Source organism: Argiope bruennichi, chromosome 6 (assembly GCF_947563725.1).
Source record: "Argiope bruennichi chromosome 6, qqArgBrue1.1, whole genome shotgun sequence".
Lineage (NCBI taxonomy): Eukaryota > Metazoa > Arthropoda > Arachnida > Araneae > Araneidae > Argiope > Argiope bruennichi.
Genome location: NC_079156.1, coordinates 82,704,935 through 82,777,023, shown reverse-complemented (window position 1 = coordinate 82,777,023; position 72,089 = coordinate 82,704,935).

Below are 72,089 nucleotides of genomic sequence, written 5' to 3'. Positions count from 1 at the left end.
ATCTAGAATTGTAAAAAATGAAAGTCCAGAACATAAATAAATAACATACAAAGTTGATTTTAAACTGTAGTTAGATTGGATTAGGTTATTGTAAATTGGATTTAAACGTCAAACTAGCGGATTCACAATTCGATGCTATTTTATCAAATTCATGATTCTCTGGCGAAATGTCTTTACGTAGTAGTATTTTCGAAAGGCTGCATGAAAAAGGCCCAACTAGGGATTGCAATACCGGTATACCGGGATACCGAATACCGGTATTTTGAGCCATTTGTACAATTTTGTAATACCGGTATTCACAATTTTAAATACCGGTTTTTCGGTATTTACTAAAAATTTTTAAAATTTCTCCACTATATGTTCAGGTTTCGCGAACATAGCAAAATAGTATGCGTTTTTGTTTTTATGTCTCCATAACGGCGAAATTAATTAGCTAATTAATGGCTTAATTAATTGCTTAAATCTAAATTAGAGAAACATGGATTATCCCTGAAAGAAAATATTGTATCCTTAACGACTGATGGAGCAACAGTTATGAAAAAAGTTGGAAAGTTGATTGGTGCAAATCAGCAGTTGTGCTATGCACATGGAATTCAATTAGGAGTAATAGATGTATTATACCAAAAAAAAAATAAAGAACAGAAGAATCCAAATATTGTGGATATAGAAATTTCGGATTCCAACTTTGAAAAGAGTAAGAGTGAGAGTGATATTGACAATGAAGATAATGACAATGTAATTGTTGAAGAAGATATTACTAATGTGGATGAAATATTAACCTATCAAGAATTGCTTCCTATAATTTATAAAGTTCGAAAAATTATTAAGATATTTAAACGTTCCCCTATAAAAAGGATATTATACTAAAATATATACAAACTGAAAATAAAACAGAATATATGTTAATATTAGATTCTAAAACACGTTGGAATAGTTTATTCCTAATGATGGAACGATTTTTGAAACTGAGAAGTCCAATCCAAAAAGCAATAATCGACTTAAACCTGTAAATTATTTTTTCAGATAGTGAATTCGACTTAATATTATGATGTCACTACTGTCGATAGTGAAAAGGAATTGCCTCTTGAACAAAAATTAGAATTAGCGATAAATAAAAAAATTTTAACGAACGAAAGTACAATACAGAAATCAGCTATATCCAAAACCATCCGACGAGAAATCGATTTATTTGAAGATGAGGGATTTAGAGGTAAATACTTGGAAAAAGTATATCGCGCATTGCTAACAGTACCACCAACTAGCGTAGATGCCGAAAGAGCGTTTTCGACAGCTCGTAATTTTTTCAAAATTACTTAATGACAGTACAATTGATGCATTATGTTTTTTAAGATCACATTTCAAAAAGTTGTAATAGTACCCCAGACTGAATAGTGATATTTACACTTTTTTGTGATTTAAATAAATAAGATGTTTCTTTACTTTTTTGTGATTTAAATAAATAAGATGTTTCTTTATTTTTTTGTGATTTAAATAAATAAGATGTTTCTTTACTTTTTTGTGATTATATACGTTATAATTTATAAGTTACATATTATTTTTTGTGATATTTACACTCTCTAAAAAAACTGGCAAATAAAACAAAGAAACACCTGTGTTTTCTTTCTTTTTCTAAAATTTCTAATACCGGTATTAAGATTTAAAAAATACCGAATAAAGGTATTGAACTTTTGGTCCGGTATTGCAATCCCTAGGCCCAACCTCTTATTTGAGTTATAATGAAATAACATTTCAAAATGAAAGTTTTATGATACCATTTTTCTATTTTCAAAGAATATTTATGCCATATTTTATTATTCCAATCAGTTTGTCCAATAGAAATCCAACAAAGAGGGAGTTCCCATAACATATTAAATTTTCTTATTTGTAAAGTTATAATTTTACCAAATTTAACAAGCACTAAAATGGAAGAATTGATTGATTATTCATTTTTAAGCACTAAAATAATCTCAATTTTTACGTAAATATATCACTTTTCCACTATAACCAATCATCTTTGTTTTTACACCCCGGAATATTACCATTTTTTTATGCAAATGTAAGAAATGGGTATTTCAAGAAAGCATAGAGTAAGGGATATATTTTGCAAAGGCCTTTTTTTTAATTAACTGCCTCATTTACCAGCAAAATGAGGTAATAAATTAACATAGGCAAGCATATAATTTTACGTTTATTTTCATCTTTCAGTAACTTATCTCAAGAGAAAGAATTAATAGTATGCTTTCAGGAAAAATAAGGATTTAATTTATAAGATATTTGAATTGCAGTCGAGTCGATATGTACTGACGCATGAAATGTGCTTAGAGTATAATACATATATGTATAATAAATATGAATATAATAATACATATATTATTTTTACGTATTTAAAAATATGTAGTTAACAAACATATTGATTTCTTTGTTACATACCATTATATCAGATACCATTTAAAAACTTTTAATAACTGTTAACAAAAAATGTCTAAAAACAGATCTTATTTTCTTAAATATCAGGTATGGACTATCTTTTTAAATGTTTTCAGTAAGATGGTAGGAAAAATAACTTTCTGCATAGTAAAAAAAAGTTAAAACATGCTTTCAGAAGCAGGGGTGGTTATAAAAGTATAAATAGTGGAATAAAATACCTGTGAATAAAAGTGATATTTTTGAATGCGCTTCGTAATCATTAAAATAAAATAATAGACACAAGTTTTTTTTTATAAATAGCAATGTATATATTCTGGTAGTGTGTGTTAGTTGTATTAAAATTCTGTAATTTTTTTGATTTTTTTCAAAAGTGTAAAATGATGGACCTCTCAAATTTTCAAAGAGGCCAAATTGTAGGAGCTCGTCTAGCTGGAGCAAGTGTGAACCGAAACATCCCGACTTTTAGGGGTTTCTAGAGGTACGGCGTCTAAAGTCATGACAGCATACTCAGAGCGCTGCAAGACAAGCTCGGCAAAGCAAAATAGTGGGAGAAAAGAGATCTGGTTTCTCCAGTGTCAGTGATTACAGTTAGAAGGCACCTTCATAAACAGAACATTTATGGCAGAGCAGCAATTCCCAAGTCACTTGTCACAGATGTTAATGGCAGACGTCGTCTACAGTAGTGTCACACTCACAAATTCTGGTCGATTGATAAGTGGAAGAAAGTAATATGGTCTGACGAATCGTGTTTCACACTTTTCCCTACAACAGGATCGGTGCACATTTGGAGGACACAAGCGTATGATCGCGATTGTCTCCTTCCAACTGTCAAGCATGGAGGTGGATCCGTCATGATATGGGCAACCATGTTGTGGTTTTCGGCTGGATCAATCGTAACCCTGAAAGGAATGATCACTGGGGAGAAGTATAGATAAATTTTACCTGACCAGGTCCATCCTATGATACAAACTTTGTTTCCTGCAAGAAATTGTCTTTTCCCAGGATGATAATGCACCCATCCATGCAACGAGACTTGTGCAATCATGGTTTGATGAACACGAAGATGAAGTTAAACATCTGCGTTGGCCTGCATTGTCACCCGATCTCAATATAATTGAACCATTATGGTATATTTTAGAGCATTCAATACGGAATCGATATCCTTCATCGGCATCTCTTCCAGAACTTTCACAATATCTCCAAGAAGAATGGTACAATATTCCTATAAACACTTTTCAACACTTGTATGAATCGATTCCTAGGCTAATCCAGGGTGTATTACATACCAAAGATAGTCCTATACCATACTAATAAAAAATTATTTATAAATTTAAGGTGTTTCCATTATTTTGATAACCACCGGCATATTAAAAAAAAATCAAATAATTTCATACCAGAACATACAATGTCTATCAAAAATTAATCCCTATTCAAAACAATTAAATCTGTATTATCAAGTTAAATGATTCATTAAATGATTCTTTGATGAATGATTAGACATTTGCTTTTGAGGTCAATTGAGGGTAAATATCAAATGTTATGGAATGAAATAATTTATTCAGAAATTTTACAAAAACGTCAAAGTTAACTTTAATTTAAAATCGCTATCTTTTTTCAATATAATAAATGATAAGCTGTATTAAATTCTCAAAAAACGATAAATTATAAAATAGAGTAAAAAAAATTTGTAAGAATTGCTTTGTGTTCTTTAGAACAGTGTATTTAATAGACGATTATGAGAAATAATATTTAAAAATTTTTATTATATTTTGCGCAATAAGTATTTTATTGTAAATTTATCTGTATTTATAAAAAAGATGAATGCTTGTTTGTGCGTGTGCGTGCGTTGGCGCCCTATAAGCTAGACCGTTTGACCTAGAGATGCCAAATATGAAAATTTATAGTTTGGTGGATGAGACTGACGGAGTGATTTCTTTGAAATTTTATTTAGAATTTTAATTAATTAAAAATTAAACGGAATTTCGGCTTTTTCCTTCAATATTTCAGTACAAAAATTATTTTTACATCATCTTTTTTAAAAAATTACATTTTTAATGATGCGAACTTTTGAATACATAAATGTAATCCCATTTTTAATTATTATTTTTTAATTTTCAGTATATTATATTTTCCAACAATTTATTTTACAGAAATCAAAATAAAATCTAACTTGCTCGAGATCATTCTTTCTGCATGTAAGGAAAAAATTAACTTTTATCATCACGTTGACAAAAGCTTAAACTAAAAGATTTATATTATTTTTAAAGAAAACTAAACCTAGGAATGTATAATTTTCAGCGAGTGTCTGCAAGAAACGAAATAGGAATGCAATATGATATTTTTTTAATATATATATATATATATATATATATATATATATATATATATATATATATATATATATATATATATATATATATATATATATATATATATATATATATATATATATATATATATAATTGAATTAATTGAAATTTAATCACTTCCGCTTCAATCTGAAGTAAGCTGACAGAAAGTCAGAGAGATACATAATATAATTAATAGAACAGAGTCAGACATTAATAACAGTATGAGCTGTATAAATTTCAAAATTGGAAGCTAAGCATATTTTGAAGAAGAAAGCAATAAAGTTACATAAAATATTTTGCAATTTTAAGGAGCATTTAATTGCAGTGAACCAATGGTCACTAAATACAACTAGTATTTAAATAAGTTTTACTCATTCTTTACAACATTTCCACATTAGGATCTTAAGATTTAAATACTGGTTACAATGTTGTGAAAAGCTTGTGTTTAGAATTATCATTAACATGGTTATCGGGAAGTCTTAACGTTTATGGGAATTGATCGACCGAGAGTGAATAAACTCATTAATTGCGGAAAGTTAAGATTATTATTCAGTGCTTTATAAATTCGTCTTTGAATAATAGTTAACGAGTCTTGATGAGTTTCACGAAGTGCCCGCATGTAATCACCAAATGACCCGTAAATACCTTAATCATTTCCATCAAATACCGCATATTATTCCACATGAACTTTGGACTACAAGAATGGTTAATTCAGGAAAGTAATCACTGTTCCTTTGCGTGGATAATACGGTTTTGCCTAATTAATAAGGCTATATGTCTCTCCTTAGCTGAGTTGCATGAAATTAGTTGCACGTAATGATGACTTGGAAAATTTGATAAAGATGTTAATGATAGTTTGATTTTAAAAAATTAATTTCTGTTCCTACGATATGAAAACAATCAATTATTTTAAATTTTGAAACAGTTTTGAAAATTAAATAAAGGCTGTTTAGGGTGAAAGGAAAAGATTATTAAGTTTAGGAAATGAAAAGAAAAGATTATTTAAAGTGTTTTTAATATAGTTATTGAAAGGTAGGTCAATAGTGGTGACTGATATTATTTAATATACGTAATACAGATAGGTCAAAATTTATATCTGTATTAACCGTATGCTAATGTAGAGATAATTCTTCATATTGTTACGAACCTGTGATGTCGCTTCCCAGCACGGTTAGTTCAACCACAGACTGTTTTACGATCAGTTCTGTTGGGTGCTGATAGGTTACCGCGTCAGTAACCTCAGAGCTTGGCGAGAAACTTGGTGATATGGCGATGAATTTGGCGACAAAATAGATATTGCTGGTAACTTTGAGAATTTCAACGATTTAACCATTAAGAACTGAGATACGCCTGATTGGTCCAGAACCTTCTAGACCTATTTCAAAAAAATTATAAAAACTAGCAGTCTCAACTGTAGCTCGAGTCGTCGAGAGGATAACGAAGCAATGGAGAACAAGCGTTGTGTGGAGCTCAAGCAATAGCTGAATTGAACTTTTTGCCGAGTCCTGGTGTTTATTGTGGAAGCAGCATCAAGCCCTGTGAGGAGTAGCCAGTCGTATAGTAGTGTTTCGGCAGTTAGATACAGCTAAAGCAAGGTGACAGTAGAGAAAAGCAACCATTTGGAGAGACCGTAGAGTGAAGCTACGAAGATTCCCTCTCCTGCCGAATTCCGTCTGGCCGCTTTGTGTGCTGTGGTTGTTATTGCTACAGATTACTACTTGTGGGCTACTGTGTATTATAGTGTGCTGCTCTGTGTTCGTCTCGACTGTATATTTGTCGTCTTCGTTTTAGTGTCTTCGTTTTTAATAAAAGTCTTCGTCGCTCATTATTGAAGCCTGCTGATTGTTTTCACATCATGCACCCACTACAATCGAACCTGGTGAATTTAAGGACTTAGCGGAATTGAAGTGAAATTCCGTAACAATATGTATGCAAAAAGCAAAATTTTTGAATTTGAATTTTATTTAAAAAATGTTTATCTATAATTATTACTTTAAATTTAAATTATCTAAAATTATTACTTTAAATTTCATTAAACCATTTTCTTTATTGAATAAATTTATATTCCAGTAAAATTGTATTAACAAACATCTTGATCTCAAATTTTTCAAAAATATCACGCTTTAAATAGAGAGAGAAAGAGAGGGAGAAAGATATTTCTGACAATTTGAAATATGAGCAATTTTGAATCGTTTTCAAATGACAAAATAATTCAACTTCAGATTCATTTTAACAAAAATTCATTTAAACAACTCTTTCAAAATTCTCCATCCTCTGAATTCAGTGGTCTATTGATTTTATCTAGTAATTTTGAGAGCAAAATGACCCGATATTTTATATTTAATCCAGAAGTCGGTAAAAAATTCAAAAATAGAACTGTGATAGTTAATCAGAAACATTTTATAATTTCATGTGTGATTCTTTTAAAGAAATAAACAATTCCGAAATCAAAAGCTCTATTTAAAAGCTTTGATTTTAAAATCAGGTTAATCTATTCTTTTTTCCCTAATCATCTAATTCTAGAGAATTCTACTGCAAAAAGATCTTTTTTGTTTTTACTGAAACAAGAAATATGGATTCTAGAGATTTTTTTTGTCTGCATTGAGACATTTTTTCTTTAAATCATACAATAATTAGAATAAATTCCAACCACTGTATAAAATACTTGAAAATATTAAATTAATATTAATTAAATGAATTGTCGAATTTTAGGCTAAATCGTTGGACAATCTAGGATATTATATGAGATTTTCAGAATGAACCAGTATATCTTTCTTCTACTCAACCCTAAGTTTTTTTTAAACATGCGATTCTACGATCCCACATTTGACTCAAGATAACACTTTAACTTTACGCTTTAAATTAAGGCTCATTAAAATTCATTCGAGCCAAATTTTTGTAATTAAATCATATTTTCATATTGAAAAGGGGGAAAGGGAAATAACAGAAGGAAACCGGAGCATGCAAGTCAGTCCCGAGGGCAAGGATAATGCAATAAACATTGATGTAAAAGGGATGAATTATGCATGTAGCGCATTCCAAATCGAGCAAACTGCCTTTCTTCGGCAGATAAGACATTACTTCAAGATGATCTCAAAACATCAATAGTTTCGGTGAAAAAAATTAACCAGCTGGCACAGAAAGTACGTTTTTTTTCGTTTGTATATATATCTCTGAGAAACCATGTGATACGACTATTATACCGAATTTCTTGCATAGGAATCAGCCCAAGCGTAGCTTTCCAAAGATAAAATCTGGTTTTATGAATAAAATAAAGATATAAAGTTTGTTTTCTTAGAACTTTTTTCGGTCACTTTCTTCTCTATATGTTTCGTGGATGAGTTGAATAAGTTTTTTTTTGTGAATTTACGATTAAAACACGTGGTATATTCTTTATCTGTTAACGGATGTCAAAGAAAATGTGCAAAGTATCGAAATTTCAGAAGATGTCATGTATAATATTTGAAATATTAAACAATCACACATTGACTTAACTACTTCGGTTCGCTCTCAGACACACGAAAAAATCTGAATGATCGGAATCTGTGAGAGTATTGGTGGGAATTAAGGTTGAGTCCTAAGGGTTATCATCTGCCACGATGCACCCTTTCCTATGGGACGCACACCTTCCACATCGGTGGGGTAGTCGATCCCATACCATTTCTATACCCACTCGAGTGGCGAGAACCAATAATCATGATGGAAGCTTTTCACCCTCCTAAATAAAGGGCCCCATATTAAACAATATCGAAAATTATTGCGAGATCGCTTGACCTGTAAATAGTATTACTAAATTATCTAAATTTTTGCTAAGAAAAGAGAAGGCAATATAAAAGAGAGGTATTTATAAGATGATTATTTTTTATTCATGTTTGCTCTACTGATGATGATGTAGTGTCCGCGTTACCACGGAGATGGGTTGCAGTAGCTTCTGAGGGTAAAGACCCCTGAGCACCCAATGGCAGAAGTCTGACTTCAAACTCACATGAAGATGAAACGTACACACATTCGCTTGCACAACCCCGTTTTACGGATTCATGCACCTCACAGATAGAATACAGAACAACCATACACGAACCGGGACTCGAACCCAGGACGCCCAGATCACGAGGAAGACGCGCTACCCCTATGACAGGACGCCGGCTATTTTCAGTACTCAAATTCGGAAAAGAAAAATGGTCTTAAAATTGTAATGATAAGTGATTAATTCAGGCTGATCAAATGAATAAAATGTGGCAGTTTTTTTATTTATTGAAGATTTTTATTCTTTGGGAATTTAGGACTTCTTGAATTGTTTTTTTTTCAGGGCTGTCATGGTTACACATGATTTTATTACATTTTATTTTGCATATCATGTTTTGTTTGTGTGATTTAAATTCCGCAGGCATAAAAGAAGTTTATTTTAATATTGGAGTTCTGTTTTAAAATAACACTAAAAATATTTCCCAATGAGTTCACAATTTTAAAAATAACTGAGGTGACACCCAACTCTCTAAACTTTATACCACACCACCGAGAGCAAATTTAGTATTTATTTGCGCGACTGTTTTTTATTTGAAAGGATTGGAATCTTTCATACCCAAAATCAAGAACTGACGACCTCACAAGTCTCAGACTACTGCAACTCATCTTCCAAAGAAATATTACTCATATCTAATAATAGATTTTACTTCAGCTCATAATAATCGCAACATTAAAAAATCTTAATAATCAATATTTTTAATATATCATAAAAAATTGTTTATTGGTATATAAAAAATCACTATACAAAGGATTGATATATCTATTTTTGTTCAGTATGTATAATAAAAAATCGACAAATAACATTATTTTATTTAATGGACTACAAAAATCCTTAAACATTTAACAGTAAAATTTAATTTTTAATGAATTTCTTAAATTTTTTATGCACAGTATTTTTGTATTATTCTTGGAAGTTATAATTGTTTTTTATGTCATTTCTTACCGTTATAAATATATATGCCAATAATGATTACTTTCTAATACGAAAAACAAATGATATTATAATATATATATATATATATATCCGGAATCGATATAATTTCAAAAATTATAAATATAATATAATTGAAAACATTACATATTTTTTTCAAAAAACATGCTTGTGATGCAAAAAGAAATTTTCACGCTTAAACTCGAGCGGACAGTAAATATTGTCCTTCTAAAACTGACTTTATTTTGAAATATATATATATATATATATATATATATATATATATATATATATATATATATATATTGCTTCCGTGATTTCTGACAGCTGAAACTGAGGTCACTGATTACTTATTTATAATTGCAGTTGAAATTTCTAGATGTCTAGACTTTATTATCTGACTGAAATACTGATTCATCTCTATCTTTATTATAGTCAAAAGAAGAAGAAATAAAAAAAAACCTGAAGAAAAGCTTTCGAGAAAATAAAAATTATTTTAACCTTTCTTGCGATTTACTTTTTTGCACAGAAAAAACACTAACGAAAAACAGTTTTTTTTTTATGAAAAGTTATTTTGTTCTCTTAAATCGCAGAATGTTGAATACAATTCTATTCTAATTTTAAAGCCAGAATGACTTCAGTTTCTAGGCATAGCTAACTTTTATCAAATACTTTAGAACATTTCTTTGATCACAAGAGAAGAATTTAATGGTCTTTAGTCAGTTTCTTCTTCTAGCGGCTTTTCAAAATCTAACAAGTAGCATTAGACCAAAGTTTAGAATTCACTTAACGACTTTCCGGAACTTTGGTATCATGAAGGTAGTCTTTTTGATTTCGGTCTGAAGGAGTTCCTTTTAAAATTTTAAGAATGTTCCTATACTTTTGTATACAGAGAAAAGGCATTATTTTTCTTGCTGAGAAATTTTAAAATAAGGAAAATAATTTATTGCGATGAAAAATTACTAAATAATAAAAAAATGTCATAAAATGAAGATCAAATTAAATATCTGAAGTTCTTAAAATATTTATGGCAAAAGCATGGGTATTTCTTTATTATAATATCATTTACTGATAAAGAAATGTGATTTAAAAAAATATTTCTATTAGTGGCTCCTGAAAAACTTTGTATATCATGCAAGGGCAGTTTGAAAGCATTTGACCTTGGATTTTCCTGCGTATGGTAATGATGCTAGAGTGGCGCCACTGTATTCGAGTGTGTCAATTGCTGTCTGTTGGTCACTGAATGAGGTGCTGTTATAAGTATTCGTCAGATTTTTATTTCTTTCAAGATGACTGAGCGAGTTGACCAAAGATACTGCATCAAATTTTGCTAAAACTTGATGATTTTAAAAGTGATACAATTCTTAAGATTCAGCAATGTGGGTATGAGAGTAACACAAATGTAAGAATGGTTTAACCGATTCAAAAATGACCATACATTGGTGGAGATGATCACAAATACGCACAGGAAGGTCAATGAGTGATAAAAGAGAATTATCAACAAGTTCTAAGATGACTCGGAAATGCAGATCGACGCAAATGACCAGATCTCCGTAAGCCGAAAAACTGTCAGTTGCATCATGACAATGACCCGGCTCATTTTTCATACTTGGGCGATACTTTCTAGTCGAAATACGGAATTCCAGTAGTCATCAATCTCCCTACTCTCCAAATATGGCTCCTTGCGACTTCTGGTTGTTTCTGAAATTGAATGGGCCTTTTAAAGGATCACATTTTGGGAGTAGAGAAGAGATAGTGCAGAATTCGACAACGGGAATAAACACCATTCCAATTTAATTTAGTTTCATTATATTAACGCCCCGTCTTAAAGCAACACTGGGGTATTTTAGGATGGATTTTGTAATTTTGAACCGGGATTAGATGACGCAGACGGCACCTGAGCTGGCACAACCCTTCTCCAAACTTCCGCACCACATTAGTGGGAGGACTCTTGGCCCCGAAGTATTTAACGTATATCAGACCAGATTACACAACTGTTCTTCGGTAGAATCGGCCCTCGAACTTGAAACCCTCCAGTTCTGAAGTCAAGACCTTACCACCAGATCATGGCGGCCCTCCAGGAGAGTGTTCAGTAATGGAAGGATCACCGACTAAGTCTGTGAAGGAGCGAGGGGACAACTTTTAAGGAGACCTTATTACCCCTCAAAGTAATATATTTTTCCTGGCCAAAGGTTGGATACTTTTTAGATAGCCCTCGTATATACCATTTGTTAAAAAAAATTCTAATAAAAGTTTCTTTTAGACTTTTGTTATATTGAATTAATAGATATGTTTTCAAATGTTGAATAATGTATAATAAGCTGTACTTATTGATATCAATTCTTCAATCATTAAAAATATTTTTTTTCAAATAAAATTATTATTTTTATGGATTTATATTTTATACTATCAGCTGCTTAACTAATGCCATTTTTATCTGTTATTACTGTTAAATCAGGATCAGTGAATGAAATATGCTTTCTGCTTAATTTTGTTTTATTAAAAGCACAGGCATAAATGATCAATCAGTTTTCGAAATAATGTTGTTACGCAATGGTTATTTTCAAACAACTCCTTTATTTTCATAGAAATAAGGCATTTAAATCGCTCAAGGTTATTCAAAAGTCATATCTTTGTCGTCAATCACTTCTTTTGTCACCCTCTATTACCATCTAGAGGAGAGTAGTAAAATAAAACCTTCTGCCAAAGAAAGAGGTGAAATTCAATAAAACTCAAATAAGGTCTCTACTCAGACAGAAACTCTGTTAAAGGCGGGAAAGATTCATGACAAAAATATACGACATTCACAGGGAATTTAAATTCGTTTTTCGAGATATGTGATTTGTTGCCTGTATAGCAGATGAAATGTACTTATATATGGTATTACAAAGTCTCAGAAACAGTTTACTTGACAGACAGCTATTCATTAAATGTCTCATGAGGAACAATTTATATTCGTGATTTCCATCTAAATAAAAGAAAATGTAAGTGTCTAGGATCTAAGGTTCTTGTCTTACTTTTATTAACCTATATGAAGCCAATAAAAATCAAACTCAGGAAATCCTAGAAGTTCTATTGTCTGTTTTTAGACTATATTTTTCAGGCATTTTATTTTAACAGATACAAGCTACAATTTACTATTTCCTATTTTCTGTTAAGATACAAATTACTATTTTCTGTCATGTTTTTTTAAACCAGGGATATTTAAAAATAGAAATCGAAATATTGAAACAAGATATATTTTTATAATATTATATAATACTAAACAATATTCGCAATATTGTATAATTTTGGTGAGTACAGAGTAATATGATATCGCAGAATAATATGCAACTGGGTGTACTTCCTGAATTTCAAATTATTAGTACAGAGAAAGCAGAACGGCACATCATAATATTGCCGCATTGAAACGAGACAGTTGACTCTCCATGGCCCTCCATAGACTCTCCATAGACCCAATGCGATTCACAGTTTGTGTGAATATTTAATTCCTTGATTTTCTGTTTTCCTTTATTTCATGTTCCAGAAGATTCTGGATTTATCTTTAGTTTACCAGACAAGTGTTCTGGACTTTTCTTACTGTCTCCAGAAAAGTATTCTGGAACTTTCCCTGCTAGTATCAAAGCAGAAGATCTGTCAGTCACTGTGTTCTGAGTTGAGTTAATAAATTGGTTTAGCTCTACTTCTTGTGTGTGTCATTGCGTTCCACACTAAAGTACCTACGTAACAATATATGCAATTACAAATACGGTATTAACGTACAGTATTATCCAAATTAAACAGGAAGTATTTAGAAACTTCCTGCATAATGGCTGCAAATTGTATTACAACTAAAGTTAATACATGTACTCGTCTGCCTTATAAAAATTTATAAATTTTGCACACATATTCACCTGAGTGTGTTTTTTAAAAATAAAATAGTTTTCAGTTTAATCTATAGGAAGGAAAAGATGCTGTGGTGTTGTATGCCTAAAATTGAAAGTTAGTGCTGTATGGTATTTTGCCTAAAATTAAAAATATTTTAAGTGTTTCTGCCTATATAGCATATCCAGTTTTCATTATATTCGCATCGTATTTGTTAAGCTCGTTCTTATTATATTACTTTATATTAAGCAAATTTTTGTTAAATTGAAATTTTAGTGACTATGGCATATAATTTTAGAGTGTCATTCACCAAATTATTTTATTTGGAAGATAAAAATGTTTCTACCAATATTATGGCTTTCCGATTGATTACATTGATGTCATTTTCTTATTACACGCCTCCGGCTAATGATTCTGCATTTTAAAGATATTATGTTTGCAGTTTAATATGGAAGGGTCGCAAATGCAGAGATGAAAAGAAATTATGACATCAAATATTCAACAATTTATACCACATGCACGTGATAGCATATTGCATGTATAATTTCACCACTTCATATTTTAATTTAAAATAAATATTTTTATTTGTGCTTTTTCAATAAAAAAAAGAACTCATTTACACAAGAATGCTATTTTACGTTTATAACATCAAAGTATCGAAACAGTTTACTTAGGAAAATAAATGCAAAAAGTTTCATTTTAATCCAATAAAGAATTTTCAGAACCAATATTATAAACACATCTTGAATAATTTCGATCTCCTTGTACTTAAATATACTGTTATAGTTGAAAAAATTCAGTTAAAATATTAATATCAATTGATTTTACATTGTAAATTTCCAAATCGCCAACTAAGAATATTTAACTTCATATAAAATTTTGTATTTTTTTTTGGACTAACAGAAGCTGATAATTTTATACCATTCACTAGAGAAACAGTTGAAATAATTCTTTAAAATGCCAAAGTTAAATCCTTCTTATAATAAATAAATTTTTGATGCAAAAAAAGACATGAATGTTTACTATTAGCACTTTTTAGAGCATATAATCAACTTTTTGAAACAAATGGCATTTTTGATACTTTTGCTTATTTTCTTCCTTTAAATATTATTTATCAAAAATAAATTTTCAAGTTTCAGAAAATAAATCTCGATAACATAAAAAAAACATATAATAAATATATTTTAAAATAAATTTAGGTATGCATAATTTGTTCCAGATAATGGTAAAATATTACAAAATGTAAACAATTCAAAAACGTTCACACAATTACATACACACACATTCACACATATATTCTCAAATAATCGCACAAATAGTCACACAAACACACACTCTTATCTATCTATTTGTGGCAAAATATATAGATAATGGTTCATGATCCAATCGTGTAGGATGGATAGACTGCAGGTGTCTTTATTTACCGACCCAGGGACGCGGAGTTGACACTCCTTTGAAGGAGGAGGGATGACTCTTCTCTCAAGAGATGAAAGCCAGATGTCTTCGTTATGGGTTCTGGGCTGAGTTCTTCGTTATGGGTCTATGGGTTTCAGAATGTGAAACATTGGAGAAGATATATTTAGATGGAAAGAGTCAGGAGAGGGCTAATAAATCTAGTTTTTCTTTGCTTCCCACTTAAATTGGGATAATTTTGAATTGAGCAGGACAAGCAAAACTCGCGTTTGTACAAATGTGTTTGCATTGTACTCTTTTAAAAGCAAATCTCTAGATATCATGAACTTCTTATTACGAACGGTACAATAATTTTATGTACATTTTGTGAACAAATCCATTTATTTTAGTTAACAACAATACGTTCCTATGAAGTTCAAATCTTGATCATAGTACGTTACATACACACACAGATATATATATATATATATATATATATCTGTGTGTGTATATATATATATATATATATATATGTATATGTAATGATATTTTAAACTCTTAATTTTTTAACCCATAGTAAAATATTGTCTTATTTTTTGATATAATTCCACTTTCGGTTTAATTCTTTATAAAAAATAATGCGCCATCAGTACTACGTATCTAGTGAAAGTGATATTTCCGTTGCCCTTCTCAAGGTCAACACATGTATTGAATTGGTGCGTGGCTGGAATTCCCATCTTATATAAGACTAGTAATCATTTGCTCGTCCCTTTTTCTTACTTCTGCTTTTGTGCCGCTCTGCGTCTGCTTGTAAAGAAATTGCTTTCAAGAAATGGATATTAAAATAATTTCAAAATATAACATGTCTCTTCAACGTCTTCGAAATATATTATATATACAAAATATGTTATATATATATATATATATATATATACACGAAGGCAAGTAAATTATAAGAAATAAAATTAAGATTCCCTTCAATTAATGAAATAAATTAAAGAGAGTTTGGGGGGATTTCAGATAAGGTGAAAAAATGAAATTCTCTTTCACATTGATAGGATTTTATTTTCATTTTGGTTTTGATTATAATTCAGTAAGATAATTATGATTTTAAAATAATCACACGCATTAGATAAATACAAGTAATCATATATTATGCATTCCTTGCAATTCATTTCAAAAGATATTGTATTGTCATAATAAAAGCAATAGTAAACATTTAAGATATTACAGTATGAAAAAATATTTTATCACCAATTTCTTATCCATAAAAATCAAAATACTGGTATTTCCATCTCCTCATTTAGCCACAATAACTGAAGAAGAACAAAAAGTTAAGTGAAAGCCATTAGTCTGGTGTCTTGTGATTGCACATGTAACCTAAATCGGGGATATATGGCTTTTGGTTCGAGTCCAAAAGTACTGGCTCAAACAATTGCATCCAGTTAATCTATTATTTTTAGTAAACTTTCTTTTACTGATGTAATCAGTGCGTTTGTCTTGAGAACTCACTGACTCGTCTTATTATTCTGTTGAATGCACTGATTCGAGTTATCATTCTGTTCGTATTAGTATTCTTTGGTAGAGAAGTGTTTTCTACCACAATTATCAGATGAAATTAATGGCGTCCAAATGATTAGATTTAGTTAATTAGTTAATGACGTTTAAAGTTAGTGCATTATAAATATTACAAAGATATATTACAAAATAACCAAATTTATAGTACCTCAACATACTTCAGAAAACTTTTATTTTCAACCGTATTATGCACTGCAACATATATCACATTTTAATCTTATGTAAATTACTTTTCTTATTATCAATATCATTTTTTTATTTATTTTATCATACTATTTTTTATATTATCCATTTTAGGCTTTCGTATACTTTTATTATTTATTTATCTTATATTATTATTATTGGGTTAAATCTTATGATATTTCTATTATTTTCTGTTTCATATTTTAATTTTTATTTTATACTCTTTAAGTCTTGCCTGAAGGATAAAGGTTTCATATACTTCATATTTTATATTTTTTTTATAATTGTGGATTTCAAATTTTCTAAATTCTCATTTACAGCATTTAAATCGTTTTTTTATAAATAATATTGAAAGCTTTAGACTATGGTGATTCTGAAAGCTTCTGCCTTATCTGCCTAAAATCCCTCGTCTGATTAGTCTTAATCTAAATTCAAAAGGTTTTAAGGTATTGAGAAAGATTAGTAATGAAAAAAGGTCACAATGAATACAGTAAGAAAGAAAATTCCAAAGCAATCATTAAGAATTAATTTATATAGGACATCGTATAGGGGTAAAGTGAATTTTTTGAAAAAAGGAATACTAATATTCGAATTAAATAAACAATTAATTTATTAAGACTACATATAATTAAACATTTCAATATTTACACTATTTACAGAAATGGGATAAGACAGATGTAGATGTAGATGCCAAACATGGTCATGCCTAAAAAATGTTTGCTTCCGTTTTTATTCTTTTAAAATGGAGCGCGTTACCTTACGTTACCGACCTTACACGTGCATTGCCACCAGAAGAATCGAATGTTACTCTTTTATGAGCCTCTCAGGCGCACTGACGTCACACGCATGCGAATCTCTCGCGTTGAATGGCAAAACCCAGCCAGATCCGACTTGACATGATTGGCATCGCCATCTCTTACGACAGAAACGAACTAAATACTTTAATTAATCATCATCCCTGAAACAGGTTTACAGCCAATGTCATTTCCTAAATCTATATTAAAAATAAAATTAGAATTCCAAGAACTTAAAATATGGTTTTCAGTGCCTCATATTTTTTCGCTTTTATTTTGATTCTCAAGTTTTATATTCTTAATTATTAGCATATTTGAAAAAATTCTATTTTCAGGTGCATTAATAAAAGTTTAGATTAAAAAATATTTATAACCAGTTACTTTAATAACACAGCTTACCCCTTTAAAAATGGATTTACCATGGTATCCATACCCATTTACAAGGGAAATCGTAACATTTCGAGCTACATTCATCATTTTATTTCTGTAAGCTTTTTAAATAATTGTCCGTTTAGACCTTTTGCATCTTATATAAATCTATGCTCTTTTTTTTAACAATTTCACAGTCCCACTTTAAAATTCTATAAAAATTATTTTATTAAAGCACCATTTTTAGGATATTACAATGATATCTTCAGCTCAGACGAACAGCGAAGTAAATAACATTAGTCTGCTTATTTAATAAATGACTTCAAGGCATGAACATTTATCTTTTCATCAACACGAAAACAGAATCCATTACCCCCTTGAAACTGAGACGCACGCGGATCTTCAAAAGAATGGTATAAGTGATTTATGAAGAAACATCCACAAAAAAGCTCTTAAACAAATGACACGATCTTATAACAAATAGCGAAAATGCACTTTTGTAGGAAAAGAGTTTCACTTTTCAAAGAAAATGCTGCAGGCTCTTTTGTTAAGAATCTACGAATATTGGCGTCGTTTATATCTGGAAAGTGTATGTTACACATATAAAAATGATCTTTCGTTTATCAATGATTTTGCGATTTCTGGAAAGAAACTTTTAAGGATTGCCAACGACTCGATTTCAATGTCAAATAGGTTCTGTATCTATAAGTTCTATTAGAAAAGTGAAAATTTTGGTTTAACTGTCAATTCGAATTGAGCTGTCGCTATGGAGATAAAGGTTTGAAACAGCATATTGTGTTTCATTAAATTTAGGATTATAAATATGGGAAGTTAAAATAATACTATTGAATTCTCCGACAGGAACTGAAATGAAACAAATTAAAAGAGTAACCACCTCGTATTATCATAGAATTCATAGAATCTTACTTGTGTATTAGGACTGTACTGGCTATACAGTTTGACATACAGCTACTACACTCATTAGAGTTTTTTCCCCCTGAAATTTCAAGTTGGAATTTAAATAATCAAAAATTAAGGTGAATTTTGACGTTTTTCCGCAAATAATTTCCAAAAATAATATTGCACAAAAATGAATTTAGCATTTTTCAAAATGTAAAATAAATATCTTTTTAGTGGTAACAATTTAATAGCCTTGTAGAATTTTGCATTTTTTTTTTTTTTTTTTGCTTAATTTCCAATAAGGGATTGCATTATTTCCCTGAAATTCAAACCATTTTCAATGTTTTATCAATTATTTAATCACCTCATTTTCATCCATTATTTAAAACTAAAGAAGAAATATGTTTTATATCTGTAGTTTACAATACAATTAAAAGTGTGAAGTTACAATACCGCAAAATTTAGGAGATAACTGAACCTAATATTTACTCTTAAAAAAGCTATATTGTTTCCATTAAAAAGGTTTATGTGTACTATAAACATAATTTAAGTTAGGCAACTAAAATAGCATAACTGTAATGGAAAGACTTTTAGCTGAATCATGGATATGAAGTTATGTATATATGATTTATAGGAAATCAGATATAAACAAAATCCCCTGTAAACACAAGCTGGTCACCTGAGGTGTCTAACATATTTACATATATCCAATTCAAATCTAAAACTAGATTAATAATTTATATCGAAACATTTTTGTTTTTATGCACTGTATTTCAAATACTTGGGGAAGTTCATATAGTCTGAATTCAATATCTGTGTTAGTTAGGCCTTTTTTTATTATCCATATATATATATATGCTCTTATTTTCTACAAACAATTGCTGAAAAAAAAACATCCATGGTCTCAGGCTTCAGGACAAAGGGAGAAAGTCTGTAGGCTACCATGCTTAAAATCTGTCCGGCAACCGCGTTTGGGAAGGATTAAATTTTACAAAAATATGGTGCTTAGCTCTTTGCACTTATTCAGTGTTTATTGCTAACCGCCTGTCCTATACTTTTTTCACAAACTGATATGCATTATCAAAAGCAGGTCTGCGCCATATAGATGCTATCAATATAATTCCACCCTCAAATTCTTTGCCCAACATTTCATTACTAATTATTTGTGTAAAAAAAGTCTAATGCACGTATCAAGTCTTAAAAGGTGATGAAACTAACTAAAACTTAACTAACCAATAGCTAAACATCATCAAACAAACTCTATATATATGACATTAAAAGTCAGCTTCGGTACTTTTCCTTTCTCGTAAAACCTAGATATTCGTACCATTCCTACCTAAAATCACAGTTGAATATAATGTCTTTTGTATTTTCCAGAAGTGAAAACATATAAAACAATTATATTCGTTGTCAGAAATGTAATTTTTATGTGGATTATAATGATTATCAATCAAATTGCTACGATAATTTAATACAGGAGACTGATTATTCAACAAATTGGCTGCGATCCAATTTCGAAGTATGTGATTCATATTTCTTGAAATATGATCACTATAATTTAAATACCTATGCTGAAGAAAAAGAAAACTTTTCTAAAAACAGATAAAAACTTATCTAGTTTAAAATCAATTATTGTGTTTCTACGCAATTTCTTACTTTTTATCGATTCATTCTACTCAAATATATAAAGCTTATAATTAACAGAAATAAAGAAATTTTCAAGAGAGGGGGTGAGGGTATGTTTCAAAGATTATTAATAGCCACTGTAAGAAAACAGGTTGAAATTCTTATGTTTATTATTTTTTTTAAAAATTCTGTAGATTCTTAGACAAAAGATGTTATTTAAAATTAAAGTAAAAGACATGTAATGATTGGGTGTGTTTTAAATGGAAGTTTTCGGAAAGCAGAAAAGAATAAGTAGATATATTTCTTCGAAAAATTCTAAGAAATATATCTACTTTTAAGTTTTTCAAGTAGTTTCTTGGCGGATTAATAAATGAACTTTAAAGATTTATGGGAAAATGATAAAAGGAACGTTTTATAAAAAAGATTCAGAGTAAGTATTTCCATATATTTCAATGATAACTTTATTTACTTTTTTTTCCTTTGTAAAGGTGTAGATGAAAGATTTTGAGCATGAGGCACATAAAAATATGATTCAATTTCTTTCACGTGTTCAAGGTATGAGACTATGTTCAGGATAAAAACGGGGAATTTTTGAAAAACGATCAAAAATAGCTATATTTTTAAATATTTACATAAAAAAGACTGAAAAAAACCTGTATGAAACTAAAATATACCAGTTAGGTGGCAAAAGTATTTTTTTTAATTGGAAAAAAGGGCCTTTCTCACTAAAAACAGGTATGAAGCAAAAGTCTTCTAGTTTAGAGGTTTATCAAATGATTTGCTTACAATTTTGCAGATAGCTTAAGAAATATATTATCTAGTACCTGAACTAAAAAAAAAGATGTATTCCTATTCATTCTTTAAATACTGATATTTGATTGGTAAATAAAACAAAATTTCAATTTTTTTTCCCTTTGTGAAGCACTAAAATATCTATAAAATATTTCTAAATATATCGATTACTTATTCTTTAGTTCAGGAACTGCAAAACATATTGAGATATTATTATACCAAATTTGAATAAAAATATATATATTAGATTCAAATATATGTGGATTTTCGTAAGAAAATTCTATCATATTCTATATTTGAGAAAATGGCATCTGAAAATGTAAAACAGCATTAAAACGTGTATAAATGCAACTATAAAAATCAGTGTAAATTCTCGAAAAAACAAAATTTCAATGATTTTATAAAGAAACTTGTTGAAACATTAGGAATATTAAATAAAAAAACCCCGATAATTTCACAAAAAAAAAAAAAACTTTACTTATCAGCGTAGTTACTAAATAGTTTAAACATACGGAAATGATTTCAAGATTTTATGACACACAAGCACAAAATTATGAAAAAAGGCATTATATCGCAAAAATAAGAACATATGTGTCATTGAAAGTCCTATTTTTCTTAAATGATGACGAGATATTGAAGTTTGGTTGCATTAACAACGCCATCAAAACTGATTAGCATTGTTTAAAAAAAACTACATCAATATCAGAAAAATGAACATTGAGACATAATGCTTTATTTTAAATTGTATATTTAAATCACCAGTTTAATTCAAAATGATATATTTAGATATGTACTAATGTATAATACGAAAAAGAACAAACTACGAAAATATATTGAAAATATTATTTTCCAAGTAAAGACCGGTTTTCGAAACATATTTACATACTTTTCAATAACAATTGCAAAATCAGAATTGCAGAATCTTTGATCCATGTATCCATATGAATTAAAATTTTTACTACTCTAAATATTTATTAACACTTGAGGATTCAGAATCGACTTGGATTTACATTTGGTTTCAGTAAATTTTCTTCATTTTCAAATGCCTGGTTGGCTCTAATAATATTTCTAGTTGTGAAACAATGGTTTTGGAATTATATTGTTACGAATCTGTGATGCGGCTTCCCAGCATAGTTGGTTCCATCATCAGGAAGAATGTTTCACAGTCATCTGCATTGGACGGAGTCTGGGTGTCGCGTCGGAGGTCCCGGAGCTTGGCTACCATTTGGCGACTTTGGAGCCAAAATAGATTATACCCGAAAAATCGAGAATTTTCCCGACCCTTCCAGTAGGAATTGAGATATGCCTCGAACGTTCCTGATTGGTTGAGAGGCTTCTAGCCCCGCCTCCTGAGACCTATAAATGGAAGCAGCCGTAGCTGCCAGAGGAGTCGTAGTCGGAAGCGACAGAGAAGAGTAGTCTGGATCGACGGTGAAGAGTAGTCGGAAGTGACAGAAAGGAGTAGTCTGAATCGACGCTAAAAAAATGGCCTTCCAGAGATAAGCGGAGCAGTGACGGAGTCCAGCTAGTGATGAACTAAGCTGTGCGCTTTTGTCTGCAGTAGAGACTTGTTGTATGCTGCATGTCTCGGCTGAAGATAATCATCTTCTATGCTGTATACAGTTGTTGTCTTTGTGCTGTCCTGTGTGTCTTCGTGTAAATAAACATCGTTGTTTTATTTTCTACTGCTGATTCAGCGTTCTCCATACCATATAACTCCTACTATCCAAACGAACCCCGGAAATTTCGTAACAATATGCATTCTGTTGCAATGCAAACGATTAACATTTATTTCTATTTTTTGAAGATTAATAAATTAAAAATTAATTATAATAATTTTGCTCCGAATTAGCATATGAAAAGTATTTTTGAAATCTTAATCACAGTTTAGGAATTCAACTCCCAGTTGAATTCCAAAATTTCAAAATTGTGCGAATAATTTCCAAATAATTTAATAAATTATGTTAAATTTAAAATAATTTAATTACAAATTTCTTTAATTATTATATAAAGCTATTAAATTTTAATTTATTTCTCGAATATATTTCCGAAAATATTATTACACATAACTTATTTTACAGTATTTTAAATATAAAATAATTGCCAGATTGCCACTAATTGCTCCAGAAACTTTCCTGAATATTGGCAATTTTTAAAATAATTTTTGTGAATTATTTCAACAGTAGATTATATTATTGTTCTAAAATTCTGGCCTTTCCATTGTTTCACTAAATATCTAATCGCCTGATTTTTTAAAACAATTTTTGAAAGTTAAATAATAATGATTCATTTTTATTATGTGCGTACTTTGAAAGATACATAAAAAAGTAAAGTTACGAAATCGCGAAATTTAGAGAATAAATGAACCGTATAATTACATTTTAAATAGCATTATGTAATTGTTCTACATTAGAAATGTTCTTATCAACAAGGAATAGAATATTTAAAGCACAACAACAGTGCTTTAATGTCTGATATTCTGGTGAGGTATTTGTTTATTTCTTTACCCCACTCAAGATATGTTGCCAAAAAATGCAAACCATCGACATCTTGGCATAATCTGAAAACTGCCATATAATCATAGAAATGCAATCAAATTGGAGAAATAGTGGAGTCTTATGTATAATGGAGCGTGAATATACTGGCGTAATCCGAAATTCGTCAGACAAGCACGGAAATGCATCAATTTTGGTGAAATTTCCGCATTTTAAATGTATGGAGCTGGGCTTTTTTGGCCCAATCTAAAAATTACCAAGTAAACTTAGAAGCCGTAAAAATAAATAATTATTCATTAATTCTAAAAAATTTAACATAAATTAAATCTAATCAGTATTTCCGATGAATCGGCGATCTCCAAAGGCCAGATGAAAAGATGAATAAATAAGTTTTGACATGTGTTTAGATATAAAAATTGCAGACCTGTTGGCGAATTTGGGAGAAAATGATCAAAAGTAAGAGGACTAAAATACGTAGTCTACGTTACAAAACGAGATTAAGTCAAATGGCATTTTGCGTAAATATACACGAAAATAGACTGGAGAACATTTTTGATGAACATAGATCAATGAAATCTAACTAAATCTAACTAAAATATGGTATATAATTATTATTATTTAACTCAGCCTACACAAAGGGAAAATGGGCAAATATTTTGCTTCAAGGTAGGAAAAATCATTATTCCCCCCCTGTAAAAATATACCAAATCATTTTTTTCCCATACAATAATCATAATTTTGAACATTCTATTTTTTTAACCAAAAAAAAAGTTCTTTGTTATACAGATTTAAGAAAATACTAATAGATGAAAAACTATGTATTAAATAAATAAATAAAGACTAGAATATTCATAATAAACAATATATTAAATATATTATCATGATAAACAATATATTAAATATATTATCATGATAAACAATATATTAAATATATTATCATGATAAACAATATATTAAATGTATTATCATGATAAACAATATATAAAAAAAAGATATAAATTCGTTTACGTTATAAACACCGCATGTTAAATTATAGATGCATCAAACCATTACATTTGTCTCAGGTAAAATATCGAAAATAAAATGGAAATTGAAACCAGTCGATGACTGAGCTTATAAATTTCAAATGAGATATCCGAAATGTTTCCCATCTTCTTTAATTCAATTATTCATTTTGAAATTGTTTAATTCGTAGTTTTTAATTTTAAATCATTAATAATATATTTCATGCCAATAAATTAAAATAAATAAAATATAAGGAATATATATCTGAAAAGGCAAAAACATAGTAAGGAAGAACTAATCTGATCAATTTCAACTTAATTATTTATATATTTATTTGAAATTTTACCTCATACTTTAAAAACTCATTTTCTATTATTATGCTTCTAAATTCTTATATATAATGTGAAAGAAATTCTACATTTTTTTGCAATTAACTTCTTTAGAAATGCAGGTAAGCTTATAAATGAAGCAAGAAAATATATATTGGAGTAGCTTTCAAAGAAATTCCATACATTAAAATTGCATATTCCAATTTCAGAAATGTTTTAACATTCGCTTTATTCCGAAAGGGCCAATAAATTTTTATATAAAATGTATAAAGTGTCTTTAAAAATGAATAATATTTAATATATATCATGAATAATGATCATATATTGAACCCTTTTGGGACGGGAGGCCTCTGTCCAGGATGCATGCACTGGACTGTGCGTACGAGGAAGGAATCATCCCATAGGCCGAGTGGTTTTTCGTCTTTAACCTAACTTTGAAAAAAAAAAAAAACACAAAAAATAAAGTTTAAGTCCTAACCTTGTCATTTTTGCTACATTTCAGATTATTAGTTCATTCATAATAAGAGCACATTCTTATTCTGGCAAATTGCATTTTCTAGCCATAATAAACCGAAACCAAGGATTTCCAACAACATAAACTCGTTTTGTTCTTTTTTATATTATAATAGAATCGATTCTAATAAAAAATAGATTATTTTATTTATATTTGCTTGGTTTATAGATTCATACAATGTTCTATACTGCGGAGACAAGATAGTTTTTTATTTGAGACCTACATAAAAATATTGCAAATATTAGATGTAATCTTCTGTTTCTCTACAGATATATGTTGAACTTAAATAAGCTGCTTGCTAATAGTTGACGAAGCAAGAAGTATTCTCTTACGAATATAAGGAAACTCAAAACTAAAGCTCTTAGATTCTGCTGTAAAAATGATATTTACTTTTTGTCATTTTTACTTATGATAGGAATTTCTAAAATTCCTTTTTTAATTTCTGACAGTAACACAAAGTGTTTGGTGATAAAAAAGCTGATTTGTTTTAAATTTGAAACTTTAACTAACATCTGTGCACGCCAAACTGAAATTTAATAAGAAATTATCCAACAGTACAAATTACAACGATCAGATATAATTAACTCTTAGTGGTCAAGTGGATTAAAAATTGTCCTTTCTTTTGTTTAGCTTTCATGCGTGGTTCTATATATTGTTACGAATCTGTAATGCTGCTTCCCAGCATAGTTGGTTCCACCATCGGAAAGAATGTTTTACAGTCATCGGTATTGGGCGGAGTCCGGTGTCGCGTCGGAGGGTCCCGGAGCTTGGCGACAAACTTGGAGACGAATCTGGCGACTTTGGCTCCAAAATAGATTATACCCGAAACATCGAGAATGTTCCCGATCCGTCCAGTAGGAACGGAGATACGCCTCGAATGTTCCTGATTGGTTGAAAAGCGTCTAGCCCCGGCTACTGAGACCTATAAAAGGAAGCGACCGCAGCTGCTAGGGCAGAGTAGTCGGAATCGACAGAAAGAACTGGCCTTCCAGAGATTAGCGGAGCAACGAAGGAGTCAAGTGAGTGCTGAATTAAGTTGTGAGCTACGGTCTGCATTAGAGTCTGTTGTCTGCACGTCTCTGCTGAAGATAATTGTGTGCTGTATATAGTTGTCGTCTTTGTGTTGTCCTGTGTGTCTTCGTGTAAATAAACGCAGTTGTTTCATTTTCTACTGCCGCCTGCTGATTGAGTGTTTTCCACACCATATAACTCCCACTATCCAAACGAACCCCGGGAAGTTTCGTAACAATATTTTAATCCGCATCCAAAAATTGAAGTTAATCACAGTCATGCAACAATATTTGGTTAGATTGTTAGCATTGCTAACTTAATTTTCCATTAAGTTAGCAATACTATACACCAATAGTAAATGCATAAGTAATTGAAAAAAGTTATGCAAATCACAAATCGTCATTAAGTTACGCATGCTGCTATAATTATTAAAGTTTTCGCATTGTGCGATTCAGTGAAAATTTTATCATTCATAACGTTATTTGTTATTTTATTATAAATGAATAAAAGGTTTTGTAATAAAATAAAACAGGTTTTTTTAGTGTCTTATACCAATTAAGAAGCTGTAAAACGGTCAGATTAAATATGTCACGCCCTGTAAGAAAGGCCTGAGGAAAATGTTATAATTTTTTATTCTTATTTTGAGTAAGTTTTTTTGTGTTAAAAAAATTAAAATAAATATCTGTTCAATTTTTTTAATAAAAAAAATCTTCTCTACTAGGGTTTTTATTTTCTTTAAAATTGTGTGTCTCAAAGAGTTAAATAAAACATTCCACAACGTCTTTGAGAAACTCACCTTAAATATCACAAAATCTCTTCACATTGAATTTATTTCGTATCATGGAAGAGCGTTTAATCCTGAACCTGAATGGTTTTATTCTGGCAACTTTTACTGGAAAAAAGAGAAGAATGGAGTTATTTATCTTATTTTTAACGCCATAAATTCGGAAAGTAATGGTTATATTTCAAGCAGAATTTTACATATTTACTAAGAAGAGAATAAAATCTTTTTTTGGAATGAAAACATTATAAGTTGTCACTACTTTAAAGACAATGGGGAATATATATCCTCTTCGCGATTATGAACTATTTTAATTTCTTTGGTTGTCGTTGTCTTGCAAACTTGTTCAGAAAGAAAATAGCTAGTTTTATTTCAATGTTTAACAAGTTTAAATGATTTTAAAATTTATCCATTTTGTTCTCTTGGCTTAAGGGGCAAAACTTCTATTTAGTAGTTATGTATGAGAGTTAATTTTTAAAAGAATACTGCCATTGCTTGAATTATATTCAGAAAAATAAATATTTTCGATAAAAAGCCGAAATTTCTTTAAGTCTTCGAAATATATTTTTAAAACACATTTTCTTATTTTTTTAGAAGTTCTAGTTGATAATATTTCTGCGAGATCCTTTTAACTTGTTGATTCCTAAAATTATGTATTGATATCTATAGTTTATAATAAACTTTTAGAGGCAAATTAAAAATTTGAATTTATTCATTTATTGCATATTTACTGTTATAAATTTTTGAAAATATCTACTATCACTAGGGAAATTGCAGAGAAAGAATACTCAGGAGAAATTCTAAATTCTAAAATAATTTACTGCCAAATTATTTAAAGATATTTGCAGAATATTTTAAGAAAATGTTTTCAAACGTTTATAAAAATAAAGAGGATTTATTTTGTTTCATTAGCCTTGAGATAGCTTTTATTTTTGTTATTTTTTATTTAGGTTCTTTCATGATATAATAATTGAATTTTTGAAAAAGTTTTTAATTTTTTCCGAAAATATTACATTCTGAACTTCGCATGGATATTTGTCCCTATAACAATGCGATAGTTTAATATATTCTGAAATAAATTATTAGCTAATTGATCAGTTTTAATTCCATATGAGAAGAGACATCTATAAAGGAATTTTAGATGAAATTGATTCAATAATATGTATAAAAGTAAATGCGAAATATGTTGTAGAAAGTATAAAATGTTAAAACAATTTTTTTAGCATAACAAATTTGGAAACAATTTTTTTAGCATAACAAATTTGGAAACAATGCTTAGCATACCAAATTTGGAAACAATTTTTAGTATACCAAATTTGTAAACAATTTTTTAACATATCAAATTTGAAAACAATTTTTTAGCATAACAAATTCGGAAACAATTTTTACTATTAAAAAAAGAATTTTAAGTAAATATCAAAATCTTAAGGCTCCAGAAACAATGCTGTTAGAAAATTAAACCAAAGTATTCATGTTAAAGAAAGAAAATTCATACCTATTTATTAAAAGCTAAAATTATTCAAAAATTTGATGAAATTTCAATTTGCTTACAGGAATACTTTTGTCAAATGATCAAGCCTTTACAAATTTATTAATATCTCCATATTTCGGATTGAAAAAGAATTGTACACTTTTTATTGCACTGGTAAGAGTGTTTTTAAAACCTTTTATTTTTTTTCCTTTATTAGTAATTTTATGTCAGAATTTTTAAATTTATATCTCTTTTGAAAGCGAAGGATATCAAAAACGAAGAATTCTTAGATTGTAATTATTTTGAAGACAAAGAAAATAATGCTATAAATGATCTAATAATAAACAACAATTCCAGAATTTATAAAGCAGATCAAGTCCATTATCGTTCAAAGTCATTTTACATTAAAATGGAATCTAAATTTTTTTTTAACTGTATTGTTTTGAGATAATGAATAAAGAAAAAAAAGCGGATTATAATCTGCATTGTTTTTTAATACATATATCATAATTTTTATTTTTATTATGTTAAATATATTAACATAAATAATATTTAAAGCAAAACTATTTCACACATTTAATTCCCCATATATAAAAAAACTAGGGATGATTTGATCGATTGGTTTAATTAAATATTACATAATTCAGATTATAGCACTTTTCCATTCAAGGAATAAAAATTTAGTAAAACTAAAATTCGCTGTCTTAAAGGACTTATTCACAAAGCTTTTATTGGAGATTGAAGAAGTTTAATCCATTCCTTCAAAATAATAATCCCTTTAAAAAAATTAAACTATAAAAACTTTGAAATATTCACGGTGAAGAAAATATATTCCTTCCCAGCATGAAAAACTATAAAATATCTCAAAAGGCTAATTATAAAAGGATAAAGAATAAGTACATGATCTTCTTTCAAGATCTAATCATATTATTGAACTACTTTAGCTCCTTCATCTATTTTTCGTTTGTAAAAAATTCTGAAAGGAGATAAATCCATTCCTCGCTAATTTACCCCTAGAGTTACCAAGAATTTAAATACACTTTAAAACTTATTATTTCTTTTCATTCGACTTATGAAAGTAGTGTTTAAACGAATTTAAGTCAATTTCTTACTGTTATTACTATAATCGCTATACAAATACTTTTGGCGAAATATGAGAGCACGACCATATCTTTGTAAAGTAACCGAACACGAATTAATTGAAACATTCCTAATAATTTCTGCAAAATTGATTACTGGTGTTTCTCAGTTTGCTGATTATTGCTTGGTGAATTTTTAAAGTTAAATTTTATTGATAAATCTATTACTTCTAATAACTGCAATATTTGTGCAGAAAATCTTCAAAAATCCGTTCACTGGATGTACGATGAAAAAGTCCAACAGCATCAATAAAGATTAACGAAGCTTTATTCCACATTAAAACAAAATTATGCAGTCACAAAGCAAAAGAATAGCACTTGCAGTAAATAGTAGCATACAAACATATAATAACTATTAAACCACAGAGAAAGCACAAGTCTTTCAGAGAATTTGGAGAAGATAAGTACTCCAAAGACAGATTTTGCTTAATTACTTAGTTGAACCAAACTCAGTTATCTTTGACTAGATTATTAATCTAGATTTTTATAGCTTCTGTATTAAGGCATTGAATATTCTAGACCAAAGACTGAACCTCAAGTCCTAATGAAGTTATTATAAAGATTCTTGAATATTCGGGATCCTTCATGTTTCCTACAAAATCGCTAGATCAGGGATCACTGACTGGTACCCATTCGTCATCCATAAGAGCTATTTATAAAATTAGCTTCCTGATCAGGAGACTTACTGCGTTGGGAAATATTATTAAAATCCGTCATATTCTTTAAAAAATCATTGGATAATATGTAGCTATTTGTAATAATTATCTTAGTACTCTGAGAATTTACCAGCGAGAATATTGAAATTTCTTTTACTTTTCACTAAATGCTAAGAATAAATGTGAAACCGAAGTAAATAAATAATAAAATAAAAATAAACTGAATAAAAATAGTGCAAATTGTTAAAGTTTATTTTTAGAATAAATGCCTTCTAAGCCTTTTCTAAGAACATATTTTTTTTGTTTTACTCTAAAATATGTACATGTATTTGTCATTTTCCTCTATAAACTACATTTCTATTTTTGAAATTACCCAAAAATGATTATATAATTAAAGAATCGCCCCCTTCCCAATATATCGCAGAAAAAATAATAAAATTCACCAAAAACATTAACATTTAAATTTCAGAAAAATATTCAAATCTTAATAGAAAATATTTCAAAACAATTCTCAATTCCTAAAAAAAATGTTAAAACATTTCAATTGATATCTTTTTAACAAAGTATTTGTGATACATAACAAATCGTTATTAAAGTGTGCAATATAATTCTTAACTCTCATTAAAATCTAACAATAAATCATTGTATTTTAAATAACTCTTACAAACATTTCTGATATCTTTTTATAACTCAATACAAGAATCTGGCAATAACAAAGAAATATTTTGTAAAAATTAAGCGCCAATCAATCCTTTTGTTGAAGACATTCCTCTGTCCTGTGCCTTTCGAGCATATTATGTAAAATATAAACGACCGAAAATATTTACTTTCAATATTCCTAAATTTTAATGATTGTTGATTCCTTGTCCAATGTATATCCATAATTAAATTTACAAAAACAATGCTATATTTCCTTTATTGTTATACGATAAATTTTAATGAATTACGATAAATTTAAATTTTTAATTAGCAGTGAAATAATAAACAACTAAATAAAATTTATTTTTGCATCCAATTCTATACAATCAGTATCTGAAGGTTTTATTTATGAATAATATTGATGTTTTGACAGAAATTAAATCTAGCTTCATATCATGGGACAATTTTGTTTCTTCATTGTATTATCTTTATATGACATCAAAAAAAAGCAGATATCGTTTCTTAAGATTATGAATAATGAGAAATGAAGAAAACAGGAAAAGAAATTCTCACTTATAAATTAATTCTGGGTGGAATTTTCAGAAAATAAACGATTAAAATAATTGTTCTTTGAAATAAGACCATAATCTAGATAGTTTTAACTTTTTTAAATTAATTTTTTCGGATTCGCTTTTTTGGGAGAAAAACAATTTATTATTTGGAGATTATCCTTACAAATATGGAGGCCGTGGTGTCCTGGTTGTAAGGACTCGGAGACCACCTGAAATCCTCCGGCTTCTTCAGAACCGGAGGGTTTCAGGTTCGATATCCTATACCACTGAAAGCCTCCTGTGTAAGCAGTTCTGATCCCCATTAAATCCGTTGGGGCCAGGCGCTGTCTCACTAGTGTGGTGCGGAAATTTGGATAGCGGTGCTAGCTCAGGTGCCTTCCGCGTTATCTGACCGTGGTTCAAAACTAAGAGATCAGTTGAAAAATAGTCCTACATCTGCTTAAAACGGGATGATAATATAAATAATCTAGACTAAAAACCAAATATGGAGATAATTCACTATTCATATGAAAATCTATATAAATGAATTTTATTCCACCTACTAAAATAATCGATTAAACAAAACAAAACCTAATCAGACTAGTCTAATTATCCGAAAGAAACGGAATCATTTACCCTTTCTGCTTAGTAAAGCACGCTATCCATTTAACTTGAGGAAAATCAGTCATACATCATCATTAATGTTTTAATGAAATAAAGCTGATCTTTCCAGATCTTTGCTGCATGTTTGCTTACGCATCACTGAATCGATTCCTTGCTGGAAGTATTTAATTAACTACATATTGCCAATTTTTTTCTTGTGGAAGACAATTGGACCAAAAGACCAAGCCAATACGGTTTCAGTCTGCCATGTCTAAATGGAAAAATAGCAATGGCGTTAGTTAAGGTGTCTAACCGGTCTTTCTTATTAACTGGGATAATAAATGGATAGGGGTTGCCTGACGCATTTACTATCAATCTTTTGTTGACCTAACATATCTGAAGTGCTGGGTTAAGAATATTCATATATCAAAGATGATTATTTTTCGTTCGTTTTATGAATAGTAGTTATTCTGACATTTTTATATCTGCAAATTGAAATGTTTTCGATTTACAGATTATTATCATTAGACTTAAAGATTTTTATTTATTTACTACTTGATATACCCAACGGTGTTGAGATTAAAACCCTTTTGCGTGTAATGTTTTTGGAATAAAAAAATTATATTTATACAACCAAACGATTTTTTTAAACCACCATCTTTTTTACAATTCTCAAGCTGGTTTAAAGTTTTGTCCAGGTTTCGTTACAAAATCTCCAGTCTCTGTGTAATAAAATCATTCGCCAAAAGTTTGTAACAGCAAAGATATCTGAACTCAGACATTTTTGATTATTGAAATGCCTTGAACTTTTCAGATGCATTTTATATTTTCAGAAAGAGTTTGACAAGTAGTGGTTCTTTTGGTAATTTTGCGACCATAGTCCTAAAAAATAAAAGTTTTTGAAAAAAAAAAGGCTTTATTCACTCTCTATATGGAATCACAAAGATTTCAAATGCATTTAATTTTATATTATTCAATAGTGGTGCAACATTATTTTTCACCTATCAACCAAATAATCTATTTTTTCAAATAGAAACTGTATTTTCAGAAAAATATATGTGAAAAATTTATATGTAAATAAGCACAATGATTTTTTGAAATAAACTCCTGAGTACCTGCTTAATTTGGATGAACCCAAAGCTAACTGTAATAAAATTGCAACCATTTTTGAAAAAAAACTTTCGCATGAATTTTTGTCTACCGCCTATAGTTACGAGTACTCTTTTATATTGTCTCAGTTTAGGAAGATGGTGGTGCTGAGGAATTTATAACACCATATTTCAATAAATATCAACTTCGAGACCGGTTTTGATGAACCATACATCCAAAGAATTGAAAAGTCTTCCCGATGGAGTAGTATACAAGTTGGATCAGGTTATCGATTTATGTGTTGTTTTTGTCATCCTATGAAGATTCAAATAATGAAATTCAGCTTAAAGTAAACTTCATGTTGGTGACAATTGCATTTTTATCAGACATGTTAAACAATTTATGAAATTTGTCTACACAGCATACCTTCTATTACCAATTTAATTACCTTTCTATTTCATTTTAATTTTATAAAGTTCAATAAAAGTAGACATGTCTCCAAAATATTATAATTCAATTTAAAATTGCCCGGAATTCATATATATATATATATATATATATATATATATATATATATATATAGTGTTTTGGATGGACCGCATTGATTTTTTTTGTCGTGTGACTATTTTAAGCCAAATTTTTGCTCATTAGCTTCTGAGGGTAATGACCCCTGAGCACCCGAGGGCAGAAGTCTGACTTCTAGCTCAAATGAAGAAGCACAACCCCTTTTTACAGGGTGTCTCATTCATGCACATACAGAGACAATATAAGGAAGGAACAACCATGCCCGAACCAGGACTCGAACCCGGAAAGCCTAGATAATGAGGAAAACGCGCTACCCATTGGCCGGGACGCCGGCACCGCATTGATTCCTTCATCCCAAAACAGAAATTGTCATCCTTTTTGACAATCAAAAAAGAAGTTCAAACTTGAAATTCTTTTGAATAAAACAATAAAAAAAAGTTGAATTCTATAGCATATTTTTCGTAAGTATAGAATTTGAGCATATCTCTAAAAAAGTAAAACTGCAAGTACATAATCCTAAAATTTTTTTTAGCCAATTAGATATATGAAAGTGCAATTGCTGAATAAAATTTCTCAAATGACTTGATTTGAATATCTCGATCAAATTCATACAAAGCAGATCAAAACTTTGCCGGTTGTATTTCTTTGGTTGAATACCCAGAACACCTTCTCTTTTTTCAATTGGAAGGACAAATACTCATATAAATTCGTTAACCTGGAATCCAAAAGAACCGAATGCTAAGAAAAAAAGTGGATATCAGGGCAACACGAAATCTCTGGAGTTTTGTTTACAGTGTGATGGATACCCTCAGGCTAATACTTGTCATGTGTTTAAATGGAGGACGAAACAGGACTTTCAGTTTATTTCTATTCGGCTCAGTGTAAAAATAGAACTTCTATTGATTTGTCCCCCTGTGTGTTTAGAGATTGCAGAATTAGGAAAAGGGTCGTATGATAGATCAGAAGAGATTATTATTTTGCTTTTTACGATTATTTTATTTATTTCCAATTCCATGCGGTTTCAAAATTCCGATTTATTTCAATAGTTCTATGTATCTCGACTGAAACAACTGTTTTTAATAATGCGTGTGTTGTTTTGAGACGGTACGAATAAGGTCAAAAATTAATGTTATCTGGGATTTTTGTTTTCTAGCGACATGATGTATCATTTCAAAATGTTACTGATTAATGCATATTTAATAGAACAATAAATTTTTGCATGCAAAGTATAGAATTTAATTTTTCTACTAAAGATTTTTTTTAATAAATTTATTAAAAATAAATGTAGGCAATGAAATTATTTTTTTTTAAAATTTTGAAATAACCCTTGTCCATTAACTGATGTTCAGATGTTGGATAGGATTGATATGAAATTTTCTTGTACAAAGAAATTCTTTATAATGTCCATTAACAGAAATGTATGAAAAGGAAAATTATTAATTTATCATTTGAAGAACAGTTTAGTAATATAGAAATTAATTTTAGTTAATTAAATTAATTAAAATTTAAACAAAAACAGTCTTTTCAAACTCTAATTAAAATATTTAGATAAGACTCTTTCCCTTTAGATCTCTCTGTTTTTTTATATCAAAATATGTTATATTCACGTTACTTTGTATATATTTGATGTTCAGGACATTTGTTTACAATAACATCTGACCTTGTTTTCACTTATCTATATCTAACATTTAAAAATTCTATTGCGTAATCTTTTATCATATTTCACTAATAAAAAGTTTTAATATTTTCATTCTTTTTAAATAAGCAAAATTTATGCACCGTAAGCAAATACATGGGTAAAACATTAATGAATGTAATACATTAATAGAATATATTTAATATATGAAAATTCATGCTATATATAATGCAGGCATACAAGGATATATTAATACTATACATTAATATATACCGGGTGTTTCAAAATTGACCGGTATATTTCAAAAATCAATAAAAAACTAAACGTACAGCGATAGAAATATACCGTTTGTTGCAATATGTTTGGGACAACAGTAAATTTTCAGGCAGAGAAACTTTCGAAATTAGTTACAATTTACAACAACAGATGGCGCTGCAGGCGATTTGAAAGATATAGAACAAAACGCAATCTGAGTTCGCCATTCTGTAAGTCGTCTTTCTGCTTTAAGCGTGTGCTGTTCACAGATTGCAAGTTTGTTGTGAAAAAATGGTTTATTCTTTAGAACAAAGGATTTTTCTGGTGTTGGAATTCCACCGCGTAGAACACAGTGTTGTTGCAACAAGACGAAGTTTTCAACGAAAGTTTAATGTAACCAAAGAGCCGAAAAGCGATACAATAAACGATCTGTTTGAAAAATTTTTAAATCGCTAGACATGAACCCCTGTGACTTCTTTCTGTGGGGACACTTGAAAGATCAGGTGAACCGCCACAATCCAGAAACAATTGAGTAACTGAAGCAACACGTCTGTTCTGCATGTGAAGCCATCCCGCCTTAGACGTTTACACGGGTTACTGCTCATTTCATTCTGAGACTACGCCATGTTATTGCTGCCCATGGTGGAAAATAACGTAGTTTAGATTTTTTCCAGACTGCAGCGCCATCTGTTGTTGAAAAATGTAACTAATTTTGCAAGTTTGTGTGCCTGAAAATTTTCTGTTCTCCCAAGCATATTGCAACAGACGGTGTATTTTTATCGCTGCCCGTTTAGTTTTTATTGATTTTGGAAATATACCGGTCATTTTTGAAACACCCGGTAATACATGTATGTAAAAACCTTAAACAATAGTTGTCTTACTTTATTTTAAAGTGATGTTTCTGAAAATAAAATCTTAGTGTCAAATAACAGATTATTTTTACTTTCTCGTATACGAAATATAAAGAAAGTTTTGTTCGAACTCGAAATTTCGAAGAATATCCATGTTGCGGAGCTCCCTAAATCCGAAAAGGCATTTTGGCATTATGTCTATATATGAATACGATAGCTCAAAACTCTTTAAAGTTAGACTGCTGAAATTCAGTACAGAGTATTATGATCAAATTTGCAGACTGATATTCTAAACGAAATCCATTCTCTGTGCATCTATCAGTCTAGCTCTTCTTGCACAAATGAACTCGGTAACTATAAAAACGCAAAGAACTAGATATTTAAAATCTGCACTCAGTTTAAGCATTGAAAATATAGATATCAAATTTTGAACAAAATTCGTCAAATAATTGACTGTCTATCGGACTGTATTTTCAAATGCATATAAACGCAATAATTTATATCAATGAAATTCAGTATTTTATTTTGTGACCACAAATTTAGTTTTGTGCCAAATTTTGATGTCATTTCGCATTCTACAAGGATCTGAAATACATATTCTTCGCGAAGTTCAGTAAAAATATTAGATTCACGCCGAAGATTTATATGTCGTAACTGTTGTTCGCTGATACCATGAAAGGAATTCGTGGCCTTAATCGTGCACATAATTTTAATGCGGAGAAAGACCTTTACTGGAAAGCACTCGAGCAAGTTCCGGGACGACCACCCCTGCTATTTTATTCAGTTATTCCTACTGTTAGAACATAACTTGATAGTAAAATCTTTAAAGATGTCAATCTTTACTCACATCAAGACATCTCAGTAAATATAGATTTATAAAAAAAAATAGAAACATTGTAACAATTTCAATTTTTTATTGACAAGAAATACTTTCTTCGGAGTCAGCGTTTATTTTAATGACGGTCTCTGTCTTAAGTTAATTAAGGCCGCAGTCATTAAACGATGGTTTTTATGTGCCTGACTTAATTTTCCAGACACATAAAAACAATTACCATCTTAATTACAACTCCGGAGATCATTTGCTAGAGATTAATTAAGAGTAAATGAACATCGGAAGTTGATTGATAGTCATACTAATATCATAACTTAGAAATAGTTTTTTTTTCTTTTTTCATTTACTTGTCTTTTATCGTAGGAAATTATAAGTGACAAAGTTCTGAGAAATTGTGTTTTTTTATGATTTTTGTATCACACTAGCTGAAATAAATTAAAGTAAAGCTATCTTAATGAATAGTTTTTTGAGTCTAAGTGCTTATCTGAAAAAAGTATATGCATTTCACTGAGCTTTGACAATCACCAAAGCAGTTTTTTCAGTTGTGATGATCAGTCGAAACAGTCATTTACATCTAGAATATGAATAAACAGTGTATCGTTAAATAAGATGTAATTAACTCTGGAAAAAAGGATTTGGCTAGTGACATTTTTATTTTCTCATAATGATTGCTCGCTTCAATGTTTGATGTTCAAGATTTTCTCCATTAGTCGTGTAGTATTGGTCCTTACAGAGTGTTTCAAAACTCATAGTTAAGCGATAATAGAATATACTTAGATAAGTACCAATCGGTTTGCATATTATAATATCAGCTCTTGGCACAACAATAAAGGTAATAGAAATTGCAATAATTATGGTAAAATAATCTATATTAAGGGACGCGATCTGAATTTTCTTCTAGAATATTTCATACTTTGGTTTGATGCTATAAAAGGCAAATGTATCAATTTTCTCTTTGCAGTGTTGATCGTAGACCAAGCTATCTAGTTGCTTGGGTTGAATTATTTTCTGTTTAGCAATTTACTGCTTAAGCATGTTTTTTTTTTTAATCATGACCTGTCCTTGTGTATGCTTCAGCTGCTTTTTAATATCTGTGTTTTATGTTTTATTGTGGAATAAAGCAGCATTATTTACTATCGAAATTATTGGACTTCTTTCACCATACATTAAAGATAAGATTTTATTATGAATAATATAATTTTGCTCTAAAATTGATCTTCTGAAAACAATAATATGAAAATTAGGGTATTTCGTTTTCGATTCTAATTAACAGCAATAACAAACAAATGAATAAATCAATGATATACCAAAAATAACATTTATCAAACATACATTTGTGAAATCTTAATGTTTTCCTTAAATTCAACCGATTTTTGCTTAATTTATTTGATTACTGATATTGAAGAATTTTTTAGAAGTTCATGTTGTCAATAACTTGCGATCTAAAAATTTTTCTTACTCGGCTTGAATTGGATGTCCTCATCTTAGGAAAAGTTGCTTTAGATATAGGAAAAACAGAAAAAATTAATCTGAATAACCAGAAGCTGACAAATGAAGCATGGCCAAAATGCAGATGGTCACGACATTACGGCATAATACATGTTGCTCTAGACGTCGAAAAGAACAGAAAAAATCTGAAGAAACGGAAGAAGCAACTGATCACGAGATTAATATTTGCCAGAGAATATAAATCCTTCAAGAGCAAAAGCATGTTTGCGTACTTATTGACGCATGTTATTACTGACCAAAATAAAGAGATATTTTATATCGACTTACTTTTTTTTTTCAAATTCTTGATTATCTACTAGAAATATAATCAGTCACAAATTTACAGTCAAAAATTCTTATTCGATTTGAGTTAGATTTGTAATTCTTTAAACAAGGACGCATATTTTCAGAAGGATGTATTTTGAATATGCGTTTCATGGTATACTGATTTAAAATTTATATAATATAGTTAAAAATAGCTATCGATATAAGTTTCATTCCCATTGTAAATCTGACAGCAAACAAATTAACTATTTAAATATCCTTTCATTGTAATCAAGTTTATTTTTTAACTATTTTTCGTAAAAAAATGAATTATATATTTTTTTTCTATTTAAATTTTTTTTGTACTGAAAACGAGAATTCTGGAGCAGATTAAACTATCACAAATGATACATATTATCTATGTGCAGTTTTTTTAAAATAATTGAAGCAATTCGCACACTACATAAATATTTCAGTAATAATTTGTTGCAGTAAAAAAAGATGCAATAAAAATGATTGGACAATAATAAAACTTGTAATCATTTTTTGAAAATATTTAATTTCTTTTAAATTGTGCCTTTTGTTCACTTATTAATTCAGACTTTCTTTCTTTTTCAAAATATTATTTAGTTTTCAAACAATAATAAGTATATTATTGTATGAAGTCATAGCTATCTTTCTATTATTTTAATTCATATCACCGGATTTAAACAAGTAAAAGATCATTAATTATAAAAATAATCATTAAATTCCTCAAATTTACTTGACTAATAATAAAACAAAGAATTTTCTGCATATATTTGATAGAATTTTTGTTTTTAATTGTCGCCAATACATTTGAAATTACAATAATTTTGTTCAAGTTTATATCTTGTAAGAATATAAGTGCTTAGCTCAAATATTTAGTTTATTTCAATGCAAATATTATTTGCACATTAATCGAAATGATTTTTTTCAGTATTAATATCAATTACATGGAATGAAAAATATATATAAATTTCATATGAAACTATTTTATAAGCATAAATAACATTAAAAAATTCCCATTTTATTCTCTTTTATAAATTTAGACACGCAAATAGATATATTTCCTAGTTACGTTTTTGGTTATCTAACGAACTTTCCTTTAGTTTCTCTTCCTAAAATACATAGAGATTTGTCAATTTTTGCCAAGTTCTGACATTTCATTAGATACTTCTCACAAAAAACGAACTCTAGATCTTTTATTCATCAAATGTTTGCCTCCTATTTTTAGATCGTGAAGGTCGAACCAAAATCAGAAAGTTGTATTTGTTTTAGAAACTCTTTTCTGACTTTTTCTTTAAGGCACAGATCTCTTCGTAAGAAGTAACTTTCTGTGATGTAATTCTTGGTATTGATAAAATAGAAATGTTTTCTGGGGAATGGTAGCAGTGTGTAAAGTTTTATATTAAACATTTTTATATATATGTAGGACTATTTTTCCCTTTAATTTCAAATTTATCTCGGAAATAGTTGATAATTAATAGTTATTTTAATATAAATCTGAATTAAGGATTTTTTAAGTGTGCATTAACATTTTATAATATAATACAAAAACCAATTTTCTGTATGCAATTAACTTAAAGAACCAGATAGATTTTTTTTGTGTAAAAGGCATTTTTTTCATGTAATTTAGATGATATTAGAAAAAAAAATTATTTAACAAAACATAAAACTTAACTTATTCAAACGTCATCTCAAAAAATTATATTTTGATGAAATGATGAATGATTAGATTTAATTGTCAAATTCAGTCAATTTTTAGTTTTTTTTTTTTTTGAAATTGTTTGAAAACAGAAATAATCATATTAATTTTATTTAAAATGTATAGATTTTAATACTATTTAATGTGTTTTTGGTCAGAATTGAGATTAACCCTTTCATTACTGTTCTGGTCCAACCGACCGTGCAAATTTCATTCTGGAGAGACCGTTTCTGTTTCAAACGAAAGATGCGAAATTTAAAACGAGAATATATGTGTGCAAATTTATTTTACTTCCTGCACCCCTCGTCTGAATGAGAAACTTGCTTGCTAGGATAGAATTTGAGTGGCCGGTTGGGCAAGATCAAGATATTTTATGTATCCTTTTTTAAAAATTCATCTCTAAACCTATTCTGATACCGTGAACTAAATATTCCTTTACTCATAAAGTGTACAAATATTATATATAATTTCTTTCAAGATTCCTTTTGTCTTGAAAGAATATAAGCAAATAAAATATCATTTTAGAAAACACGCAATAATTAAGGCTAAAAAAATCATTTAAAATACATTTTTTTAATATCGTTTCACAAGCAATTAATACCATTTAGGAAATAAGAAAAAAGCTCTGAATTTTAATTTTTATCCTTTTATAGAACTGAATTTACATACAAAAGTCTTTATAATATTAAATAATGTCTTTTATTTTTTTTTAATTAATCGACAATTGTAATCCAAAAGATGGAGAGAGAATAAAAAGAATGAAACTTTCTAGAAAGTTGCCATTATTAATTCCGAGATATGCTTTCTGATTGAGTGCCATTATTTTTTTTATTTAATTTTTCCGACTAGTAAATCGAATCCGGCCAAGAATAAATAAAGAACAAATAATTTTATGCGAATTTCCAATTTTTTTTATATTTAAAATTTTTTGGCGAAAGAGAAAAAAATGAGAGTAAAGAACTGAAAACATTAACATTTGAACATTGCAACATTTTCACTAACAGTAAGCCAAATAAAACAGCTTCAAGACAAAAACAAAATTTGAAAAGGAATCCTGTGTTTAAAAAAATGTATTAAATCTGTATATATTTGTTGCGTTTGTAATTTTTTTTTGATATTTTACAGAATCTATTGAGACATAAAAATTTTTAGTGCATGGTATTAAAGTTTCAAAATAGTGCTGTCTTTTATGTCTTCTAATAAGAAATTGAATTAAACTTTACCATGCAGGGAATTTAAAAAGAAAAAGTTTCATTTTACATTGAGCTAAAACAATTTCATGGTACGAGTTTTATAATCCATTAAATAACAAAGTATACTGAAAAAGTTACTGAAAGTAACGCAAAACTCTCTAACTCTTAATGCACATCTGGAAAGTAATAAACTAGAGTAATTCCTTTACTTCTTAAACAAGGTTGTATATAAAAAGAGTACAGTGTACATAAGAAAATTATAAATTTCTAGTAAAAAAAAAAGTTTGCGAATCATTCTTTTTATTTCTAAGCTTCCCCAAAATTTGGACAAAATAAATAAATTGCTTTATAAAATGTTTGCATTAAATCCCCGGTGAAAGAATAAATGGCGGTTTAAATTTTACCAGAAAAGTTAATTCATTAAGAAAATTATATGAAAATAAAATATAAATGATATAGTTCAGAAAATTCTTGAAAGTTAAATCAACCAGTCCTCAGTTTTGTGTTTTTTTCCCCTTTTGATACAAAAATAGAACATTAAGAAATGGCATGCATTTAATACAAATGCTTGGATTCCCTTTTAATAAAATATCAAATGCAAAAACAGATTATCTATACCTTCCTTTCATTAAAATGTATAAAAAATGTTCGTTTTTCGAAATAAATATATTTTAAAATGCCATTTTAGTGAATTTCGCGCAAGTAGGTCAGAAACAAAGTTGAATTCGAAACATCCGCTATAGCCAAATTCTAATACATTACATTGCCTTCTTAGTTTGAAATCTAAACAAAGTTTTTTTCCCAGCATCAAATTTTTCCTTTTGTTTTCCTAAATTTTGTGATATTTATACTGATTCTTGCGACAAAAAAATTCACACAAGTAAAACGTTTTCTGTTTCAATGTTTTGTTTTTTGTATAAAAATTTGTACTCACATATGCATCGTTATTAATGACATTCTATAATATTCTTTGAAAATTGTCATGAATTGTATAGGATTTATTCTATTCAACTTGAAAAGTAGTTATTTAACTATATTCATCTTATTTAAAAGGAATTTATTGACAAAAAAATGAAAGACCACCTACGCATACTTTTTATTTGATAATAATAATTTTAGAATGATACAATACTATTCTAATAAACGGGTTTTTCGAAATATTTGTTCTTTTGCTCTTTCTTTAAATAAAAGGAAAAAAATTACCATGTTTAAGACGGTTCAAATGAACTATTTCATTTACATTTAACAAAATATTTTATGAAACAATTTTACGAATCATAAGGTAATGTGAGAGAGATCTTGGGAATATTGAACTTGAATTGGAAGTCTCATCATATATATAACAATTTACAACTCAGAATGCCGGCGTCCTGGCTTAGTGGTAGCGCGTCTTCCCCGTGATCTGAACGTCCCGTGTTCGAGTCCCTGTTTGGGCATGGTTATTTTTCCGTTGTTCTTTCTGTGAGATGTGTGAATGCACTCTCCTGTAAAAAGGGTTTATGCAAGCGAATGAGTGATACGTGAGTAGGGATTGCAATACCGGGATACCGAATACCGGTATTTTGAGCCATTTCACAATTTTGTAATACCGGTATTCACAAGTTTAAATACCGGTTTTTCGGTATTTACTAGAACTTTTTTAAATTGTCTCCACTATATGTTCAGGGGTCACCAACATAGCAAAATAGTATACGTTTTTGTTTTTATGTCTCCCTAACGTACGAAATTAATTAGCTAATTAATTGCTTAAATCTAATTAATTAGCGAAATATAAATAATAAATTAGCGAAACATGGATTGTCCCTGAAAGAAGATATTGTATCCATAACGACTAATGGAGCAACTGTTATAAAAAAAGTTGGAAAGTTGATTGGTGCAAATCAGCAATTGTGCTATGCACATGGAATTCAATTAGGAGTAATAGATGTATTATACCAAAAAAATAAAGAACAGAAGAATCCAAATACTGTGGATATAGAAACTTCGGATTCCAACTTTGAAGAGAGTAAGAGTGAGAGTGATATTGACAAGGAAGATAATGACAATGTAATTGTGGAAGAAGATATTGCTAATGAGGATGAAATATTAACCCATCAAGAATTGCTTCCTATAATTTATAAAGTTCGAAAAATTGTTGAGATATTTAAACTTTCCCCTACAAAAAATGCCATATTATAAAAATATATACTAACTGAAAATAAAACACAATATATGTTGATAATAGATTCTAAGACAAGTTGGAACAGTTTACTCCTAATGATGGAACGATTTTTGAAACTGGGAAATCCAATCCAAAAAGCAATAATCAACTTAAACCTGTAAATTAATTTTTCAGATAGTGAATTCGACTTAATATTCAGAACTATATCAGCTCTACTTCCAATAAAATTAACTATAAAATTATATTTTAATTTATTAATAGCTAATGCAACAATAAATTTCATGTTGCAATCATGAAAGAACAGCACACATCACTATCTGAAGAATTATATATTACATTGAAAAATCGCACAGAAGAAAGGCGTACCAAAATAGAAAATGTCTTATGGTATTTACATAATTATAATGATTTTGAAAATGAAAATGAAAAAGAAGAAAAGAAAATAATCAATTCAAATCTGACTATAGTAAATTTTCTTACAATGTTTTACCCACAAACCTATTCACATTCAGAAGAATTCGGTTAAGTTATCGAAGACTATGATGATACTAATTTCGATAGTGAAAAGGAATTGTCTCTTGAACAAAAATTAGAATTAGCGATAAACAAAAACAAAAAAAAAATCAACGAACCAAAATACAATACAAAAATTAGCTATATCCAAAACCATCCGACGAGAAATTGATTTATTTGATGATGAGGGATTTAGAGGTAAATACTTGGAAAAAGTATATCGCGTATTGCTAACAGTATCACCAACTAGCGTAGATGCCGAAAGAGCGTTTTTCACAGCTGGTAATTTTTACACAAAATTACTTTTTAGGCTTAATAACAGTACAATTGATGCACTATGTTTTTTAAGATCACATTTAAAAAATTTGTAATAGTACCACAGACTGAATAGTCATATTTATACTTTTTTTGTGATTTAAATAAATAAGTTGTTCCTTTACTTTTTTGTGATTCTTTATATACTGTTATAATTTATAAATTACATATTATTTTTTGTGATATTTACACTCTTTTATGAAACGGGCAAATAAAACAAAGAAACCCCTTGTTTTCTTTCTTTTTCTAAAATTTCTAATACCGGTATTAAAACCGGTATCCCGGTATTAAGATCTAAAAAATATCGAATACCGGTATTGAAATTTTGGTCCGGTATTGCAATCCCTATACGTGAGTAGCAAAGTCGTTCTCTTGGCTCTAGTTGTCGCTACTATGATAACAAGTAGCGCTCCTCCTCCGGCTTAATATCGCTGTCTTCGTAACAGCGGACTTGTCCGTAGCAAGTGCCGTAAGAAACAACAACACTACTCAGAGTAATAAGATCTGATACAATTTGCTTCGTCTGCAAATTTTTAAAAAAATGTACCGTAATTTAGAATGTATAGAAAGATTTAATTATTTTGAAATTCCTTGTCCTACATTTGATCTTTCTTTAAGTTTATAAAATAAGTGAACTAAAATTTTCTAATATATATGAGAGTATCTAATATAATTTGTATTCTTAAACACTTATGTTCAGCTTCATTTGTATCAGATTTGTAAAGAAAGTACTTTGTTATCGATTTTTCATTCACTTTCTAATGTTTCAGAACTCTGAAGTTTTGAATAGTTTTTTTTTGCTTCCAATTACACTAGCCCATTTTAATATTCCCAGAATGTAATTATTCAAGCGATTTATTTCAGTTTGAATGAAAAAAGTCACATGGGAGAATAATCTTATGCAAAATTTCAAGAAAATTTTGCTTAATGAATTGGGAAATAGACATGAAAGTAGATATAGACAAAGAAAATCGAATTACTTTATAAAAAAATTAGAGGTCAAATAAAATTATAAATCTAATTGATATAAAAAACCAATATTATATTGAAACTAATATATAAACTAAAGACGCTATATAAATTTTCTACATTTTATGAATGCGATTAAATTGGCATCTTACGTTTTATCGATTCAATTTAACAATAAGATTTTTGTTGAAATCATTGTTTCCATATTTTAGTAAAGGAATACAGGAATATCTTTAAAATCATTTCTTAAATCTTATTCAAAAATTGATTCTAAAAACAAAATTGCAGAAAATTCTAGAAATTCTTTTGATCGAATTTTCCATTCGAAACATTAGACTAATGAATTAAAGAAGTAACATCCATCCAAAGAGAATTGTTGATGCATCGAAGCAGTGATGGTCTCTAAGTATTCTGAACAAATTGATGGTTGAATTTTATTTCTCTTTTCTATCTAACATATACAATCAATGCAGTTCACTTGAAAAATATAGAAAGTAAGTGATGCCCATTAGAGCTAATGTCTAAAAAATTTTAATTCCAATTTCTGAATTTTGAAATTTTTATGCGTTTTAATGATTTAAAACCGCTTTTATTATTTTACTAAAAATAGTATCAAAATTATTAATGTTTATTACATTATCATACGAAATTTTGTTCACTAATGTTGCAGCATGTTGGGTTTTAAGCATGGTTAAATCACTACTTGACGGTCTATTAAAGCTTGGTTAAAAGATTTATTAAATAAAAGTGAAATAAAAATAGTAGTAAGAAGGTTCAATGTCTTGTTAAAAAGTCATTTTTTTTTTAAATTTCTAAATAATTGATTCTTTAATTAATTGTTTATTACGAAAATTTATATTTTTCTACCTCATATCTTATGCAGTAATCGCGCAAAATTTTGTTGAATTAGACGTAATTGTTTAGTAAAAGGTGCTTAACATACAAACATATGCAGCCATAATAACTTTCACTTATATTTAGATAATTAGCAAATTTACAATGCTCACATTCGTAAATTGTTAATAGTTTATACTACATCTATTAATTTATTTTTTAGATTTAATTTTGAAACTCTGTTTCTTAGAGTCCTTATATGATTTTGATAGAAATTCAGTAAATATTTTTTTTTAATTTTAGAGCCGTTTTTTGATATTTAATTAACTTTGAAACGTTATTGTTACAAGAATAAATCATTTGAAATTTTATTTTGGTGACATTGTTCGTCATTAGCCTAAAAACAAGAATGTGATACATTTTATTTAAACTTATATAAAAACGTTATTCCTAATCTATTCAAAACATTTTTCTAGAAATAAATATAAAATCAGTAAATAGCAAACGAAGAAAGAGCAAAAATAACTATTTAAATGATAATTAGATACAAGAAGGGAAATAGAAAGATCACAGACCATTACTTTTAGCACTCATGCGTAAAATTTCTCACATGTTCTATCAAATATCATTTAACTGTTTTGAAGCAAAAAATTCAAAGCTCATTTCTGTCAAAAGTTTTCATAATTATTTACACGGATCTAAACGTGAATTCTGTGATTTAATAAAGTAAATTTATATTGAAATAGAATCTTATTTTTTTATATTTCTAGCAAAAAATATATATTTTTAAATATGGTGTTTAAAAGCCATTTTTCATTTCCTGAATTTTCCTATCCTTATGCATGGATAAAAAATATTTTATAAAAAAATTTATCTTGAGTTATGCTTTTTCTAGTGTAAATTCTAACTTACCAAATAAATTTATAATGTAGTTAATAGTGGTAGATCACGACTTGCAGAACTTTAAAATTGTAGAAAATATTAAATTCAAAATGAAATCATTACATTTTTACCTAAAAATAACAGACATTTTGCTTAGTTCTTGTTATTTTGAATTAAGACATCAAATGTTTTACAACAAAAACCAAATTTTTTAAATTTTAAAAATGACACTAATTTTTTTATTTTTATAAATCTAATAATTTTTATTATATTTACTTATTAACATAGCAAGTTGTTAGTATAAAAAAATTCAATGGGTTTTAAAATAATCAATAATTAAAATTATATGGAAATGCACAATTTTTTTAATTCTGGTAGAAATCGAAAAAACAAAACTTTTGTATATTTTATAAATAAACGTATATTTTTGTAGTTCGGCAGAGTTTGTCAACCCTAGCCACTAAATATTTAGATCAATATATCGATTTCAAAATATTCCATTACATAAGTCAATATAACGAAAAGAAAGTATAAAAAATGTCGAAAAGAGTTGGTAGTTTTCTTTTGAAAATGAAAAGGGATTTTTCCCTCTTCATAAACGTATTCATTTTTTATAACCTTAAGCTTCAACAAATGGTAAAATTTCACCTATTTTCATTAGCAAGACAATTTTATCTCTTAAGCAATTAGTTCCGATATTATCGGCAGTTTTTACTTATATTGTAACTATTTGTGATAAGATGTAATAAATCAATGTTCGATTGACATGATTAAGTTTTTCTTATTTATACTAGCCGTCTTTAATAATCAAATTAATGACATTAATACAAACCTTACATACTAACATTGAATTTTGATAAAATACATCTTTGAAAAGAAATTACTATATTGAATTATGACTGCGTAATGATGATAGAGCCTTCTGATTGCCTTCTTTGCTAAGTAGCGACATTAATTACTATGAAAATTGAAGAAAATTTCATACTAGTAATGCACGAAAACTATAGAAATCTGCCCAGTTGCTAAGGTTGGGGACCCTCATTAAATTTTATTTTGAAATATTAATATTACTAAGAATGTATTTAATATATTGTATAATACTTATATTTTATAACAGCATCTGTGAGCTGGGAGGTGAAAAGGCAAACGAACCCTTTGTGATATATCTATGTGTCTTGAGATTAGAAATTGGGAATAATCGACGCATTAGGATTAGATTTAGTGGTCGCCAGTGGTGAATTCTGTCAATGATTCCTTCCTTCACCCTAGAGAATATAGAATGAAGTGACGCTTTTGTAATATATATCAGAAATGATTAGAGGAATTTATATAATATGATGATTGTATGACCATTGGTGGCACTCATTTCTTATGACATGAAAGTTCGCCGAATAAGGATAGCGTTAATGACAAGGGGGATGGTTCTTTGCTTTTACCAGTTATTACATAGATGATAGATGAACAGCTGGTCGCCAAAAGTGGCTAGTAATTATTATGTATTATTAATTTCTGTAAGCAACCGCACACTAAAATTTCGAAATAATAATTAAATAACTACACACAGAAATTTCAAAATGCTCAAATATTTAAAATAAAACAAATTAAATTTACTTTGTTATTTTTGATACACCTTATAACAGAAAATATATTAAATGAAATAAAGGTCTTAAACAGTCCTATTATAATCAGTGGAAACGCTGAGTGCAAATCATTTAATTAACCTTATTAACAGAAAATGTCTCGCAGCATTGTTATGTTATCTTCACTATATTAGCCAGTATTCAGAATATCAGGGATCATGGGTATATTGTGGAACAACTTTTTCCAATAGAGATTAGAAGCAATTGAGAAATTTGAACACTATTTGCAATTTATAAAATTTCCTTCAAGTTGATCAAAAATTCTAATTACAAACTATATTTTAACTTTATTTTAATCGGAAATTGACAGAACTTGAAAGAAATACAATCATAAAACTTTAAATTTAGCAAGTTTCTTAATATTTAAATGTAAAAATTGTACTTTACTTATTCTGGTACTGATTTTACATTTTGCTAACAGTTACAGTTAGTTTTGGATAAGATTTCTTTTCAAAACCACACAATTTATAATATTAAATTTAAATAAGATATGAATATTTACCACTGTTAATTAGGAATACATATTATTAGTGTAATTATATGCAAATAATAATATATTAAATATTTTTTTAAACTTTAATTCAAAAAATAATATATAAATTTTGAAGAAATATGTATAAAATCTAAGTCGTTTCACATCAAAATATATCATTTATATGTTTGATTGCTATTCAGTTTCGTAAGCAGATTATTATAAATTCAATTATTTGTATTTAACCCATAGATTTTCATAAAACTCCTCGTAAATAAATGAAATTCTAAAAAAGTCATTACATTTCATGTGCAAAAGAAATAGTCCACTGTTAAATTTAAAATAACACATATTTCAAGAAAAAATTTTTAAGCAGCTGATAACATTTTTTTTTTTAAAAAAGGACTTCTTAAAATAGTTTTAAAATTTTTCTACCCGATTTCAACATTATTTTTCTGAAAAAAACTGACTTTTGGATTCATATTCTATCCGAAATCTTTCAGAACAGAAAAGTTCCCTCATATTCGTGTTTCATATTTGCATTTTTCTCAAGGAGAAAAGAGTGAATACGTTTATGAAGGGGAGAAAAATCCATTTTCATTTTCAAAAGAAAACTGCCAACTCTTTTCGACATTTTTTTATACATTCTTTTCGTTATATTGACTTAACGAAGAGTAAAAACGCTCTGAGCTTTTATTTTTCTACGAGTTCCAATTTAAAACTTGCACTTTTTTAAAACTGCAAAACCAACTGTACTTAATTATGATATAAGAATAATTTTAAATTTGTAATAATAACAAGTACTTCTGAGTATACTTATACATTTTCTCATAATTCATGATCATTCTTGATTGAAGACGTTCCATAAGAATTTTTACATGATAATTTATTACATAATTTTACTAGATCTTTCATGAATATTCTTACATGATGCCCTCTTATAAGTATTCTTACAAGATAATCTTTCATGAATATTCTTACATAATGCCCTCTAATAAGTATTCTTACAAGATAATCTTTCATGAATTTCTTACATGATGCCCTCTAATAAGTATTCTTACAAGATAATCTTTCATGAATTTCTTACATGATGCCCTCTAATAAGTATTCTTACAAGATAATCTTTCATGAATTTTCTTACATGATGCCTGCCCTCTAATAAGTATACTTACAAGATAACATTTCATGATATTCTTAAAATATGTCTTCCTGCGAGTATTTTTACTAAATAATCCTTCATGAGTATCCTATATGATGTACTACTGTTCGTATTTTGATAATTTTTCATGAGTATTCTTGCAATATATCTTCTCTTGAGTATTCTCACTGGATGATTTTTCATACGTATTCTTGCATAATTTTCTTTTATGGGTATTTTTATTTACAATCTTTTATAAGCATTCGAAAGTATATAGAATTAAATAGCAACTGTATATTCCATTATAATAAATCTTAATTATACAAAAAATTTAGATTAAATTTTAAATTTTGTTCAAAACGTTTGAGATTTCGGAGAATTTAAGGAAAGGCGAAGCTTTTAACACTGATTAATACATCTTGAATAGTACTTAAGATGATGGTATTTTTGATCATGATATATGCTAAAATAGATCGTAGAATTAAGAAAGTATAAAAAAAACACGTATATATCCCCTCTCAGTAAATCAGAACGATTGGTTGACAAGGTAAAATGGCATAAACTTGCCAGACTGCATCAAACCAACGATTTATTTATAAATATGTATTTATTATTAGTCAATTCAGACTAAATATTCCTCTATTATCATATGGGGCAATGATGGCCTTGTGGTAAGGTCACGGGCTTCAGAACTTGAGAGCTTCAGGCTCGAGACCCGATTCAACCGAAGAACCGTCGTGTAAGCGGGCCTGGTGCACTGCCAAACGCCCCTAATCAGTTAGGTAAAAGAATTATCAAGTTATTGAAATAAATATCTTCGATAATTTTTATCTCGTAATGATCGAATTTAAATAACAAAATGTATATCTTGTTATCAAGCTTATCAACTAGAGAAAGAAAATTATTGCACAATCGTTTCTCCAAGGAAACCTTTATTTCTTTCAATGTAGTATTGCCTCTAAACTTTTTTTAACGATCACTGATAACTGCTTTTCTGATAGTTACGGCAAAATACTAAAATTTATTATACGGTATCAGTTTTATTCCCAAGTTTATTTGTTTCGAGCGTTATTTTGTACCAAGAATTTCGTTTCAACTATTTCCACTTCTTTCGATTTTATGTATTAACAGCTGAGTGATTTTTAAATTTTCCATAATAAGAGAGGAAAAGTTTATTCAAAACAAGAAAATTTGAAGGAAAAACTTAGACTAAAACTTTATTTATATTAGAAATTTTTAAAAATTATATTCTTTATTCTCTTTCGAGAAGAAGAAATAAAAACTATTATAAACTAACTATTTACAGCTTACTTTTTTTCTGGCTTTGGACTTTTTAACAGATTTTACATTCTTTTTATGGTATTGAAAAACGATCAAAGATTTAAGAGAATAAATTCAATAAGCGAGACAGTAACGGTGAGTTTAACAGACTTAAAATTTTTCTTTAGAACATATATGGTTCCAAATGCGATAAAAAATAAATTTTTCATGCAAGAAACATGTGCTAAATTTTACCCTTTTATATAACTATTTTTTTTTACTAGCTTTATTGATAAACCAGCTAAATTTCAAATACTCTATTTGTATTCAATGAGGCATGAAACTAGGAAATTCATCTAAATGACGAGGCAGAATTTTTTAATGTTTATAACACTTCCTCTTGATGAGGGTTTTTTTTTTGTGTGTGTGTGTGAACTAAAAATGGCAAAGCCAGGAGTAGAATTCGAACTGCAATAGCTAATATAAATCAAATTGCAACAATCCTTCAGAACTGTGGCTAAAAATAAACTATCAGCTTTTAAGAAAAATACATCGCTTTTTTTACATTTGACAGAGTACGCTTCATCAAATAACTGAAGAGATACAAATGAAATCGTCGTTCCTAATTATTAATGTAAATTTCTAATTGCAAATTATCGCTTCAAGTTACGATCATGGATACTTGTCTGCTAATAGGAATGCGATGCTTAAGGCCATTGCCATTCTGGTCAATGCCCTTTACTTAATATGTTCCTTAAATATAGGGACATTTTTTTATTTTGAATATTTTTTCAAAGAGAGGGGAAAGTGGATTAAATAACATTTATTTGTATGGACACTTTAAAATTCAAATTTAATTTTGAGTTTATGTAAAATATTAGAAGAAAATTCTTGCTTCACATAAAAAAATTAATTTTTAAAAGCTATAAAAAATACAAAATCAGTTTTTTGTAAAAAATTATTTTTTATTTGTGTAGTATTATAGAATGTACTTTTTATTTTAGTTATTGTCTTCCATTTTATCTTTGCTTACATTTCTTTGCCAAAAATTATACGAATTTTTGAAAAGATTTCTTTTTTCAAACTTCCTTAAGAAACTCAAGATCATACCTGATGGTGCCACTTGTATAAACTCGTATTTACAAAACAAATTGAATTAAGAAGCCTTCTGCAATATAATTAGAAAGCAAATTTCTACAAATTCCTTCTTCTTCTTAAAAATACAATATCTTACAATATTGATTACCACGATGCATTTTGATTAAAGATTTCTTGAAGCGTCGAATTTGACAAATTGCAAAGAGAAATAATAAGAAAGTGTGTTTTATTACTTTACTTTCATCTTTGCAACGTAAATTCTTTTGTTGCTAAATGTATAATAATATTTTTTATAAGTCGACAACTTATTTTAGCATGCAAGAATTAGTTTTGCTGCTCTTAATTCTTTAAAACCATTAGTTTTATTTCAAAATTCTATCTATTTGCTTTCTTACAAAGAGAGAGAGAGAGAGACAAATGACGCTGAAATTAGCTTGCTTATTTCTAACTGTACATCTATTTTGCCTCATTGTCAACCACTTGTCTACTAATTTTAACGAATTAATTGTTGATATAATCAAGTTAAAACATTTCTTATCCATTTTTCTACTATGTGATTCCAAAGATCATCCTTATGTATTTTTATTACAAATATGTCACTTTCCAATCTAATATTCCTCTAAGTAGGTGAAAATCTATTTGATTTGAATTTTCTTTCAAAAATATTTCATTTAATTAATTTCCAAATCGATTTGTTTTCTCAAAATGTGGAATACAATAAATTCTGCTAGGCTATGTGGCGTTAAAATGAATTTTAGTCACCATTTGCCATCTATTAATTCTGAAGCGATGATTCTTCTTCTGAGAGTAATTAATATTATACAGTAAGTATTACATCGAAACAGAACATACGTTTTAGAAGAAAAAAAAACTGATGAAAATTGGTCATTTCCTACAGAAGAACCGCATTACTAGGCTATCTTTCAGATGGAATGTAGGAAGTTGGAGAGAAAACTAGGAGCAGTAATTTTCCAATTATATGGTATAGAATATTGTGATATTTCTAAAAAAGACTGGCCTTCAGAATATTTTGGAATGTATTATTATTATAATTAGTTGCTTAAATAATTAATATTTAATATCCCACAAGCCTTGCTTCACTAATGCATGACAATAGTTTTGTGTTGTTCTAATTCCCAACTGAGCAATTAGTTAAATTTTCATTATGCACTGAAAGTCAATTTGTTGCATAAAATGTAGATTTTGAAATATTTAAATAGAGTCTATGCATTTAATGATCATATATATAAGTATAATAAAAAAGCAAGTAACATTCTAAAAAATTGCATATATATATATATATATATATATATATATATATATATATATATATATATATATATATATATATATATATATATATATATATATATATATATATATATATATATATATATATATATATATATATATATATATATATATATATATATATATAACTTCAGAATACTTTTCCCTCCATATCTATATTGTAATATCTGAAATCGTCAGCGTATTTCGAAATAAAATTTTTATCACTAATTACAAACTTACGGTTTAGTTAATTGTCACAAATTTTTCATTAAAACCTTCCTAATACTTATATGATTATATTCCTTATGCTTAGAGTCATTATATATTTATATTTATTATACTTATTATAGTATAATTATATGTTCCGTACAAAATATAAATATCTGTTTAATATAAGCAATCGATGGAATTTCAATACATTCACCAACAAATGACTTTTAAATAGCAAATTTTTATTAGCGAACATTTGCCTTATAAATAAAGTATTTCTAACATATTCATTTTTATTTTTGGATAATTAAGTTTATAACTGTTTTTAAAGTCATTAAAAATCGTTGCTAGACGTTATTTAAAAGAATATATGTTTCAAAAGATTAAGTTCGTTAAAATCTTTCCTTTGCCTAGCAATGAAGCTATTTCTTAAAAATTCCTTATTTTAAAATTAGCATTAATAAAAGTATTCAATAACTTTTGAAAGATTAATGAAAATCGGAAAATAAATGAACGAAGATTTCGTATCATTGAAGGGGTAAAGTTCTGAATTTTGAGATGCTGAAAAAACGTTTCTTGTGAAATAATTTGTTTCGAAATTATTTCGGAAAAATGTCAAAATTTTGGCTAATTTCCACAAATTTAACAGCTGAACATTTGGTTAACTTCTCTAATTTGAAAAGTTAACTATGCAAAGAAAAAAAATTTGCTTGAATTTGATCCCATCGCTTTAGAAGTGGATTTGGAATAAACAAGTTATTTTACGTACCTTCGTACATGGATAGTTACTCTGATTTTTTTTCTGTTAAGCATTTTCTTCAAAATCTGTTCAGTAATTATACAACGCCTCCCCCCCCCCTGCAAAATCTTATTATTGTACAATAAATATCCCATTAGATATTTTAGTTGGGAACTGAAATGAGTTGAATAATTGTTTCCAATTGTGCCGTTGCCTAGCGACTGTTTCTATGTACATATATTATGTTGTTTATAAATAGAGCCGTTGTCTAGAGACGTGTTGCTGTTTCTATATGTATATGTTTTGTTGTTTTTAAAGCTATACTGTACTGTTCTGTTTTTTAAGCAAGCGTTGCGTCTTTTAATTGAATCAACAGCCGTAAAGGCATCGGGTAGATGTAAGAGTTCCATTAAAGCTGAAAATAGCCTGGTTGGTAGAGCATCGGATTCGCATCCCTTAGGTTGCGAGTTCGAACTCCGCCGGCCGATTCCCCGCATGTTTGGTGGCTGACGCGCGTTAAATCTGTCGTGGTCACAAAGTCCTCCATGTCGAGAGTAATAACACTGGGGGTACTGGATCAGGGGTGATCGTTCTCTGATTCAGGTCTAACTTACGATCTGTGGTTGAGTGAATGAAGTCCACCCCGTAAAAAGGGTTGTGATGTGTGTGTAGCTAAGTCGTTCTCTTGGCCCTAGATGGCGCTACTATAGAAACAAGAGGCGCTCCCTCTCAGGCTTAAATCTGCTGTCTCCGAACAGCAGGCTTGCCCATGGCAAGTGCCATAAGAAACAACAACAACGGATTTATTTAGATATATTTTATTTGCTTTGAAGTTATTTTCATTTAAAATTCATTTGATATTTTATAAATTTCATGCTTTCTGAAAATCTAACACAAATATTTGATTTTTGGAAACATCCCTATTAAGGGATTGATTACAACTGAACACCCCACCCTACCCTGCTCATTTAGAATCAACCTTATTTCCGTCACATACTTTCTTTCTAAATATTACGAAGTGACTATTTCAGGAATGTCCCTTCAAATAGGTTTCATTAATATAAACTCTGAACCGGATATACTCTGGTTAATAAAGGATTGTTAGTCATTGGGGCAATGAATGCCAACGTTCCACGAGTATAAGGGAATGGAATGATTTATACTGGCCGATAAAGAGAGCTTGGCACCCTTAATGACCGGTGAAGCTTGAGATCAGAGAAATACCCTTCGAATTAATGATCCAATACACTCAACTGCGAGTAAAACGGTACAGATTAAATTGCACAGCTCTTTCTTGTCGTTAGAGCAGAATGAGCGATAAACTGTTTATTCGTCTTATAGAAACGAATTAAATTTTCTAATGCAAGTGGGATTTTAAAACAATGATTTTCATAGTCCAACCAAGTGTAAAGAATAAATAAAGAAACTAAATATAAAAGGTTAGAAGTTTGATTTAAATTTTCTTTTACATTCTCGGATACGACGACAAATTTAGTTTAGTTTAATTATATTAACGTCCCGTTTTAAAGCAACACTATGGCTATTTTTGAGACTGACTACGTAATCTTGTACTGCGGTCAGATGACGAGGACAACACCTGAGCTGACATCTCCCTCTCCACACCACACCAACGGGAGGACGTTTAATGTGTACCAGAGCCGCTTACACGACGGTTCTTAGGTAGAATCGGGTCTCGAACCTGAAACCCTCCAGTTCCGAAGCCGAGACCTTACCACCAAGCCACCGCGGCCCTGATACGACCGCAAACCGAATCTTTTTTAAATATTTGAACAGTTTCAAAATTATATTTGAAGTGCCTGATATTGCTGTGATTAGATTCTAGATTTCATGGAAGAAATTTAATTTTAAAAGAATTAGAGAGGGCTATTATTTAAACAATTTTTCTTACTCATATATAAAGAGAAATTAGAGTAATCGCCAAAAAGACGAACTCGAAGTTTTGACGAATCTTTCTGTTTTAGATCTCTCCTAGAAAGAAGACCGATTTATCCATTCGTATGATTGACAAAGACGGAATTATGGAACAAGATATATAAAGAAAATTTGATATATAATCTGACACTAGAATCGAAGATACGTAAAATTAACCATTGGTTTATATAAGAATGTGATATCTAAAATACGCAAGCACATACATAAATGAAATTTGGCATTCACTTTTATTTATTTGCTTAAATAATCTAACTGAATTAAATAAATGCAAGTATTAGATTAAAAAAAACTCGGAAGCGTAGAGCTATGCTTCAATTTTCATTTAAACTATCGTATATGATGGCAAATCGAACGCAATATAAACATCAAAAAGATTCAAAATTATATTTGAAGTGTTTTATATTGTTACGGTGAGTTTCTATACTTAGTTTAAGAAATTTAATTTGAAAGAAACAGACCAAAGCTATTATTGAAGTGATTTTAAAGACTCATATAGAAAGAGATAGTATTGTAATCGTAGAAAACTTTGACTTCGGGATGTTGTTGTTGTTGTTTCTGATGGCACTTGTCAAAGAAACGCCCACTGACTAAGTTAGCGAATTTAAACCGAATGTTTTGCTTCTCTTTTTTTTCAGTAGCGCCATCTAGGGCCAAAAGTATGACTTTGCTACTCACACGTCACAACCTTTTTTACGGGGAGGACTCCATTCTTGTATTTCATTCATTCAACCTTAGATCGTAATTTAGACCTGAACCAGAGAAAGATCACCTCTGCTCCAGTATCCCCAGTGATATTATTCTCAACATGGAGGACTTTGTGACCACGACAATTTATACGTGTGCCAGCCACTACCACACACGGAGAGTCTTCATTAGGAGATTTGACTTCCGGATTTCGCCGAATACCCACTTTTCTAGTCTACTTCAGTCAGGAAACACACTCAGTCTACCAATTCATATGATTGACGAAACGTTTATAGATAAAATTTAGTATATGGTCTGACTCCAAAATCGAGGATCTATTTGAGCGTTTCAATCGGTAATGTATCGGTCTATTTGTTATACATGAATTCAATATCTGAAACATAAATGAAAACTAGTACACCCTCTTTAATTAGTCGTGCAAATAATCTAATTGAATTATTTAAATGCAAATGATTCATACTTTCGTTTGTTATGTATGAACGTAAGAAATTAAAAACAATATAATTCGCTGCTCTGGAATGCAATTACTGATTATTTTCTGTGACTACGAGTTTGAAAACTGGAAGAAATTTGAAAAGATTATTAAACTGTTAAAAGATAAAGAAAACGCAACTTTGTTTCCTATTTTAACATCCCTTTATTTTACATAGAGAAAACTATGGAAATATTTTAAAAAAATCAAAATAAAAAATCAATGTAATAATAGAATATAAAGTTTCAGGTGATGTGATATCTATATGTAATTATGTAACTATCACAACTAATATAGCGTAAATATAATCACATGATAATGAGTTATTATTAGGTAGTAGTTAATTCATTGAGGTTTTTAAAAAATCTCTGAGTCCCATGTTCATCCAATTTAACTCAATATTATCCCTCCAGAACATCAGCTCATATTTTAAATACATATTAAAAGGAAGAATAAATGGCAATGGAAGATATTAAACACTCATTTAAGCTAAAGCCTTTCTTATTTTGTAAGGAAGCTATATGTCTTAGGCTGTTCAAAATGAGAGAAAGAGAAGATCTTTAAAGATACAATGAAACGGGAAAATTATGGCTTCATAATCCCATGAACGAATATCTTTCCCAAACAATGCTGGTTTTTACAGATTTCGTCCATTATTCCAAAATGTCGTCCATTTCTCACTTGGAGAAAATTATTCGATATGGGCGTAAAGAAAATAAAAGAACTTCATGAATCATTCTACAGACTTATACTTCATCAACCCATACGCAAAATTCTACCGCTTGTGAAACTTTTATCTTGAATAACATGATAAATTTCTGAGCTTATGAGGATTTGGCAGTTTGAAGTATCTTGACACTTGGCTTATTTCTGTGGATTTAGGTATGTTAATCCGCAACTGTATAGAGAAATATATTTACTAGAAATTGCGCAGCGATGAGAACTCATCATCCTTGATTGTTTTTTTGAATTTTGAATAATTATGTATTTGAAATTTTGTAAAGATTGTAGGAAAATGAAGCTTATGAATTATTTGTCAGTTTCAATTCTAAAAACCATAAAGTTGATTTTAACTATGCTCCAGTTGTGGCAACATATTAAAATCTAGCAGCCGTATGTTCCGCTCCATTTTGGTTTATACTTAGATAATATTAGGAGTTCTGCAAATGCATTTTGAATTTCTTAATCATTTCTATCTGTTGACTATCGGCTTAAAAATTTGATGCAGATTTACACTTTTTGAGAGAAAAATTACAAACTTAATTCCTCTTGCATGCTATATTTCTATTGTGTTCATGTTACCGTTAAAGTATGAAATCCGTTATTTTATAGAATACCTAGTTATTCCATGAAATAACTTATCGTGTCCGTTAAAGTGTAAAACTCTCTTGTATTTCATGGTTTAACTAGTTATTTCATAGAATAACAATCTGCAGCCCGTTAAAGTGTAAAATAATCTATATCATATATCTCGCACGACAAATACATTTACCTTCCACCCTTACTGCATTTATGTTATTGTTTGTTTGTTTTAGAAATAAAAATTTTTTTGTTTTAGAAATAATGTTCTTTGTAATTCCAAGTGTCATTTTAGTAATCCTTGTTGTAACAAATGATTTTATGGTGCTTTTCCATAAATACCATTTATACGCTGCATAAATTAGATAAATTGCTTCTTTTTCATTTTAATTGTCTATCATTAGTTTAATTTCATTTTAGATAAATTGTTTATTTCACACTTTAACTGTCTTCCATTATTTAATTTATAGAATATCTAGTTATTTCATAGAATAACTAGTTAAAGTGTCAAATTAATAACATATTACACACTTTAACGGACAAGATCAGTTATTTCATGGAATAACTAGGTATTCTATGAAATAACTGCATTATATACTTTAACGGTAACATTCACATAATCACGGATGAAAAACAACCAACAAGTAACCAATCGCTTGAGAAATGCGGAAATTTGAAATGATATGCCATTTTGAGGGCATATATATATTTTATATTGTTTGTCACGTTTTTGTGCTATCGCATTTACTTATATACATATATGCAGAGAGACTACCAAACATTTTGTGATTTAAGCCAAAATTTAACATATATCTAGATATATTGTGATAAAACCTCAAAATAAAACTCGTTCAATTGCTTATTTAACCCTCTCATTAACCCTCAGATCATTCGAACTCATATACATCAGAAAACTGGAATGCCTGAGTTTTTCTTTAAAAGATGCAAAAACTTTCCTCTCCTTAATAAAAGCAATAAAGGTTTCAATTGGGTAATATATAAAAGAAAAATCCGCTTAATTGGTGACTATTAGGTAAATGTATACTCGGACATCCTTTGAGAGTTCTCCGAAAATCTCCCTATTCCGGAAACCAGTGAACAAAGCATGCATCATGGGTATTCAATCAATCACGCTCAAAAAGAGAATAGAATTTCGCAGTGATGTTGAGGGCGTCATCTAGTTTCGTTAACCTATATCGATACTGAAACTTTTCAATATCGATAGATTTGAGACATCATGTTCAAAAATATTTACTGTCAACATGTACTCAAAAAACAAAGTTCCCATTGTAAATTTTCACCAACACTTTGATACAAACCTAATTTTAGTGTAAATATCGCATTCTAAGTTGTAGGATTTCAACATCATACTCACAGAAAAACTGACATATATGATTTCTTTGGACATATTGAGATCTGAAATAATGAGCACCATTGTTATTTCAGTCATCATTATTGGGTTGAATTTTTCAATGATTATAATACTTTTTATACAACACCGAAGATGCGTCCAAATTAATAAGACATTACCATAACATGAGACAAGACAATAAGATATTTTTCTTATTCAAATTTATTTAGACTGTGTTTTATACTTTAAGAGATATAGGAAATGCCTTTTATTTTACTATAATTTACTGTATAATAAATATTTAAAAAAAATGCAATTTGTTACCCTATCTGGAAACAATTTCAAATAATAATAAATTTAAGAAAACAATTTTAGCAAAGTTTTTGTTGCAGAGCAATAAACAACTTAAAACACAAAATTAAAAAAATAACTGCCAAGAGTAGCCTAATATTTAACTTTCAGATTATGAAGGGACTTATCGTAAATACATTCAAAATGCAAATTATAACAGTGAGAAAGGGAAATCCGCTGAAAGAATTTATTTAAAATCACTTATGAGAATTTTTATACTTGTTTTTCTTGATTAATAATGAATTATACTGCCATGGTTGGAGCGATGGAGCAGAATTTATGCATAAAATTATCTGTAGAGTAATTGATAATTATACAGATTGGTTTCAACAGGGAATAACACAATATAAGATGATATAAGAAATCCGAAGCAATGGCTATAGATTTAAAGTACCGAATTCTAGAAAGCACTCTCTATTTATGTACCATTAAGTAGGATGGTTAAAAAAAAAGCCTGCTGATGATCCGTGATGAATGAACCATTCATTCTGACATACTTTACGTTAAATAATTAAGTTAACATTTTAGTACCATATACAAGTATTTTGGATGTTCTCTTACTTGATTTTGCGATAGAATTCAACTTTCCACCTTAAACATTTTCATGGTAATTTTTTGTTTCCATTGACAATTATTGTCACCTTTCTGATTATGTTGCCACATGAAGGAGATAACTTATATATAGTAGCTTATTTATATGTAAATTTATATATAAACAAAAAAAAGTATGCTTTAGAAAATGGTGGTTATTTTTTAGATGCGTGATGTTTTATTTCTGTGCAATATTATAATTTTTAATACTAATTACTTGTTTTATATATGTAGTTAAAATTCTTTTAAACTATTTCTTTTAGAAACATCTATATTTGCTTCTATTTTTTTCGAAATCTTTTATAATTTGTTAAATGACAACATTCATTAGTATTTAAATCATTGCGAAAATTTCCCTTTTATTACCTCTATGTAAAATTTATTTTTAATGGATTCTGGGAAAGAGTAAGAATAATTTTTCGAATTTTTAGTCAAAACATGTGATGAATATTTAATCAGCTGTCTCTTTATAAGGCCAAAAAAATATATCTAAATAAATATTAACCAAGGTAGTTAAAAGCATCTGACTGTTAAAAACAACTTCTGTAAAAGACATTTAATAGTAAAAAAAGGTAGTACATAAATTTGTTGTATCAAGTATTTATTTATTTATAAGAAGTCTAAGTTATTTCACAGAAAATCTTGAAAGTCTTCTTTATCTTCTCTTTTCTACTTAAGGGCAATTAATTTTTACACTATTTTAAAATTGGAAAAATAATGACAAAATAAATATGGAAAAAAGTTAAATTACATATGAAAATGTAAAGAATTTTCTTTTAAACTATAATTAATTTTTTATGAACTATGGCAAGGCATTTGAGAAAAGATTATACAATAATTTAATTTTAAAATAAAAAAACAGCGTATGGATTATTTTATTAGGTATCAATAACATGTCAGAATTGTATTAATTACTAAAATTTCAGATCATTACAATCTAAAATACATGAAAATAAAAAACATGTAAATACAAAATTATTACACTATAATTTCAAGGCAAATAAAAATTGCTTGCAGTATAATTCATAATTAATATTCATAAATATTGTAGGCCAATTTTTTCATATTCAATAACAGATGGCGCCATTCATGCAAAATCAAATTTAATTATTACTCCAATAATACATATTTAAGTTCTGAAAATCTGAAATGAAATAATGTCTGAGAAAACAAATGAATATAATTTCAGAAATCTCTGACATGAAAAATTTATAGCTAAATTTCATTTTTGTAGTAATGAAACTTATTAAATTAAATAAAAGTTTATGAATCCAAAAAAAAAAAAATGTTTGGCATAACAAATGAGCAATTAATAAAAGCTGAATCACCTAGACCTTGACAATGATACTTCTGTTGCAATTATTGAATTTATATTTTCTCTCCAAAGCAGCATATTCATGTCGTTTTGCACTGACGTCTTTTGGATTTAAACAAATACAATCTTATAATGTAGTCTGATATATTGTATGATGATATTGTAATGATGATATTGTAATGATGATATTGTAATGAGGATATTGTAATGAGGATATTGTAATGACGATATTGTAATGATGATATTGTAATGATGATATTGTAATGATGATATTGTATGATGATATTGTAATGATGATATTGTATGATGATATTGTAATGATGATATTGTAATGATGATATTGTATGATGATATTGTAATGATGATATTGTAATGATGATATTGTAATGATGATATTGTAACACTTTAGACTACCACAAAAATTCTCGATTTTGGAAAAGATTATAAAAGTTTCGTTATTAAAGATGGAAAAATTTTGAAGGGATGTCGAATGGACAAAGGGCATCTACTATAGCCAAACAAGTTCAGATGCTGAAAAAAAATGACACGATTATTGTTCTAAGTCATTTTTTAACATATGAGATCATTCTGTGTGTTTAGAATAATGGTCATATATTTTTTTTAGAATTTCTAGAACTTTTCAATTTTTGAATCAGCTGTAAAAGGTTAAAATCAAATACAATCATTCAAAAACTCCTTTTATGATTATTCTTCGTATTTCTGTTCTGTCTGAGTTCTCAAGTGTTATCTGTAAATTTAAATGTATTTCCTTTTTATATTATTTATGGTATAACCTATTGTTTTACTTCATATATCTAATTTTATTGGTTCTGGTCAGTTGAAGAATAGAAAACATAATAATTTCTTTAAAGTATATTCTTATAAAGAAAACAGAATATTTATTTATTTATATTTTATATGATCTTAAAAGCTTTTGAAAATGTTTTTATGTTATCATCCACTCTTTATGAGAATTTATTGTTACTTTGCGCTTTATATGCCTATATTTGATAAAACCAGAATATCATAAATAAATTTCTTTTAACTACTCTAAGTTTTGAGCAAAAATTCTTTAGTGAGCCATAAAAATGGCTTTTATATAGTTTTTCTTTTGTTTTAGAACAAATCTATAAATAATAGCTATAAAATTAAGGGAGACACTAAGCTGATCAAAAACGCATTCCCCCCCCCCCATAAGAAGATACTATAAATATCACAGCCATTAATCACACAACTGAAGTGTGTATATCTTTTATGCTTTCAAGAGAATAGGAAAAGGAGAAAATTCACAAATTTATATTATATTATTATTCAACAAAATATTCAATTTCTTTAACCGCACTTTAAAAAAAAATTTTTTGTTGTTTTTTAAAAATATAGTAATATAAATTTTCTAAAAGAAATATGATCTGTAATATAAGGAATGGTGAGGTAGTAGGAATTTATCTCTGGTTGATAGAAAAATTATGTAACTGCATCTGATGATACTCCCTTAATAGGTAGTTCACATACAGCTAATCATGATGGAGCTGGCAATGTGACTACACGTAATGATACTGCAGTAATGGGTAGTTCACATGCTGCTGATCATGATGAAGCTGTCAATGTGACTGCACCTGGTGATACTCCAGTAAGGGGTAGTTCACATTCTGCTGATCATGATGAAGCTGCTTTTGTGGCTGCACCTGATGATACTCCAGTAATGGATAATTCTCATGTTGCTGATCATTACGGAGCTACCAATGTGACTACGTTTAATGATACTCCAATAATGAGTAGTTCAAATGTTGCTGATCATAATAGAGCTGACAATATGACTGCACCTGGTGACACTCCAGTAAGGGGTAGTTCACATGCTGCTGATCATGATGAAGCTGCTATTGTGGCTGCACGTGATGATACTCCAGTAATGGGTAGTTCAAATGCTGTTGATCATAATAGAACTGCCAATGTGACTGCACCTGGTGATACTCCAGTAAGGGGTAGTTCACATGCTGCTGATCATGATGAAGCTGCCACTGTGGCTGCACCTGATGATACTCCAGTAATGGATAATTCTCATGTTGCTGATCATTACGGAGCTACCAATGTGACTACGTTTAATGATACTCCAATAATGAGTAGTTCAAATGTTGCTGATCTTTATAGAGCTGCCAATATGACTGCACCTGGTGATACTCCAGTAAGGGGTAGTTCACATGTTGCTGATCATTACGGAGCTACCAATGTGACTACGTTTAATGATACTCCAATAATGAGTAGTTCAAATGTTGCTGATCATAATAGAGCTGCCAATGTGACTGCACCTGGTGATACTCCAGTAAGGGGTAGTTCACATGTTGCTGATCATTACGGAGCTACCAATGTGACTACGTTTAATGATACTCCAATAATGAGTAGTTCAAATGTTGCTGATCATAATAGAGCTGCCAATGTGACTGCACCTGGTGATACTCCAGTAATGAGTAGTTCACATGCTGCTGATCATGATGAAGCTGCCACTGTGGCTGCACCTGATGATACTCCAGTAATGGATAATTCTCATGTTGCTGATCATTACGGAGCTACCAATGTGACTACATTTAATGATACCGCAATAATGAGTAGTTCACACCATGTGTATCAAAACTGCAATCTCTAGAGGGGCATTCCATGAAGATATTAAGTACTCATAATGCCTGGGCAACAAATTGAATGTGAATATAGTCAAAAATCAAGAAACTGTTAAAGAAAATATTCAGCATCTCCAGAGCTAACTGAGTGGCACTTTTATCGTTCTTTCTTTGGGCAATATTGTCGAGGGCCTCCACGAGGCCCTATCATAAACATGGATAAGAAACAATGTTGATTATTGGGACAATCAAGAGGAAAGACGATGAGAGGCCATAGTCAGATGAGGTTTAAGATTATCTTATAATTCCTTATGTAGATATCTTAAAATCTTTTGCAGCATTTAACCATTTCATATAAAAATTGCCGATACTCCAACAGACTTGATAACTTGTTCATTCGATATTACTGTAAAACTTTTGTCTTATGATAACAGAATTTGCTGTAGCAACTTATTTCAAGAAACGTTATTCTTGCACCATTCTTAGAAAGAAATTATTTAGTCTTGATAATTTTTTCCAAACTGTGGAGTAGATTATTTAGTAACGACCTTTTTGCCCGGTTTAACAAATAGAAAAGTTCTATATGGCATATATTTTTGGAGAAACTAAAGCATTTATTTTACTAATTCAGAAATAAATATTACTAAGTTAAAATTCAGTAAAATGGTTAAATAAAACTTGCTGGATAAGTAATTACTAAGAAAATTATGAGAGAGATGGCGGACAACTAAAATTATTTTGGCATTTTAATATCTTAAAAACCCTTCTGTCATAGTTGCAAGTTAAATTATTGTAATGACTCTTTTTGACAAATACTGGATCTAGCTCCTTGAATTTATGATTATTTTTCCGAAATGTTATGTAGTTGATATTTTAAAGGAATTCAAGATATAGACATAATAAAAAACTTTTCTACATGACAGTAATTTTGTAAATAATTGCAAAAGAAAACAATTTCTACAATAAAAATTTGGTGCAAATTCTTATTGAATAAAATAAATACAATAACTTTCATGCACTATACCTCAAACACACCATGATTGATTAAACCATTAAAAGGCAGATGATTTTCCTATAAAGAATATATTGTGAATACTGAATAGAAAATTAGTAAAAAGAAGTTGTTTTGTTTGCCGAAATAAAATGGTTTCGGAAAACAGAAGAAAACAAACTTCTTGATATTTTGAGAAATTAAGGCAGATTTTCTTTGAAAAATTATACCGCATTACGAAATCAATACTTCCAGAAACGCATTGATTTACATATTTTAAATCTGATGAGTTTAAGAAACTCATATTGACTCATATAATAAAAAGAAAGAATGCATTCCTTCTTCAGCAAAAATATGCAACCGAATCAATCGATTATTATAAAATGCAAGTACTAGCGCGTTTTCTGAATTTCATGACTTTAAATCTCCCTGCGTTTGATTGCTTAATCAGTATATGCCAATTTTCTGGGAGTGAGATAAGAAATTATTTCTTAAAAGGTTCAAGGAGCATTTAGCATGGGACATTAATAAATAATATTATTGTATTGTAAGCTTCACTTAGGATTTCATATAGCAACATTATTTCATTTTTGAGTGTTCATATTTGGTTTCATTTTTAAGTGTGTATGTATGATTTCATATAGGAGCTTAATTTCATTTTTGAGTGTTCATTTTTGGTTTCATTTTTAAATGTTCATGTATGATTTCATATAGGAGCTTAATTTCATTTTTGAGTGTTCATGTATGATTTCATATAGGAGCATTATTTCATTTTTGAGTATTTATGCATGATTTCATATAAGAGAATTATTTCATTTTTGAATGTTCATTTTTGATTTCATTTTTAAGTGTTCCTGTTTGACTTCATTTTTAAGTTTTCATGCTTTATTTCATTTTTAAGTATTCATGTTTTATTTCATTTTTAAGTGTTCATGTATGATTTCATATAGAGGCATAATTTCATTATTGAGTATTCATGCATGATTTCATATAGGAGCATTATTTCATTTTTGAGTGTTCATGTTTTATTTCATTTTTAAGTGTGCATGTAGGATTTCATATAGGAGCATAATTTCATTTTTGAGAGTTCATGTATGGTTTAATTTATGAGCATAATTTTATTTTTGAGTATTCATTTATGATTTCATATAGGATCATAATTTTATTTTTGAAAATTCATGTATGGCTTCATATAGGAGCATAATTTCATTTTGGAGTTTTCATGTATGATTTCATATATGAGTGTTTAATGTATGAATGTATAACAATGTATTTTCATACAATTTCTATTATGTTTATGTTACCAAATTAATTACCGAATTACCAAATTTAAGCAGTTTTGCAATAAGAAATATACAGGGTGTGCACGAATCGAGGTCCTTATAGTTGATTTCCAACAGCATTATATATTGCCAATTGGTAAAATGGTTTAACCTAAAGAAATATCCTGTTTATTAAATGAGTCAATAAAAATGATTTTGAGAAAAGAAACTGTGAAATCCAAATTTTAAAATTATACCATTTTCTCATATTCGTAAAATATTTTTACTCTTTTACATTTTCAAAAATTCTCTGTGGTAAATGATATTTCCGTACAGTTCTAGTACATTCCTTATTAAAGGTATTACTTTCCTCACCCTCCTGTATATGTATTGAGAACATTGGAAAATGTCATGAAAGCCCCGACTGCTCAGAGTTTTATTTTCAGTGATACGCGCATGAGCATTTTTCCAATTTAGAATTCAGTGGAGAAAGCCAAATGCTCCATTTGAAGGCCTTATTTTCGGCTAATTGAAACCAAAACACGACATAAATCTGCAATTTTAGTTACAAGATCATATTCCAGGTTTAATTTATCAATGTTTTTGCGCTTTTGAGTTATTGCGTTTGCATGTAGGTAGTTGTATAGACCAATAGATAGTCAACCGCTTGCATAGTTGATTGAAAATATGATTGGTATTTTTTATGGTATTTATCAAACTTACCGAGCTTTCTGCGTTTTGATGTTATCGTCGTCATTAGCAATCGAATATACAACCTACCAAATTTCTTCTAAAATTTGATGTAAAAATCATACTTAAAATTTCATTTGTCTAGCTCAAAGTGTTTATGTCTTAACAGACAGAAGAATTCTATAACTGATGTATTTGGACTCAGGAAAGTCTGAAATGTGGATCAGAATTGAAAAATCACAACTCAGTATACTGTATGTACGAGAAAGTTAAAGGGGGAAGTTAGCTCCATTCTTCTGTGACAAACTGTTCGAGTTTTCATGCTTTGGGCTTCACTATATAGATGAATTTAGACAAAGACTTTTAAAGGCTGCCTAAAACAGACCATCTACTCAATGGACTTCGTTTACCTAAGGTAGTCACTGATTGACGTAAAATAATGGAAATCAAAACGTTATTATTTAATCGCAGATTGGGTGTGCTCATTTTGTTTAAAATAGTAGTATATAACGTATTTTTACGAAATAGAACTAATAGGATTGTGTTCAAAGAAGGAAATTTTTAATTCCTCAAATTTTTAGGATGAAATGAATTGACTAAAATTACACAAATATAATTATTTGGTTCATTTATAACTTGTCTTCAACTAAAATTACATATTTATAACTTACTGTTTAGAAACTAGATTTAGTGTCCCGATTAGAATAATAATGCTATCAATCAATCAATAATTAATTTTTTATGATTTTTAGCACTTAATTTTGTTCTTTTTTTTTCTCTATTAAAAATGATCTAAATCCTGAAGCAATAACTGTTTTCTTCGAATTCCCAAACGATTTCTTCATTATGTTAAGTATCGATATCTTTAATTCTGAAACACATCACTCTATGAGAAAGTTTCCTAAGGAAATATTATAATTTTCATATGATGAATATAAATTAAGTTTATTTATACTGGGAGCGATAAATCGAGATAACTTTTGAATTTTAAACACACTATTGTTAGAATATGTGATCCACGGAAGCGGGTTTAATATTTAAGTATCTTATTTAAAGTGCATTAGCAACCAGACTTGGTCAACTCATAATTTTGGTTTAACCTAAGATAGGCATCAAATTTTTATAAACATTTTATAAATTTTATAAGTTTTGCTTCCAGCATATACAACTTCAACATTTACATTTTATGTAATGTAATGTAAAAATAAGAAAATAAAAAATGTAAAATGTATGATAGCCCACTCTGGTTCTTTATATATATATATATATATACATACGTGTGTGTGTGTGTGTATGGATGTGTGATAAGATCTCTAATTCCATCACTAATAACTCACCACGGCATTCATAAGAGTTTTATAATAGCACTCTTATAAAAAGAATTATATTGGTAAATGTTTTAATATAAAACTCGTATATTAGTATTATTGGAAATATTGACAAATGACAACATTTTCTTCGCTTAATGACATCAATTATCAATAATTGTTTTGACAGTATTCACGACTTATAAATCCATATTTAGCTGAAAGACGGAGAATTCCTCTCAATTTTAAATAGGGCTGTCCATTTTCTCATTAATCCTTTTCATTGAAGAACAAGAACCATTTAAGCACCTAAAAAAACTGCTCATATAAAAAGAATTATATCAGTAATTGTTTCTAACATAAAACTCATACATTAATATTAGAGGAAATATTGACTAATGACAACATTTTCTTCGCTTAATGACATCAATTAACAATAATTGTTTTGACAATATTTTCGACTTATAAATCCATTTCTAGCTGATAGATGGTGAAATCCTTTTGATTTTAAATTGGTCTGCCCATTTTCCAGTTAATCCCTTTCATGGAAGAACCGAAATTATTTAAGTACCTAATAAACTACTCTGAAAATACCATCATTAATGAACTCCTTCAGTAATTATTCTCTAATCCATTGGGAACTATTTTCATGGTTTCAGGAATTTTAATTACAGAAATTGCAACGAAAACTTCTGCGTTCATGCCAGAAAATCTCAGATTGCAATCATTGAGCTACGATTGCAATCTTATAGCTATTATAAAAGCGTATGAAAAAGGAAAGTTAATTTAAAATACGCTATTACCGAAATCGTTATTTTTAGAAAAGAAACTATTTTTGTTGTATTTCAGGAAATAAGAATTTAATGGCGAAATTTCGTCTTCGTTTTTATCACTTTTGGGATTTTGTGATATTTTTGATATATCTAGTAAAGTTATAAAAGAAAGTAATTTTGGTCTGATATCAGTTTAAGCTCAGAACTGAAAATAGCGTTTAAATTAATTGAACTAATAAAGTAAGAATAGTATAAAATCAAAACAAAATGATTATTCACACTTGAATTACATTTTCTCTCTGCATCGATTTTATATTTCAATCTACATGGAATGTTTGAATTAAGAAATTGAAGACTTTAAAATTGAAAGCTTATCTATCATCATCTACTAGAGTAATCTAAGAAATGTCTTTTTTTATAATATAAATTCATATACATAGAACTAAAAAAAAAAAAATCAGACATTGTTTTTTATTGAAAAAAATAAGGAAAAAAAAATACAATAAAATAAAGATATATTCTTTTTCAAGATTGAAGAAATAAATTATGATAAGTTTTAAAATACCACTGGATTGTAAGAACAAACAATATCAATTAACCCTTTAAGTGA